General features: G+C 50.2%; 3 protein-coding genes across 3 annotated transcripts; 1 reads left to right on the top strand and 2 right to left on the bottom strand.

The window, feature by feature from the left end:
- Positions 1–28,120: 28,120 nt before the first annotated feature.
- Positions 28,121–50,578, top strand: MAP3K10 (mitogen-activated protein kinase kinase kinase 10; the record flags this gene model as incomplete). Its single annotated transcript, XM_080704665.1, has 10 exons — positions 28,121–28,802; positions 35,915–36,095; positions 41,110–41,258; positions 41,681–41,856; positions 42,643–42,889; positions 45,907–46,023; positions 48,287–48,449; positions 48,539–48,651; positions 48,916–49,590; positions 50,256–50,578. The coding sequence occupies 10 exons, from the start codon at positions 28,121–28,123 to the stop codon at positions 50,576–50,578; spliced, it is 2,826 nt and encodes a 941-aa protein (XP_080560791.1).
- Positions 50,579–51,084: 506 nt separating this feature from the next.
- On the bottom strand, positions 51,085–53,139 carry TTC9B (tetratricopeptide repeat domain 9B; the record flags this gene model as incomplete). The annotated part of the gene is made up of 3 exons (XM_080704172.1): positions 51,085–51,194; positions 51,950–52,132; positions 52,701–53,139. The coding sequence occupies 3 exons, from the start codon at positions 53,137–53,139 to the stop codon at positions 51,085–51,087; spliced, it is 732 nt and encodes a 243-aa protein (XP_080560298.1).
- Positions 53,140–56,614: 3,475 nt separating this feature from the next.
- CCNP (cyclin P) lies at positions 56,615–60,038 on the bottom strand (the record flags this gene model as incomplete). Its single annotated transcript, XM_080703590.1, has 6 exons — positions 56,615–56,780; positions 57,336–57,487; positions 57,548–57,706; positions 58,380–58,535; positions 58,613–58,702; positions 59,913–60,038. 6 exons carry the CDS (start codon positions 60,036–60,038, stop codon positions 56,615–56,617), a joined length of 849 nt encoding a protein of 282 aa, XP_080559716.1.
- Positions 60,039–70,696: the final 10,658 nt, after the last annotated feature.

Genomic DNA, 70,696 nt, shown 5'->3' with positions numbered 1-70,696 from the left:
TAACTGAGGCTGTTCACTAATCGTGATCTTCCAATCTCAGCCTCCCAAGTACGAGGATTATAAGCGTGCACCACCAGGCCTGGCTATCCCTATATTTTCTAACAGTTCTGTAATAGAAACAGCCCAGGTGTGAGTTCTCAGCCTTGGGTGCACTGGACCCTGAAAGTCCCATCCGGTGCGTTCCTGAGGGTCCAGCACCCAAGAGATCCTCCTTGAAAAGAAGTCAGTGCTGGTCGGGGCAGAACAGGAGTCTCAAGTAGCCATGTGAATGGGGCTGCCTGTCAAGCAAGGAGCCCTGGGTGCAAACATGGCATAGCGGCCCTACCTTCTGGCCTGTCCCTGCGTGAGGAGCTGAGGAGGGGGATTTTGATGGGGATTGAGCCTGTATGATTGTTAATAAGAGCTATGTTAATTGTTAATAAGAATAAGCTTTCAGCCGGGCGTGGTGGTGCACGCTTATAATCCCTACACTTGGGAGGCGGAGACAGGAGGATCGTGCAGGTTTGAAGCCAGCTGCACTGGCTCAAGAGACCCTGTTTCCAAATAAAAATATCAAATAGGTCTGGGAGTGTAGCCCGGAGGTAGAAGGGTTTCCAGGAACCCCAGTACCACCAAGAAGAAGAAGAGGAGAAGGAGAAGGAGAAGGAGAAGAAAGAAAGAAAGAAAGAAAGAAAGAAAGAAAGAAAGAAAGAAAGAAAGAGAAAGAAAGACTCATAAAAATAGTATGGGAATTTAGATGATGAAGAGGCTAAGTGCCCTAAGGCTTTTAAATAGAATCCATAACTAACCATGCCCCAGACACATGAGCAAACTGGAGACAGACCAAGTTCTGACCAAGCGCAGTGGTATTTTCAACAAAGGTGTCAAATTGCACACCTATGTGCCTGACCAGAAAAGCAAAATCGCCAAAAAAAAAAAGATTTAATATAGTTAAAGTTATGAGCTACGCAAAGATTCAATAAATATGACTAATGATCCAAACGGAAGACTGAAGCAAGCCCACAGAGAGCCCACGTGTGTGTTGGAGAATGGCTTGGAACAACAAAATGTATATCCCTCGTGAATTTGGGGGTGCACATTTTGGTTGGTCCAGCAGTGCTCAGAGAGACTGGATAGACACTGGGTTTGGGCTTGTAAGGAGTAAAGTTAATCTTTTCTATGCAAATAGTAAATTACATAGACCTGTGTTTCTTTCCGTCTTGTAACTGTAGCGTAAGCATTCACTTGTGGCATGGCCTGGGTATCTGTCCTGTCACTTGTGTGCATTCCTCTGTGTGGTCTAGTTCTAGACTCTTCCTGAATATCAACCATCTTAGCTCAAATTATCTCAAGTTGACCAGTTTGTTCCAGAGCCTTAAACTTTGTTTCCAAACTCCTACCTGTCCTGCAGTAAGCCAATCAATGCGGAATGTACTTTAAACTTTGTTTCTTTGTTAAAATTTTATTTCTGTCTAGGAAAATATCCAATCGTGCAGTGCGTGAACCCAAACCCTCACCAATCAGGGTGAGGGGCGGGATCACTGTCGGGAGGTGGCCTGTTGGTGTGCTTCCTCACCTGGTTTTTGTCAGTTGGACCCTCTGCAGAAGTAAATTGCCTTGCCAATTTACTTTCAATTTCATGAGTTTTTTATCTTCAGATTCCCAAGAATCTAAGCAGCTTCTCCAGCAACAAAGAAAACCTAAGGTGGTAGAATGCTTTCCCTTTTCTGAAGCCATACATTTGAAGGGAAGAATAAGAAGAACATATATATTTATAGTTGTGTGTGTGTGTGTGAGAGGGAGAGAGAGAGAGAGAGAGAGAGAGAGAGAGAGAGAGAGAGAGAGAGAGAGAGAGACTGAGTTTTGCTGGGGATTGAACCCAGGTACATTATACCTCTTGGCTATACCCCAGCTTATTTTATTTTTATTTGGAAACAGGGTCTCACTAGGTTGCTGAGAGTCTCACAAATTGCTGAGACTGTCCTCAAACCTGCAATCCTCCTATTTCAGCTGCCCAAGTAATAGGAATACAGGAGTGTGTCAATACACCCAGCAAAAGTTTTTGACTAAAGAGATAACTGAGCAGAAATTACAATGATTACACACACAAAAAAAAAAAAAGTTTGAAAAAGCCATACAAGAATAGCTCTGACCCTCAATAAACAAAATTCAACAATTTTTAAAGACAACAACCAGATTTCCAGAGTTTTGGCATCGTAATTATCTAGTAAATATCTAGTTCTCAAAATTACCTCTCGTTATTTTGTATCATTAAAATGTATTAGCAGAGCCGGGCGTGGTGGCCCACGCTTGTAATCCCCGCGCTTGGGAGGCGGAGACAGGAGGATCACGCAGGTTCGAAGCCAGCCTCATCTGGCTTAAGAGACCCTGTTTCCAAATAAAATATAAAATAGGTCTGGGAGTGTATCCTGGAGGTAGAAGGCCCCTGGGTTCCATCCTCAGTACCACCAATAAATAATAATAATAATAATAATAATAATAATAATAATAATAATAAAATGTATTAGCAGGGTTTGGTGTCATACACTTGTAATCCCAGTACTTGGGAAGCCAAGACAGGAGGATCACAGGTTTGAGGCCAGCCTGAGCAACTTGTGAGGCTTTCCACAATTTTTTTTATGGTACTGGAGGTGGACCAGGGACTTTTCTACCTCCGGGCTATCCTCCCAGACCTATTTTATACTTTATTTGGAAACAGAGTTTTGCCGGGAGTGGTGACGCATGCTTGTAATCCCTGTGCTTAGGAGACTGAGACAGGAGGATCACACAGGTTCGAAGCCAGCCTCAGCTACTTAGTGAGGCTCTCACCAACTTACTGAGACCCTGTTTCCAAATAAAATATAAAATAGGTCTGGGAGTATAGCCCGGAAGTAGAAAGCCCCTGGGTTCCACCTCCAGTACCACACACACATACACACACACACACAAAAAAAAAAAAAAAAACAGGGTCTCACTAAATTGCTGCGAGCCTCACTAAGTAGCTGAGGCTGGCTTCGATCCTGTGCAATCCTCCTGTCTCAGCCTCCCAAGCACTAGGATTACAAGCTTGTGCCACCATGCCCAGTGGCTTTCCACAATTTAATAAAATCCTGTTTCCAAGTAAGAAATAAAATTGGGCTGGGGATATAGCTTGGAGGTAGAATGCCCCTGGACTTAATCCCCAGTATCACAATGATAGATAGATAGATGATAGATGATAGTTGAAAGGAAGGATGAAAGGAAATAGAAGGAAGGAAAGAAAGAAGAAATAGGGCTAGAGTGTAATTCAGAAGTAAAATGCTCCTGGGTTCAATCTCCCATACCACAAAAAGAAGCACAAATTTAAAAAAATGTAAAGTAAGCCGGGCATGGTGGCGCACACTTGTAATCCCTATGCTTGGGAGGAGGAGACAGGAGGATCCTGCAGGTTCGAAGCCAGCTATGCTGGCTTAAGAGACACTGTTTCTAAATAAAAATATAAAATAGGTCTGGAAGTATAGCCCGGAGGCAGAAGGGCTTCCAGGAACCCTAGTACCACCAAAAAAAAAAACAAAAAAAAAAAAAAAAAAAAAAAACAAAGTAAAGTAGCCAGGCATGGTGGCGCACACTTGTAATCCCAGCATTTGGGAGGATGAGACTGGAGGATCACGGTTCGCGGACAGCCTCAGCTACTTAGTGAGGCCCTTTGCAACTCAGTGAGACCCTGTTTCAAAATAAAGAATGAAAAATAGGTCAGGAGGTGTAGCTTGGAGGTCGAATGCCCCTGGGTTCCATCCCCAAACCTGAAAGAAAAAAAAATTGTAAAGTGGCCGGGTGTGGCAGCACAAGCTTGTAATCCCCGCACTTGGGAGAGACAGGAGGATAGCACAGGTTGGAAGCCAGCCTCAGCTCTTAGGGAGGTTCTTAGAAACTTTGTAAGACTTTGTTTCCAGTTCAAGAAGGATTTAAAGGTAAGCAGACGCTCTTCCGGGAAGATGGCGACCGAGAAAAGCGGGGCTTAAGAGCCCCGCTAACAACAAATCTCCATTACCACAAAATCAGCGCCTTTCATAGCCAGAAAACACCATCACCAGTGAAACAAAAAATCACCAGGCTCCAGAGAGAAAGCGGACTGAGAACAGAGCCACAGAGGAGATACACCGGCCTCACGCCCGAGGCCGCGGCAGACGCGGCAGCAGCGCTATACTGCCGGCGGCACCGGTGAATTCACGGGACGGCTACAGCAAGCCGAGGTGAGCCACTGCGGAACAGCCAGGCGGGATTTCTCCGCGCAGAGAGCATCTAAAGCTCCCAGTGGCCGAGCTCAGCACACGCTGCAGGGATTCAGAGTGGAAATCAAAACCAAGAAGAAAAACACCAGCCCCACAGCCGAGGGCGTAGCAGCGGCGCCATATTGCCACCGGCGGCAGCAGCACCGAATTCAGCAAGGCCAGTACAGCTACATCTGCGTACTCAAGAACAGTGAGTCAAATTGCGGGCCACAGAGGAGAAATCCCAGTACTGTACTCCCTGGGACTTGACCCAGTTGGGGAGGGGCTGTGGCAGAGATATCACACCATAGGAGAACGTGCAACCTGGCACCCCCCACAGTCTAAAGCAGCCTCTATCGACTCTCTGGGTCGGAGACTCTGTGCTACAACCCAGTCAAGGAGTAGTGGGGTCTGAGATACTACTGACTCATGATCCAGAACACCTTAAGTGAAGTCATAGTGACCCAAGGGAAGAACCCAGAGAAGGCACAAACTTCCGAAATCATGGGAAAGAGGAATAATACTGGAGCAATGAATGCCCACAACCCCACAACATCAGAACCTGATAAAACAGAAAATCAGAGATTTCTAGAAGATCAAATCAGGAAAATAACTGTAGAAATAATAGAGGTGCTTCAAAAAGAACTCAGAGAGAGCCAAAAAGAGATAAAGGATGCAATTAATGAAGTAAAGGCCTCAATTCAAAGCACAAACAACCGATTAGAACACATGGAGAACAGAATCTCGCTCTTAGAAGATGAGCAATCCAAAAATGAACGCATAGTTTCTAATCTAGAAAAAAATATCCGACAGCAGGAATCTGATATTGAAGAAATATGGGCCCATTTTAAGAGAGCTAACCTAAGAATAATTGGAATAGAGGAGGGAAAAGAAAGTGAAACCAAAGGGATTAACAATCTCTTCAAGGAAGTAATAGCAGAAAATTTTCCAGACATAGAGCAAGAGGTCGATACACAGGTCCAGGAAACGTATAGAACTCCCTTTAGACAGGATCAGAGAAGAGGATCCCCACGCCACATAATTGTCAAAATGACCAATGTGGAAGCCAAGCAGAGAATCTTAAAGGCAACAAAAGCAAAGGGCCAAGTGACATTCAGAGGCAAACCAATTAGAATCGCTCCAGACTTCCCAAACCAAGTCATGAGAGCCAGAAGGGCTTGGAATAACATATTCCAAACTCTGAAAGAAAACAACTTCCAGCCAAAAATTTCCTACCCAGCAAAACTTTCTATCAAATTAGATGGAGAAATAAGAAGCTTCCAGGACAAACAGAAACTGAAGGAATTTATGTCTTCAAAACCAGCACTAGAAAAAATACTCAAAGAGATTAACTACAAAGAAGAAATAGGTAACACACTCCAGAACTAGAGAAACAAGATTTTCCATCCAACAGACAACTAAGATTGGTTATCTGTGGAGATTCATTATTTATGTTAGTCTTTTACCTATCTCTAAAGGGTATTGTTTGCCTTTATTGTTGTTAATTTTTAGGATTTCTAGTTGGAATATTAATATACCTTCAGATATAGCAATTGGAAATATTTTATCCCATTCTATTAGTAACTGTTAACTCTGTTTACATTGTCTTTGGATATACAATATTTTTTTTTATTTTTTAGGGAGTTTGTATACTCCTCTGTTGCCTGTGCCATTGAAATCATAACCAAGAAATCACTGCCAATTTCAATGTTGTGAGGTTTTATGACCCAGATTTTCTCCTAAAAGTTTATAGTCTTAAGATTTATATTTAGGTCTATTATCTATTTTGAGTTAATATTTGTATATGGGATTAGGTAAGGGCCCAATTTTATTCTTTTCCATGTAATTATTATTTTTTTAACAATATTTAGTTAAAAGATTAATATTTCCACCACCAAATGTTCGTGGAAACCTTGTCAAAAATAACTTGACAATATAGGGAAGAATTTAGCTCTAGGCTTTTATTTAACTCCAATGGTTTATATATCTGCCTTCAGAATAGTACTACACTGTTTCAATTATTGTAGCTTTATATGGTTTGAAATCAGAAAATATGTATCTTCTAGCTTTGTTCTTTTTCAAGATCATTTTGGGTACCTAGAGTCCATATTTCACAGTAGGATGGATTTTTTTTCTGAAAAATAAATATATAAATATATGATAGTTTCACCTAAAAAATAGAAAAAAAAATATTCTCTGGTAAGAAAGAAAGCAAAAAGAAATATTGAAATGTTATCTTTAAGTCATCAAAAGCTTGGTATCAGACAAATGAAACTGTTATGTGAGATTATCATTTTTAATTTTAGATAAATTGCCATAATACTAGATGTCAACTACTAAGCCAAGCATGGGAGGGTGGGATAGGGAGAGAATGGGGTGGGGATTGGGTGGGGGCTGACTGGGACAAGTGTGCATGTATGTCTACAAAAGTATGTATCCTACTATGATGTATGAATACAGTGCACCAATAAAAAATAAATAAAAAAAATTTAAAAAAGACTTTGTTTCCAAATAAAATATATTTTTTTAAAAATAGGGCTGGGAGTATAGCCTGGAGGTAAAAAGCCTCTGGGTTCTATCCCCAGTACCACACACACCAAAAAAAAATTGTAAAGTGGCCTACACTTGTAATCCTAGTACTTGGGAGGCTGACACAGGAGGATCACAGGTTTGTGGCCAGACTCAGCTACTTGGTGAAAGTCTGTTTTTAGATTAAAAATAATTTTTAAAAAAATGAGCTGGGGCATGCACATTTGGGACATGGAGTACGGAGTGAGGAGCAGGTCCAGAGGTAAAATATTTCTGGGTTCAATACCCAGTGATAAGTTGGGTTCTGCACTCATGTGACTTTGCGTCACATGACCTCTGCACGGGCAAAGGGGGGCTGAAACCCCCACGAGAATTGGGCATTCCCGCAAGTAAACCCCCCATCTCATGAGATGCATACCTTGAAAAGGAGAGCCCACGTCCTCTAGCTTTGAACAGGCACGTGGGCCCCACGGTGCCTCGCCCTGATCCCCAGGAGAGCCGTGCCATTAAAACTTTACATGCCACGTGTACTGGACCTCTCTCATGTTTTTCACACTCCGCCGTACTCACATTATTTTTATTTTTACTTCACATTTTATATTTTACTTAACATTTGGTGCCGAAACCCGGGAGGACTTTTGGGTCCCTCCCCTATTGTTTTCTTTTTTTTCTCCTCTTTTCTCTTTTTATTTTTACTCTCTTTTTGAGCCCCGGACTCTCCGACCCACCAGCAGCTCGACTGCGAGGTCCCACACCAGCGCTCCACTTGCAGGTATTGCTCCCGCTGCGGCCACCACCACCCGGGCGTGCAGACTCTGCTGGCTACTCACCCGCCCCAAGTCAGGCTCCTTGGGGGTGCTGGCGCCGGCTCTGCCCACCAACCGCCTGCATGGGCCAGGACCTCTGCCTGCCGCTTGGACCTCCTAAAACCGCTGTTTTAGCTCAGCGTTCCAGTCACTGCTGGGACCTCTGGCCGGTTTGCCCCGCCCACCCCAGCCGGGCTCATTGGGTGGCGCACAGCCAGCCTCAGCATCCGCCACAGCCACCTATGCCAGGCATAGCCCCACTCACTGCTGCTGCTGCTCTGTTCTGCCCGCCCGAGCCAGGCTCACTGGCGGTGCTCCTCGGGGCCCAGCCTCAGCGTCTGCCATGCGCCTGGAAGCTATTTGGTCTCCACGCCGAGGGCCCAGCAAGCCATACCACCTGCGCGCCCCCGCTGATTCCACCTGTGTCCGCCGCCAGTGCCGCTCACACCAGGCACTGGCGCCATGCGCCCCGGCTCCACCGTGCCCCCAGCAGCTTCTCAGTGCTTCTGCCGCAGCCGGCGCTGCCCGGCAATGCTTCACTCCGGTAAGTTGCCTCCTTCCCCTGGTTAGCGGACTCCGGACGTGGGTCTTCCGGTCCACTGGGACCCCAAAATCCAAGCGCTTGGTAACCCACTGTCCCTTGGTCCACTGGGGCCACCCTCTGGATGACCAGGTTATCCTCCGATTTTGAGAAGGGATGAAGACGTCCTTCCCAATCTCTTAACCTCCGTTTCCGAACAATTGAGCAGGGAAATCGGGGACGCACATTTCCTGTTCTTCATTTCCGCCCTCAAACCAATTACGGGAAGTCGAACCTTTAAACTAGCAGATGCCCTGAGAGCCTGTCTGCCTTGATACAAGTTGGGAAATGGGTTGTGGTGGCCCAGGAATAGTTAGGAACTTTTATAAGCGGTCTGGTATCCCTCCAAATGCTCTCCCCCATCAGCTGCCATTTATTTTCCTGCCAGCCGCCATTTTGTGATGGTGCGCAGTCGCTGCCTGGTGACATCACAGTCACCATCTTGGCCCGCGCCAGACTGCAATTTTGTTGGGCAGCCACCCGGCTGCTCCACACAGTCCTAAACACACTCGGCTTCTGGCTTGGGCACACCCTAGGTGCTGCGGGAAACGCTGGGGCCGGGGCCAGGGCCGGGGCGACATCCTCTGGCTGCCCATGGGGAATCTGCATTGCCATTCTTGCCGAGCACCCGCCCCGGGACGCGCTCTTTGTGTGTGTGTAGGTCCATCGCAGCTGACAGAACCTTAATGTGGCATCTAAAGTTTTAATTCCAGAGAGAAACAGGTGGAGATGGAGCTACACTCCGACTTTGCCAAAAGGCAGATCCCTGGTACTGCCCTTCAGCTGGCGGTGGCGGCTCAGCCCTCTGGAGCGCCACCTAGGGGTGGAGGACTGCAATGACGACTACCTCCAGGAGCCTGCCTGAAGTGGGGCAAAGCCACGCCCACCAATCAGACATGCCCAGCGTGTGGCCAGGAGGGCCACTGGAACAGTGCCCTTGGAAAAGGGTGAGCCCCAGGTGCCTCAACACAGGGGGAGCACCTTTCCAGACCAGGCCCCACCACTGGCCCTACTCAGCCTGGCTGAAGACTGACGGCTCCTGGATCCCTCAACCTCCATCCTCCTTGCCAGCCCAGGGTAACTCTCCAGGTAGTGAGTAAGCCAGTCTCCCTTTTGATCGCCTGCTCAATCTCACGATTTGTTTTTTTTTTTTTTTTTCTTTAATAGCCCTTGCCTGTTCAAGCCTCCTCAAGCGCACATCACTAAGCTGTCCAGGGTAACCTCCAATTCTCACTGCAGCTATGCACCCACCTGCCCCCTTCTGGTGGACTCCGACTTCTCCCGGCCTGGGGCCCCTAACGACGCCCCTTGACAGCAGGAAGTCGCTAGAGGGCCCAATCGTTATCTGTCATCCCTACCATCAAAAGGCCGGGATGATAAGTTGTGTCCTACACTCGTGTGACTTTGCGTCACAAGACCTCTGCACGGGCGGGGGGGGGCCGAAACCCCCACGAGAAATGGGCGTTCCCTAACTTAATTCTATAAGGGAGGGGGATGTCTTTCACAGCATTCTTACAGTAACAAAACTCTCATCTACAGCTCAGAGGTAGAATGCCCCTGACTTCAATCCGCAGTGCGACAAAAAAAGAAATGATATAGATAGATAGATAGATAGATAGATAGACAGACAGATGATAGATAGATAGATAGATAGATAGATAGATACATACATACATACATACATACATACATACATACATAGATAAGGGAAAAGAATCCGGGTGTGGTGGTGTTATAGTTATAATGGTGCTATGGGTCCCTTTCCTCTATTCAACTAGGATTTGTTGAATATGTAAATTAAAACTAATAGCTTGGTACAGCTTTAACAAGTCTTTATTGGGTTTTCAGTTTTCTGTAGGGCTTTTAAGGCTAAAGGACTTAATTTCCTTTACATTCTTATTTCATCAGAACAAAGGGGAGAGAGAGAGAGAGGGGAGCTCTGCAGTGTGACAGCTGCCCCCGCCCCTGCCTGAGCACCTGCACAGCACCCAGGCTCTGACAGCTTATTACATTTTGGAAATTAAAACCAGAGTGATGCCGGGCGTGGTGGCGCACGCTTGTAATCCCCGCGCTTGGGAGGCAGAGACAGGAGGATTGCGCAGGTTTGAAGCCAGCCGCGCGTGCGCTGGCTTAGGAGACCCTGTTTCCGAATAAAAAATGTAAAAATAGGTCTGGGAGTGTAGTCCAGAGATAGAAGGGCTTCCAGGAACCCCAGTACCACCAAAAAAATAAATAAATAAATAAAAATAAAACCAGAGTGATTTTCCAATACCAGCACAATAGCACACACTTGTAATCCCAGTACATGGGAGGCTGAGACAGGAGGATCACAAGTTCAAAGTCAGGTTCTGCTCTTAGAGAGGCCCTCTGCAACTTAGTGAGACTTTGTTTCCAAATTAGAAAAAATAAATCAGGTTGGGAGTATAACTTGGAGGTAGAATGCTTCTAGGCTCCATCTCTGTTAGGTTGGAAATAGAGTTAGGGGGTTTAGGAGGGAGGTAAAAACACCAACCGTTTATCAGAGACTGCTGTTTCGGAACCGGCACCCTCCGGAGAGTCAGCCAGCCGTGGGGGACCAACGGGCCACACGTCTGGAGAGTTGCGCATAGCCCTGATCAGCCGGCTGAGTCACGTGGTGGATCGGAGGCACTGATGTTTTGTAGGCATGCCGATTCTCGCGACATCTGTAGTCTTGGGATGTTTGGAGTCTCAAGGCACCTGGAGTCTTGCAATATCTCCACTTCTGGCTTCTGGGGTCCCGCTGCGAAACCACGTAGGGGAGGAACCCAACTTATCAATCTCCAGTACCAATCAATCAATCAATCAATTACAAAAAGAAAGAGAAAAAAAGAGCCAGGTGTGGGGGCACATGCCTGTAATCCTGTATTTGGGAGGCTGAGACAAGAGAATTGTAGATTTAAGGCCAGACTCAGCAACTTAGGTTGTCCACAACTTAGCAAGGCCCTATTTCTTTTCTTTTCTCTTTCTCTCTCTCTCTTTCTTTCTTTCTTTCTTTCTTTCTTTCTTTCTTTCTTTCTTTCTTTTGATGGTACTGGGGGTGGAACCCAAGGGCTTTCTATCTCTGAGCTACACTCCCAGACCTATTTTACATGTTTATTTTGAAACAGGGCCTCACTAAGTTGCTGAGGCTGGCTTCGAACCTGTGCGATCCTCCTGTCTCAGCCTCCCAAGGGCAGGGATTGCAAACGTGCACCACCACGCCCAGCCTGGCGAGGCCCTATTTCCAAATAAAAAAAAATTAAATGGGGCTAGGGATGTAGAATCTCCCTGAGTTCAAATCCCAGCACCACAAAACAAAACAAAAAAAGTCTAGAAGTTGTATTTAACATACATAGGCCCTAAAGCCCTTCAGGCTGACTTCCCAAGGAAACTCTTATCTGTACTATTACCTGATACCCTAACCTGGAGAGACAAGAGCAGGATGAAAAACAGCTCCTGGGAGTATTTCATAGAGTCCACGTAGGAAAAGCTAAAGATGTCCAACCCCCTTAGTACCCGCAAGAACTCGAATGAAACCACAGCACTTTACTATTTCACATCCAGCAGTCAAAAGTGGGAACTTTTCTCAAAAACAAAGCCATACAAGAAAAGGTCTACGTAAGTAAATTTGTGAGAAGGCAAAGCTCTTCCTTTTATATTCCTCCAATTAACAAACATAAAAGGAAATAGAGCTATAACCGCTCTAAACAAGATCCCAATGGATGCTCAAATCCGTGAATGGAAATTTGAGGAGAATAGGACTTCCTCTCAGGGTATCTCCCCCACGATTATTTACTTAATTATTTGACACTATTATTTATTTATTTATTTATTTATTTATTTATTTGGCACTAGGGATTGAACCCAGGGGCATTCTACCTCTCAGCTACACTTCCAGCATTTTTTTTTTTTTTGGTATTGGGGATGGAACCCAGGGGCATTCTACCTCTGAGCTGCATCCCCTGCCCTATTTTTTATTATTTATTTTGAAACAGGGTCTCACTGAGTTGCAAAGGGCCTCACTAAGTAGCTGAGGCTGTCTGCAAATCGTGATCCTCCTGTCTCAGCCTCCCAAATGCTGGGATTACAAGCATGCGCCACCACGCCCGGCTTACCTCCGGACTTTTTACATTTTATTTTGAAACTGTGTCTTGCTAAGATACTGGGGCTAGTCTTGAACCCGCGATCCTCCCGTCTCAGCCTCCCAAGTGCTGGGAGTATAGGTGAGTGTCACCGGAATGGCATCCCCCAAGGTATTATCAATGACACCGAGAACGGCAGGAAGCTTACAGCGGAGGCGTGCATCAGACAGCACCTGCACCAAGTGGCCAAGGTCAGCATCACCAGTAAAAAGACTCTGACAGTCTCCTGATAGGATGCCCTAAGAAAGACACATCTTATCAGACAGAAGTATTCTTGGTAAAAAGGAATAACTTCAGTCCAACTGCAGGGAAACATCAGACAAGCCCATAGTAAGGGTTATTCTATAAAATACCCAATCAATACTATTTAAAAGTGGCAAGGTTATAAAAGACAGGCAATCACAAAGGAACTGTTACAGCCTAGTGGAGACATGGCAACTGAAGGCACTGCGGCGGAGTCCTGAAGAAGATCCTGGAGCAGCCCGGCGTGGTGGCGCACGCTTGTAATCCAGGGCTTGGGAGGCTGAGACAGGAGGATCACACAGGTTCGAAGCCAGCCTCAGCTACTTAGTGAGGCTCTTGGCAACTTAGTGAGACCCTGTTTCCAAATAAAATATAAAATAGGTCTGGGAGTATAGCCTGGAGGTAGAAAGCCTCTGGGTTCCACTCCAGTACCACGAAGAAGAAGAAGAAGAAGAAGAAGAAGAAGAAGAAGAAGAAGAAGAAGAAGAAGAAGAAGAAGGAGGAGGAGGAGGAGGAGGAGGAGGAGGAGGAGGAGGAGGAGGAGGAGGAGGAGGAGGAGGAGGAGGAGGAGGAGGAGGAGGAGGGAGGAGGAGGAGGGAGGAGGAAGAGGAGGAGGAGGAGGAGGAGGAGGAGGAGAAGGAGGAGGAGGAGGAGGAGGAGGAGGAGGAGGAGGAGGAGGAGGAGGAGGAGAAGGAGAAGGAGAAGAAGAAGAAGAAGGAGAAGGAGAAGAAGAAGATGATGATGATGATGATGCTGGAGCAGAAAAAAATATATATATTTACATGCACACAGATTTACATGCACACAGCTGAAACTTTTCTGAACATCTAAACTCCCCTAGCATTGCAGCTTCCCCTCTCCCTCTCTCTGGGTTCGCTTGCCCTGGGGAAAGCCCGCCGGTGCCCCAGGACCCATGGGGAGGGCTGTGAAGTGGCAGGACCGAGCCCCCACAGCCAGCCTTGCCTCCGGCCGTGCGCACGACCCCCGCGGAAGGGGTCCTCCAGCCCGCACAAGCCCTCTGATGACTGGATCCCTGGCCAACATCTTCTATCCCGACAAGCCACCCGTGAACACCTGCTCCACAAAAAAAGTGTATGAGGTAATAAACGTTTACTGCTTTGAGCAGCTAGGTTTTCGATTTTAAACCTAAAAATTGTCGTTGCACAGAGTGGCCACCAGATGGAGCCTGGAGCCAAGGATAGAGGCTGCCAACACCACGGAAGTTAATTGCGTGTGTTGACAATTTATTGTCATCCCAATAAACATATCAAGTTTTTTTTCTTAAACTAGACAGCTTAGTTATAAGGTTCATTTGGAATAACAATAGGCAAATATAGGGTAAAAACAGCCAATCAAGTGGATAACTCTACCAGATATTTAAAACGATATAAAAAATGTGGTGAAAGTATTATTATCAATTTCACTAACATGCACCACAAAAGAGAAGGGAGGACCAAGTGGATTGCAGAAGGAAATACACCAAGAGCTTTGAATGTACATTTATATCACATGGAATATCACTGGGTTGTATAATTGCAATCACAAATAATTTCCTTTTCATTGCAGTAGTGGGAATTGAACCCAGGGACATGTTCCTCCAAGCTACACCCCCAGCACTATTTTTTTCTTTGCAGTACTAGAGATGGAACCCCAGGGACATTCTTTCTCTGAGCTACACCTCCAACCACATATATAGATATTTTTCCAGTACTGGGGATGGAATCCAGGGGCATTCTACCACCAAGCTACAACCCCAACCGTGTGTGTGTGTGTGTGTGTGTGTGTGTGTGTGTGTGTGTGTGTGTCTGTGTATGTGTGTGTGTGTCTGTGTGTGTGTGGTACTGGGGGTGCAACCCAGGGGCCTTGTACCTCCGAGTTACACCCTCAGCCCTATATTTTAGTCTTTTTTTTGGGGGGGGGGGCATTCTACCTCCGAGCTACACCCCCAGCCTTATTTTTTATTCTGTGTGGGGAGGGGGGTGTGGGTGTGTATGTGTGTGTGTGTGTGTGCGTTTTACTGGGAGTGGAACTCAGGGGCTTTTCTACCTCTGGGCTATACTCCCAGATGTATTTTTTATATTTTATTTGGAAACAGGGTCTCACTAAGTTGCTGAGAGCCTCACTAAGTAGCTGAGGCTGGCTTCAAACCTGTGCGATCCTCCTGTCTCAGCCTCCCAAGCGCTGGGGTTATAAGCGTGCGCCACCACGTCTGGCTTTATTCTTTATTTTTTAAACAGAGTCTCACTGAATTCCAAAGGGCCTCACTAAGTAGTGGCTGAGGCTGTCCCCGAACCACAATCCTCCCATCTCAGCCTCCCAAGTGCTGGGATTACAAGTGTGTGCCACCATACCCGGCTCTAGTCTTTTTTTTTTTTTTTAACAGGGTCTCACTGAGTTGCAAAGGGCCTCGCTAAGTAGCTGAGGCTGTCCACAAACCGTGATCCTCCAGTCTCAGCCTCCCAAATGCTGGGATTATAAACGCACGCCACCACACCCAGCCCCAGCCCTATTTTTTCTTTCTTTCTTCCTTCCTTCCTTCCTTTCTCTTTCTTTCTTTCTTTCTTTCTTTCTTTCTTTCTTTCTGGTGCTGGGGGGTGGGACCCAGGGCCTTTCTACCTCCGGGCTACACCCCAGCCCCGTTTTTTATAATTTATTTGGAAAAAGGTCTCAGTAAGTTGCTGAGAGCCTCACTAAATAGCTGAGGCTAGCTTCGAACCTGTGTGATCCTCCTGTCTCAGCCTCCTAAGTACTGGGTCAACAAGCATGCGCCACCATGCCCGGCTGAAAATAAAAATTTTTCAGATTTATTATTGGAGCTGGTGTAGTGATTGCATACCTAGCATCCCAGTACGTGGGTGTCGCAGACTAAACTCAGTCGGGTCATAATTGTCCGCTCCCGGTCAAATCCTCAGAAAGATGGGGCAAAAGGCAGGTGAAGTTCTGCAGAAACTTATCTGCAGCGATTCTTTCCCCTCTATGAATTCCTTAAGTTTTTAGGTACGACGCTTTGGAAAGAACCTGAGATGGACAAAGGCCTCTTGAGCCAATGACACTTTATTACAGAAACCCCGAAAAATTTATACCCTTCACCAGTAAAGTTAATAATAAGAGAAAAGGGAGTGAATGCAATCACTGTGAAATAATAATGAATGACATGTAAACAAAGGTAATAAAACTAGTCCTTCAGCTGGCTGTTGATCTTCGAGAGATTAACTCCTGATCCTCTCCAAGGTCTTGCAGATAAGCAGTTCCAGGGGGCGACCTCCCAGGAGAAACAGGCATGCCCAAGGCTTGGGGGCTTCTCGGAGAATCTTCTTTAACTTTCTTGGAACTTTCCATCTTTTGGGCTCAGTTCATATAGCGAGTGTGGGGAGATGTGGTGATTCAGGTGGATGTGATAGGGTTTCTTCAGGTGTTGGCATCTTATCTTGTAAATCTGAAAGCTTAAGCAAACTCACAACACAGTTTGGCAGACAAAATACCACAAACAACACCACAAAGTTCTTGGATTTAATTGTCAGATGTATTTCCTTAACTGCTGAGCACTCTTCTTTAGACAACAAGCCTATTAAAAGCCTATTCATCTTTAATAATCCATTTCCCTGTCACAAACTCTCTGCAACCTGCTTCTAACCTTCTAATTCCTTTCTTTCCCAGTTGGGACTTTCTTATGATAAGCTCTTCTTCATGCAAAAATGCTTTTCTTACTCTTATGGTATTTCCTTTCCTTCATACATATATATTTAGAATGTCTGTCCTTTATTTTGTCATATTCATTCCTAACCATGCGGCCAGTTTCTCTGTCTCCGGGAATGCTCATACTGGGCGTAAAAGTCAACAATCTTTTTCCTTGGGTCTATTGTATTTGGGCAACTAAGTTGTTTATCTTCTCTGTCTCTAGGCAGGATCTCAAGGGTAAACAGAGTTAGCTTAAACTGAGCTACCTTACCGGAGTTAATGGCTTAACCTAAGTTAGTGATAGGAATGAGGAGGAGTTAATGGCTTAACCTAAGTTAGTGATAGGAGTGAGGGTCAGAGACCCTTTGTGATTGCTGCAGCTGGAATGCTTATCACAGCATCTGAGTTCTGACCAGTTTTTCATTATTATTGAGCAAAGCCAAGGGCGTTTAGACAAATTTTTAGAGAATTTATTTTCACGGACTCAATCTCTTTCATAGTCCTGGTCTCACATCACCGGAGCAATTCGCGTAGAGAGTTAAAAGGAATCATTACCAAGAAAATAATAGTCATGAAGGGTATCTAAAAGTGGGGGGTACTTTGGCCAGAGACGACACCTCCTTCTCGGGGCTTGTTGCCGATTAACTATGTGGAGTGGGGTCTCAACACATAGATGCCGAGGCAGCAGGCAGTCTTGGCACGTGGGGGCCTGAGACTGGAGTATTGCAGGTTTGAAGCTAGCCTCAGGAAATTAGCAAGGCCCTCAGAAACTTAGTGAGAACCTGTTGCGAAATAAAAAATAAAGCCAGGCGTGGTGGGGCATACCAGAAATCCCAGTACTTGGGAGGTTGAGACAGTAGGATCACAAGTTTGAGGACACCCTCAGCAAGTAATGAGGTCATGAGATCCTCATTAACCTAGTGAGTCCCTGTTTCAAAATATAAAAATAGTCGGGCGTGGTGGCGCACGCTTGTAATCCCAGCTCTTGGGAGGCTGAGACAGGAGGATCGCACATGATCAAAGCCAGCCTCAGCTACTTAGTGAGGTGCTCGGCAACTTAGTGAGACCCTATTTCCAAATAAAGTATAAAATAGGTCTGGGAGTATAGCCCAGAGGTAGAATAGTCCCTGGGTTCCACCCCCAGTACCACAAAAAAAATAAATAAATAAATAAATAAATATATATATATATATGTAAAAAAAATAAAAATGGGGTTGGGGTTATAGCTTAAAGGTAGAATGTCCATGAATTCAATTCATTCCCCAGTAACACACACACACACACACACACACACACACACACACACACACAACATAGGGATGGAAATGTAGCTCAGAGGTAGAATATCCCTGGTTCAATCCTCAGTACAAAATAAAAAAAATTATGTGTGTGTGGTACTAGGGATGGAACCCAGGGACATTCTACCTCTGAGTTACACCCAGTCCTATTTTTTATTCTGTATTTTGAAACAGGGTCCCAATTAAGTGGGGGGGGGGGCTTTACTAAGTAGATGAGGCTGGCCATGAACCTGTGATTCACCCATGTCTCAACCTCCCAAGTACTGGGATTACAAATCATGTGTCACCACACCCAGCCAAAAAAAATTTTTTTTTTGTTGGTACTGGCGGTGGAACCCAGAGGCTTTCTACCTCCGAGCTATACTCCCAGACCTATTTTATATTTTATTTGGAAACAGGGTCCAATTGAGTTGCAGAGGGCCTCATTAAGTAGCTGAGGCTGTCCTGATCCTCCTGTCTCAGCCTCCCAAATGCTGGGATTACAAGCATGCACCACCGCGCCTGGCTTAATAAAAATAATTTTAAACTGGACATGGTGGCATGTGCCTGTAATCCCAGTACTTGGGAAGCAGAGACAGGAGGACCATAGGTTCAAGGACAGCCTCATAAGTAGTGAGATTCTCATCAACCTAGTGAGACTGTTTTAAAATAAAACTAAAAAAAATAGAGCTGGGGATATAGTTCAGTGGTAGAATGTCCCTGGGTTCAATTCCCAGTAACCACACATGCACAAAAATTGTTTTTAAAAAGGTTGGAGGGAAGCCAGGAGTGGTGGCTCCTGCTTGTAATCCCAGCATTTGGGAGGCTGAGACAGGAGGATCGCAGTTCGAGGACAGCCTCAGCTACTTAATGAGGCCCTCTGCAACTCAGTGAGACCCCGTTTCAAAATAAAGAGTAAAATATAGGGCTGGGGTGTAGCTCAGAGGTAGAAGGCCCTTTGGTTCCATCCCCAGTATAGCAAATAAATAAATAAATAAATAAAAGTAGGGCTGGGGCTGGAGCTGGGAGGTAGAATGACCCTGGGTTCCATCCCCAGTACCACAAAAATAAAATAATAAGTTGGAGCCAGGCATGTGATCCTAGCATTTTGGAGGCTGATCATGGTTCGAGGACAGCCTCAGCTCCTTAGCAACTCAGCCTTAGCCCTTTGCAACTCGGTGAGACCCTGTTTCAAAATTAAAAAGACTAAAAAGCCGGGCGTGGTGGCGCACACTTGTAATCCCCGCGCTTGGGAGGTGGAGGCAAGAGGATCGCGCAGGTTCGAAGCCAGCCGCGCTGGCTAAAGAGACCCTGTTTCCAAAAATAAAAACGTATAAAATAGGTCTGGGAGTGTAGCCCGGAAGTAGAAGGGCTTCCAGGAACCCTAGTATCACCAAACAAACAAAAAAGCCTTAAAAAAAATTGGGCTGGGGGTTTAGCTCAGAGGTAGAATGCCTCTGGGTTCCATCCCCAGTACCGCAAAATAAATAAATAAATAAAGATTTGGGGGTATCCGGGCATGGTGGCGCACGCTTGTAATGCCTGTGCTTGGGAGGCGGAGACAGGAGGAAAATCAGAGAAGAAAGGAACGGAAGGAAGCCAATGGGAATGCGGCCATGTGTTTGTTGTGGAGATATGTTCTGAGGACTGCAGCTCAGGCAGTTCTCTTGTGCAAACCTCACAGCGTGCAGGCCCCAAACCTCGAGGGCCCATGCTTAGTTAGCTTACGATACACACAACCAAGCTCTGTGGTAGGATCTGCTGCTTCCAGCCTACATACCTGTAGAGCAAGCTTTTTTTTTTTTTTTTTTTTTTGGGGGGGTGGAACCCAGGGGCTTTTCTACCTCCAGGCTATACTCCCAGACCTATTTTATACTTTATTTGGAAACAGGGTCTCACTAAGTTGCCGAGAGCCTCACTAAGTAGCTGAGGCTGGCTTCAAACCTGTGGATCCTCCCGTCTCAGCTGCCCAAGGGCGGGGATGACAAGCGTGCGCCACCACGCCCGGCTAGAGCAAGCCTTTCACTGCCGTGAGTGCTGTGGGTGATAATAACACAAGAGTGTGTATCTAAACAGTCCAGACATAGACAAGGTCCAGGTCCATGGTGTACACCTGTAAACCCTGCATTAGGGAGACTGAGGCAGGAGGACCCAGAGTGCAGCACGACTTAGGGAGACTTTGTCTCGAAATGAAAAGGGCCGGGGATGTAGCTCAGTCCCCGGGCATTTACCTAGCATGCAGAAGCTAGATTCAATCCCCAGGATCATAAAAATAAATTTAAATAACTAATTAATAGATAGCAATAATTAGAAAAACATAAGTAAAATCCCAACTGCAAATAAACAAGAAGAGGAGGAGGGGGGGGAGGAGGAGGAGGAGGAGGAGGGGGAGGAGGAGGAGGAGGGGGAAGGGGAGGAGGAAGAGGAGAGAGGGGGAGGGGAGGAGGAGGAGAGGGGGAGGGGAGGAGAAGGAGGGGGAGGAGAGAGGGGGAGGAGGAGGAGGAGGAGAGGGGAGGAGGAAGAGGGGGAGGAGAGGGGGGGGAGGAGGAGGAGGGGGAGGAGAGGGGGAGGGGGAGGAGGAGGAGGAGAGGGGAGGAGGAAGAGGGGGAGGAGAGGGGGGGGAGGAGGAGGAGGGGGAGGAGAGGGGGAGGGGGAGGAGAGGGGGAGGGGGAGGGGGAGGAGAGGGGGGAGGGGAGGAGAGGGGGGGAGTGGAGGAGGAGGAGGGGGGGGAGGAGGAGAGGAGAGGAGGAAGAGGAGGAGGGGGAGGAGGGGGAGGAGGAGGAGGAGGAGGCAGCAAAATATGCCCACGTCCAAGGATGAAAGCCTCAATAGCACAGAGATAAGTTCTCTCCAAATTACTAACTTCCTCGTTACGATCTCAATAAAAATCTAAACGGTTTCTCATGGAGCGGACAAATTCCATCCCACTCCTCCCACTCCCATTGCAAGGTCCACCTCTGTCTAGAGCCAAGCCAGGTCCTCCCCTCAGCCAAGGCCAGGCCCTGGAGACAGGACGGGGAGGACCTGCTCCACCAGCCCGGCTTCCCGATGAGGATCACCCACCTGCTGAGACGGTAAGGATGGCAGCCTAACCCAAGTGTTTCGGTTAATGTGCAATTTTCTCCAAGAAGTAGAAAGTTAACATTTTGAAGCAACGGAGGGGGAAGCTTTCTCTCAAAAGGGAAATCTTAGTAATAAAAGATCTTCTTCATATCACTGTTGAACTGGGGCTTGAACCCAAGGACATTCTACCTCTGAGCTACACCCCCAGCCCTTTTTACAACTATTATTATAGCCAGGCATGATGGCGCACACTTGTAATCCCAGTACTTAGGAGGCTAACAACAGAAGGATCACAGTTTCGTGGCTGGCCTCAGCTACTCAGTGAGGCCCTCTGCGACCCTGTTTCAAAAAAATAAAGAAAAAAAATAGGGCTGGGGGTGCAGCTCAGAGGTAGAATGACCTTGGGTTCAATCCCCAATACTGCAATAATAATAATAATAATAATATCAGCCGGGCGTGGTGGTGCACGCTTGTAATCCCAGCATTCAGGAGGCTGAGACCGGAGGATCGTGGTTCACGGACAGCCTCAGCTACTTAGTGAGGCCCTCTGCAACTTAGTGAGACCCTGTTTCAAAATAAAGAATGAAAAATAGGGCAGGGGGTGTATCTCGGAGGCCAAATGCCTCTGGGTTCCATCCCCAGACCCTCAAAATAAAATAAAATAAAATAAAATAAAATTGTCAATATTATTTGTGTGTGTGTGCACAGCATGCACACACTCACAGTGCTGGGGAGTGAACTCAGGGGTGTTCTACCTTCCATCTACACCCCCAATGCTATTTTAGTTTATTTACTTTTTACTTTGAAATAGGGTCTTGCTAAGTGGCTGAGGCTGGCTTTGAACCTGTGATCCTCCTGTCTCAGCCTAGTACTGGGATTACAAGTGGCACCACTGAACCGACTTGTTATCATTTTCTCTTTTGAAACAGTGCTCACTAGGAGGCTGAGGGTCTCACTAAGTTGCTGGAGCTGGCCTTGAAGCTCTCCTGTCTCAGCCTCCCGAGTACTGAAATTACAGGTGGCACCACCTCACCTGACATAAAATATCTTAATAAATAATAGAAAAATAACCTGCAAACCTAGAGCAGTGTCCTCCTTTAGATCCATGGTAGTTAAGCCGGGCGCGGTGGCGCACGCTTGTAATCCCAGCACTTGGGAGGCTGAGACAGGAGGATTACAGGTTCGAAGCCAGCCTCAGCTACTTAGTGAGACCCGGTTTCCAAATAAAGTATAAAATAGGTCTGGGAGTAGAGCCTGCAGGTAGAAAAGCCCCTGGGTTCCAAACCCAGTACCACCAAACAAACAAAATAAAAAAAAAAAAATACACACACACACACACACACACACACACACACACACACACAGTAGTTGGCTTAGTGGCTTTAAAGACCTAGCTTGGGGTGGGGAGAAACTATATGCATCTTGTGCTAAGGGCTTTGCCCACTTGGTTATCATTAAATCTTCACAAAGAGAGCCAGGAGTGTTGATGCATGCCTATGATCCTAGTACTTGGGCAGCTGAGGCAGGAGGATAATAGGTTCTAGGACAGCTCCAGCAAGTAGTGAGACTCATCAATCTAGTAAGACCCTGCTTCAAAAAAAAAAAAAAAAAGAAAGAAAGAAAAGACCTGGGGGTATAGCTCAGCGATAGAATGTTCCCAGGTTCAATCCCAGTACCACAAAAAGTAAAATAAAATAAAATATTCACAAAGAGCCCCATTTTACAGGTGAAAAACCTAGAAATCTACAGAAGTATTTTCCTTCCTTCTTTTCTTCCTTCCTTCTTTATGTGGAGGGCCTCACTAAGTTGCCGAGGCTGGCCGTAAACCTTTGATCCTTCTGCCTGAGTTTCCCAAGGACGGTAATTATAAGAGAGCGCCACCACACCTGACTAGTGTTATTTTCAGAGCATTGGTTTTGCAGAAATTTAGTTTTCAGGAATGTATATGTTAGGTTATAGGAGAAACACCTGTACTCAAAACGAAGCCAGGCCTGCTCTTCCAACAAGCCCCTGCCTTCTAGTGTGTGTGTGTGTGTGTGTGTGTGTGTGTGTGTGTGTGTGTGTGTGTGTGTGTGTGTGTTTTACTGGAGATTGAACTCAGAGGCATTCTAAATCCAAGCTTCACCTCCAGCCCAATTTTATTTTATGTATTTATTTTTATGGTACTGGGGTGGAACACAGGAGCTTCCTACCTCCAGGTTATACTCCCAGGCCTATTTTATATTTTATTTGGAAACAGGGTTTCACTAAGTTGCTGAGAGCCTCACTAAGCTGCTGAGGCTGGCTTTGAACCTATGTGATCCTCCTGCCTCAGCCTCCCAAGCGGGATGGGGGGGATTACAAGCGTGTGCCACCACGCCCAGCTAACCCAATTTTATTTTATTCTATTTATTTATTTATTTTGCAGTACTGGCGATGGAACCCAGGGGCATTCTACCTCCAAGATACACCCCCAGCCCTATTTTTTATTCTTTATTTTGAAACAGGGTCTCACTGAGTTGCAAAAGGCCTCACTTAGTAGCTGAGGCTGTCCTCGAACTGCAATCCTCCTGTCTCGGCCTTCCAATTGCTGGGATTACAAGCGTGCGCCACCATGTCCGGCTTTATTCTTTATTTTTTGGTGGTACTGGGGGTGGAACCCAGAGGCTTTCTACTTCCGGACTATACTCCCAGATCTTTTTTTTTTAATATATATTTTATTTGGAAACAGGGTCTCACTAGTTGCTGAGAGCCTCACTAAGTAGCTGAGGCTGGTTTCGAACCTGTGTGATCCTCCTGTCTCAGCCTCCCAAGCGCGGGGATTACAAGCGTGCGCCACCACGCCCGGCTTTATTCTTTATTTTTTGAAACAGGGTCTCACTGAGTTGCAGAGAGCCTCACTAAGTAGCTGAGGCTGTCCCAAACCTTGATCCTCCTATCTCAGCCTCCCAAATGCTGGGATCAAGCGTGGGCCACCCTCCTGGCTCTTATTTTTATTTTAAAACAAGATCTCACTAGGTTGATGAGTGTCTCACTGCTGGCTAAGATCATCCTCAAACCTGTCATCCTCCCGTCTCAGCCTGGCAAGGACTGAGACCACAAACTTGCACCACCATGCCCGGCCCAACAATCTTTCTTAATAGTTTTGCAGTGGTTGCCAGTCAACAAGGTAACCACTTCCATCTGAGTGGAACAACTTACTATGAGTACTGGGAGGATAGTTTTCTGGAGTTTGGATAATAAAACTCATTATAGTTCCTTTCTCCTGACTCTAAGGCCACTTAGGAGTAGCCACCTGAAAAGACCCAGAGTAAACCCCTTTACAAGCTTTCAGACTTTAAACAAGTCACTTAAGCTCTGCAGATCTATTTCCTCATTCTTTAAATTGGAGACAGTGTTTTAAAAATCACTGTAAACCAGGTGTGATGCTTTTAATCCCAGCATTCGGGAGGCCGAGACAGGAGGATTGCAGTTCCTGGCTAGTTTCAGTTACTTAGTGAGGTTCTTTGCAACTCACTGAGACACTGTTCCAAAATTAAAAAAAAAAAAAAAATAGGGCTGGGGGCGTAGCTCGGAGGTAGAATGCCTCTGGGGCCAGGCGTGGTGGCCCACGCTCGTAATCCCCACGCTTGTAATCCCCACGCTTGGGAGGCGGAGACAGGAGGATCGCGCTGGTTTGGAGCCAGCCTCACTGGCTTGGGAGACCCTGTTTCCAAATAAAAATATAAAATAGGTCTGGGAGTGTAGCCTGGAGGTAGAAGGGTTTCCAGGAACCCCAGTACCATAGTACCGCAAGAAAAAAAAAAATCACACTAGGCAGCTCAGCATGGTGGTGATGTTTGTAATGCCAGTATTTGGGAGTCTGAGACAAGAGGATCACAAATTCAAGACCAGTCTGAGCAATTTAGAGATTGAGCCTGAATTGATTGTTGATAAGAGCGCACCCTTGTAATCCCACGCTTGGGAGGCTGAGACGGGAGGATCGCACAGTTTCGAAGTCAGCCTCCGCTACTTCATGAGGCTTACAGCAACTTAGTGAGACCCTGTTTCCAAGTCAAGTATAAAATAGGTCTGGGAGTATAGCCCAGAGGTAGAAAAGCCCCTGGGTTCCACCCCCAGTAACACACACACACACACACACACACACACACACACACACACACAAGAGCTGTATTAATTGGTAATAAGAACAAGCTTTCATACTTAGGCTGAACAATAAAATCATTTTCTCTGCCTTTAAACTGCCTGCTAAGAGCTGCAGCAGGGATTGACCTTGGTCAGCTAAGAGTTGGCTGTTAGCCCAGCTGAACACTAGAAATATATGGATTTTCACAACAGTCTAGGTTAAAGAGAAAATACAAACCATGTTAACCTGATAGTAATTGCTAATTACATAAAAGTTATAGCTAAAAACCTTCATACTTTTTTTTTTTTTTGCGGTACTGGGGATGGAACTCAGGGGCATTCTACCTCTGAGCAACACCCCCAGCCCTGATATTTTATTCTTTTATTTTTGAAACAGGGTCTCATTGAGGTTCTCAAGGGGCCTCACTAAGTAACTAAGGCTGTCTTTCCGATAACCCGATCCTCCGGTCTCTACCTCCCGAATGCTGGGATTACAAGCGTGCACCACCACGCTTTATACTTCAAAAGACTATCTTCCTGTCTTTTCTTTATTGTAAGTCAAGGTTTTTTTTTAACATAAGAATCAACTTTTTAGCAGACAGAGATAGGGAAAGGCTAAGAACTCACCAAGGACACAGGTGGGCGATACATGCTTTAAGATTAAAACCAAAGACAAAGCAGGCTTCTTCCGTGGAGCCCTCTGACTTTATTAACCAAGTAACACATTTTGTTTATTTTGTTTGTTTGTAGTACTGAGGGTGGAGCCCAGGGGATTTTCTACCTCCAGGCTATACTCCCAGACTTTTTTCTTCTTCTTCTTCTTCTTCTTCTTCTTCTTCTTCTTCTTCTTCTTCTTCTTCTTCTTCTTCTTCTTCTTCATATTATTATTATTATTATTATTATTATTATTATTATTTTGTGTGTGTGTGGTACTGGGGATGGAACCCAGGGGCCTTCTACCTCCAGGCTCCACTCCCAGACCTATTTTATATTTTTTTGGAAACAGGGTCTCTTAAACCAGCTGAGGCTGGCTTTGAACCTGCGCAATCCTCCTGTTTCAGCCTCCCAAGTGCTGGGATTACAAGCGTGCGTCACCATGCCCGACTCCAAGTAACAATTTTGATCAGATTTATCTGTCCCTGTGAGGAAAGCCTTCCACAGCAGAGATAACTGGCGGGATTGTATCTGCTTTTGGTGGGAAAAGAGGACTAGTGGCTAATCAGGATGGGAGGAAGGAGATAATGAATTCTTATAAAAACTGTTATGTGTTCAGAGACTTCAGTGACTTACCTTCAAGGCACTCCACTGTATTTCTCTCTCTAACGCAGTGCTTTATTATTCTGACCCTTCTCTCTACCTTTGTAACAAACTTGGCTTAAGCTTGCAGCAGTATAGGTATGGCTCTTTTTTTCTAAACTAGCTAAGAACAAGAATCCACCTTGACATCTCAAACCGTTACAACAGTATTAGGGAGGTTGAAACGGAAACATCACAGGTTCAAGGACAGCCTTAGCAACTTAAACTCTCAGTAACCGCTGGGTCTGGTGGCGCACGCTTGTAATCCCTGCACTTGGGAGGCTGAGACAGGAGGATCGCACAGGTTTGAAGCCAGCCTCAGCTACTTAGTGAGGCTCTCAGCAGCTTAGTGAGACCCTGTCTCTAAATAAAAGTATGTCTGGGAGTATAGCCCAGAGGTAGAAGGCCTCTGGGTTCCACCTCCAGTACCACCAATAAATAAATAAATTAATTAATTAATTAAATTAAACTCTCAGTAACCAAGCAAGATCCTGTTTCAAAACAAAACAAACAGTGTGGAGGCCTTAGCTCAGAGGTAGAATGTTCCTGGATTCAATCTCCAGTACCAGAAAAAATAAACCAGGCAAAAATAAACATAAACCAGGCAAAGTGGTGCATGCTTGTAATCCTAGTACTTAGGAGGCTGAGACAAGAGGATCACAGGTTGGAAGGCAGCCTCAGCAACTCAGGGAAGCTGTCAACAACTTAATGAGGCCCAGTTTCTTCCCTTCCTTTCTTCCTTCCTTCCTTCCTTTCTTTTTGCAGGTCTGGGGATGGAACCCAAGGACATTCGACCTCCAAGCTATACCCCCAGCCCTATTTTTTATTCTTTATTTTGAAACAGGATCTCACTATATTGCAGAGAGCCTCATTAAGTAGCTGAGACTGTCCGCCAACCGGAATCCTCCAGTCTCAGCCTCCCAAAAGCTGGGATTACAAGAGTGCGCCACCATACCGGGATGCCTTGTTTCTATATTAAGAAACTCGGAGGAAGAATGCCGGTGGGCTCAATCCCAAGTAACTGCCCCCTAAATATGTACATATATTTCTAGTATCACCAGAATAACAACAAAAAGATGGCATGAAAATACTTGACATAAAAATAAAAGTCATGGTGGTGGTGCTAGTTAATCTTTAAAGCTGCCTTTGATTTTTGCTTTGCCATTTATGGTTTTGTAACCTTGGATGAATGGCTCTACTTCTCTGAGTCACCTGTAAAATGGGGCTCTTGGTAAAGATTTAATGATACCATGTACTCAAAATAAGATGCATATAGCCCCTCTCCGTCCCCAACCTATACGGAGAGGAGGGGATGCTGGAGAACACGAGTCCTGACTGCCCAGGCCAGGGAAGCCCGTCGGGGGGACAAGCAGCCTAGACTGTGGTGTCCCCAGGGTTCAGATCGCCCCCAAGCCAGCGCCGCCTGCCGCAGCGGGGACCCGAGCCGGCCACACCTCCCGGCGCGCAGCTCGGGCCGGGCGGAGGGGACGGCCACACGGGCCCCCTGCGGGCGGCGGGCGGCCGGTCGGGTCCCTGCGCCGAGGGCACCCAAGCCCGCGGGGCCCTAGGCTGGCCGCGCTCTCCGGCGGGACTACAACTCCCAGGCGGCTCCGCGCGGCCTGACGTCACTCCCGCTCCGCCGCGGCCGCGGGCAGCGGCGCGGGCGGGGGCAGGGCAGGGGCTGTGGCCGAGCGGAGCCGGCGCCGAGGATGGGGGCCGCCCGCCCGCCCCGCGCGTGAGGAGGCCGAGGGGCGCGCCACCCCCGGGGGGCCGCCCGGGCCCGCCGCCCCGCCCGCCGTGGCCGAGGATGCGGAGCCGGGGGCCGCCGGTGGAGCTGCGCGGGCTGAGAGGCGCGAGGAGGGGCGGCCGCCTGCTGCCCTCGCCCTCGGCCCCCGGGGCCCCCGCCGGCCCTCCCGGCGCCCTGACGGCGGCGCGGCGCCGGTGAACCCGCCGCCCCCCTCCCAGCCGCTCCTGGACCACCGAACCGGAGGGAACAGCCCTGCCCTTGTAAAGGGGCCTCTCTTGCTCCCGCGGGGCCCCTCCGCAGCCATGGCCCCCAGGAGCCCCCCGGGGGCCGCAGGGACTGCCCCCCACCCGGGCCTCCGGGGCCCGCCCTGTGCACCCCGCGGGCAGCCGGTGTGAAGCGGCCCCCGCAGCCCCCGGCCCCTCCCCCATGGAGGAGGAGGAGGGGGCGGCGGCCAAGGAGTGGGGCTCAAGCCCCGCGGGGCCCGTCTGGACCGCAGTGTTCGACTACGAGGCGGTGGGCGACGAGGAGCTGACCCTGCGGAGGGGCGACCGCGTCCAGGTGCTTTCCCAGGACTGTGCGGTTTCTGGCGATGAGGGCTGGTGGACCGGGCAGCTGCCCAGCGGCCGTGTGGGCGTCTTCCCCAGCAACTACGTGGCCCCGGCCGCACCCGCCGCGCCCGCCGGCCTCCAGCTGCCCCAGGAGATCCCCTTCCACGAGTTGCAGCTGGAGGAGATCATCGGCGTGGGGGGCTTTGGCAAAGTCTATCGGGCCCTGTGGCGCGGCCAGGAGGTAGCGGTCAAGGCCGCCCGGCTGGATCCAGAGCGGGACCCGGCAGTGACAGCAGAGCAGGTGCGCCAGGAGGCCCGGCTCTTTGGAGCCCTACAGCACCCCAACATCATTGCCCTAAGGGGCGCCTGCCTGAGCCCCCCACACCTCTGCCTGGTGATGGAGTATGCTCGTGGAGGCGCACTGAGCAGGTTGCTGGCAGGTCGCCGGGTGCCCCCTCATGTACTGGTCAACTGGGCTGTGCAGGTGGCCCGGGGCATGAACTACCTACACAATGATGCCCCGGTGCCCATCATCCACCGGGACCTCAAGTCCATCAACAGTAAGTGGTGTCCTCTCCCCAAAACCCTTCTGCAGAACCCTGCAGGCCAGCCTAGGTAGTGGGGAATAAACCGGGTGAGGGGCACCAGATGGCACTGTGCTTGGGGCAAGAAGGGGCAGCAGTATACTTTCAGGGCCAGGTGAGGCCGGTCTTGCCACTATTAGGGGAAGAAAAAGAGGCTCAGAAAGGTTGAAAGACCGTACTGCCTCCCAGGCTACAGAGTCACAATAGCTCAATAAATATGTAACCCCGAACCCTGTGACAGGCCCTGTGTTCCCTCCGTGGTCAGGTAAGTTGCAGGACCTGCCCTCATGCTGCTCACCATCCTGTCATGATACCAGAGTCCACCTGGCAGAGACAGAGACCCGGGCGGGTGGAGTCCAATTTTCTTCACCCTGGCCCTATTGGCATTTGTGTCCTGTCATTGCTATGGGCGGCCGCTCCATGCATTTTAGGATGTTTAGCACCATTCTTGGCCTCAACCAACTGGATGCCATTTGCATTCCCCACCCCCTTCTCCAGTTTAGACAACCCAAAATGCCTCTGAATTCACCATATGTCACCTGGGGTGCAAAATCATCCCCAGTTGAGAACCATTTCCTGGAGTCCTAGGTCTCTGAAGAAAACTGGTTATGTAAAAGCTTTTGGGTTTCTTAGCCCATCACAGCTTCTCCAGAGTTGTTTGGTTAGTGGAATCAATAATGGGGAGCTGGGTATGGTGGTGCACACTTGTAATCCCAGCATTCGAGACCGGAGGATCGCGGTTTGCGGACAGCCTCAGCTACTCAGTGAGGCCCTCCGCAACGCAGTGAGACCCGGTTTCAAAATAAAGAATAAAAAATAGGGCAGGGGGTGTAGCTCGGAGGTCGAATGCCCCTGGAGTCCATCCGCAGACCTGCAAAAAAATTTTTTTAATATATATATAAATTATATATATATATGTATATATATATATATAATTACAGGCATTATATATAATTACATATAATTATATATAAAATTTATATATAGAATTATTTCATATATATATGGGCCAGCTCTAGGTAGTGCATACCTGTAATCCCAGTACTTGGGAGGCTGAGACAAGAGGATTGAGGGTTCAAAGCCAGCCTCAGCAATTTAGTGAGACCCGCTCAACTTAGTGGGACTCTGTTTCCAAATAAAAATTGGACTAGGGCTTAGCTTGAAGGTCTAGGGGTTAGCTTGAAGGTAGAATGTCTCTGGGTTCAATCTCCAGAACCACAATAAAATAAAATAAAAAAGGGCTGGAATTTTAGCTCAGAAATAGAATGCCCCTGTGTTCAGTCCCTAATACAAAAATTAAAATGGGGTTGGAGGTGTCGCTTAGAGATAGAACACTCCTGGGTTCAATTCCCCAACACCAATAATTATAATAAAAACAATAGCAATAAAGGAGCCAGGTCGAAGGGAAGGTCCCTGGGACTTAACATCTACATCAAGAAGCATCCTGTGGCTTCAGCAAATATCGAGTACCTTTTATTTGCTAGGAGCCCAAGGAACAGAGACAACCATGGCTTCTACTCTGACAGTATTAATAAATTACATATTTCATTCATTCATTTATTAATTCATTCCACAGATCTGGAGTGTTGTGGGCTAGGCTTATCCTAGGGAGGGGGCAAGGGGCTGAATTCTACCTAGTTTTCCCATTTATGAGGGTGTGTGTATGTGTGTGTGTTACTGGGGATTGAACCCAGGGGCATTCTAACTCTAATTTACTCTTTTACCTCTTTTTTTTTTTTTTTTTTTTTTTTTTTTTTTTTTTTTTTTGGCGGTACTGGGGCCAGAACCCAGGGCCATTTTAGCTCCGAGCTACACCCCAGTTCCATTTTTTTTTTAATCTTTTTAATTTTGGAACAGGGTCTCACTGAGTTGCAAAGGGCCTCGCTAAGTAGCTGAGGCTGTCCGTGAACTGAAACAGAAGCCTGTTAAGTTACCATGCCCTGGCCTCCAATCTGCGATCTTCCTGTCTCAGCCTCCCAAGTACTGGGGTTACAGGCGTGCACCACCACACCTGGCTCTTTCTGTGTTTCTAGTCGTGTCTCCATTCTTTCCTTGGTGTTACAAGGCCAGGTTGTGTGCTTAGCAAAAAGTATCTGTAGCCAGATACCCAGTGTTCTCTGCCCTCACATGGTACTTGCCCTCAACCCTCCCATCTCATCTGTTCCTGACTCCTGTGGTCCTACATCTTCAAATTAGTTTGAATCCATCCTGCTGCTTTTACATTTGTTGCCATTCCCCTGCCAACTACAGCTGTGAGCCCCTAGAACAGAGGGGCTGAGTCATCCTGGCCTCCCCAGCCCGACATTCACACAATCAACAGATAGCTGTGAGTACCCATAACATGCCCCAGCCATGCAGGTGGCCCCTCCCTCAGTGCGGCTCCACCCCAGCTCCTCTGCAGCAGCGGAAGAATGACGGCAGGACCACTGGCATGCTCCGCTTGAAGGCTGGCTCTTGGTCCTTCCCTACCCTGCCGACTGACCGCGGACGCTCCCAGGTGTTTTTGTAACCATTGCAACCCTACAAAAGGGTGGAGTTCTTAAGGCCAGGGCTTCCTCCTGGGACGATGGGACTGCTCCATGCCTGAGACGGAGGACACAGGGCCTCCAGGACGTGGCTTCCCAGCCCCCTTCCCCAGGGAGCTCCTCGTCCAGTGTCATTTGCTCATTGGCTCAATAATTCTTAAGCACCAGGAGTGGTGGCACATGCTGGTAATCCCAGTACCTGGGAGGCTGAGATAAGAGGATTGAAGGTTTGTGGACAGCCTCACCTATTTAGTGAGGCCCTCTGTAACTGAGACCCTGTTTAAAAAAAAAAAAAAGCAGAGTATGGTGGTGCACACCTGTAATCCCAGTACTTAGAAGGCTGAGACAGGAGAACTATAGGCTTGAGGACAGCCTCAGCAAGTAGTGAGACTTTTGTCAGCCTAGCACTACTCTTTCAAAATAAAAATAAAATAGGGGGTGTAGCTCAGAGGTAAAATGCCCCTGGGTTCAATACCCAGTGCCAGCCAGGCGTGGTGGCGCACGCTTGTAATCCCAGCATTCGGGAGGCTGAGACCAGAGGATCGCGGTTCACGGACAGCCTCAGCTACTTAGTGAGGGCCTCTGCAACTCAGTGAGACCCGGTTTCAAAATAAAGGATAAAAAAATAGGGCAGGAGGTGTAGCTCAGAGGTTGAATGCCCCTGGGTTCCACCCCCAGACCCGCCAAAAAAAAAATTAAAAAAAAAAACAATACCCAGTGCCACAAACAAATAAGTAAATAAATAAATAAATAAATAAATCTGGAGGTGTAGCCAAAAGATAGAATGCCCCTGGGTTCAGTCCCCAGCACCACAAATAATATCTCTTCTTACTGTATACGAGGCACAGTCCTCAACTCTGGGATTCTAGGAATAAACAAGATTTGCTCCTCCAATATGGAATTTATATTCTTGTAATTGAGAACAGATGATAGATAGGTGATAAACACATAGGTGAATGGGTAGATGGATAGATACCAAAACTTCAGAGAGTGCCAGGTGCTTTTGGAAATAGGTCAGATTAAGGGTGAAGCAGAAGGAGCTCTTTAGTTCAGGCAGTGAGGGAAGGCAACATTTGTTTGGTTTTCCTGTGGTGCTGGGGACTGACCCAGGGGTGCGCTACCTCTGAGCTACACCCTCAGCCACATTTTATTGTTCATATATATATTTTGTGTGTGTGGTTCTGGGGATTGAACCCAGAGGTATTCTACCTCCAAGTTACACCCCCTGCCCTGTTTTTTTTTTTTTTATTCTTTATTCTAAAACAGGGTCTTATTAAGTTGCAGAGGGCCTCAGTAAGTATCTGAGACTGGCTGCAAAACTGTGATCCTCCTGTCTCAGCCTCCCGAGTACTGGGATTACCATTGTGCACCACAACGCTCAGCTTTTTTTTATTTTTTATTTTTTGAAACAAGTCTCACTAAATTACGGAAGCTGGCCTCAAACCTCCTGTAATCCTCCTCTCTCAGACTTCCACTAGGATTACAGGTGTGCACCACCACGCCCAGCTGGAAGGCAACATTTGAGCTAAGGCTTGAACCAAAAAAAGCTGGGGAAGGGGGCATCAGAGCAAATGTCCTGAGGTGGGCATGAGCATGTCTCAGGAGAAACAAGACCAGCGCTGCAGCAGGAGCTGAGGCAGAGGTGTAAAGAGAGATCAGAATGGCAGGCAGAGACCAGGTCACACAGGATGAGGGCCTTGGCCATTATTTTATGAAGCTGAAACTAGCAGCGGCTCACGCTCAGACATAATTTTTTTTTTTTCATGGTACTGGGGATAGAACCCAGGGGCATTTTACATCTGAGCTACACCCCCAGCCTTATTTTTTTATTCTTTATTTTGAAACAGGGTCTCACTAAGTTGCAAAGGGCCTCACTAAGTAGCTAAGGCTGGCTGCAAACCTGTGATCCTTCCTGTCTCAGCCTCAGCCTCCCAAGTACTGGGATTACAAGCATGGGCCACCATGCTGGGCTGCCAGCCCTATTTTTTATCCTTTATTTTGAAACAGGGTCTCACTGAGTTGCAGAGGGCCTCACTAAGTGGCTGAGGCTGGCCAGGAACTGAGGTCCTCCTATATCATCTCTCTAGTATTGGGATTAAAGTGTGAGCCACCACACTCAATTTCTTCCATGACTTTTTTTTTTTTTTTTTTTTTTGGTGGTACTGGGGGTGGAACCCAGAGGCTTTCTACCTCTGGGATATACTCCCAGACCCATTTTATATTTTATTTAGAAACAGGGTCTCACTAAGTTGCTGAGAGCCTCACTAAGTAGCTGAGGCTGGCTTCGAACCTGCGCGATCCTCCTGTCTCAGCCTCCCAAGCGCGGGGATTACAAGCGTGCACCACCACGCCCGGCTTCTTCCATGGCTTTAAAGAACGGACAGAATGCTAACTGTGATGTTGGCAATCTGCTGATCTCTCTAACCCTCAGTTCCTTCATCTGCCAAATGGGCACAAGGAATGGAATTGCCTCATTGTCATTGTTATGGCCGAGGAAGTAGCTGGGGATGGTAAAAGATAAAGGTAGAAAAACAAGAAACAACTTTGGTGAAATTGCATGCCAATGATGATAGCTAACACTTTTACTGTTTCAGACAATAAATCTCTACTGTATCCCTGGAAGGTAAATTCTCTTACCATCCTCACTTACCAGAGGAGAGACCTTGGTATTAAGAAGATGAAATAAATTATACAAGGTTAGGCAGTTAATAAATGGCAGAGCCGAGACTCAAACCCAGGCAACACACCGCACTGTTTGACAGAGCAGTAAAACACGGCAGTGAAATCATTGGGCTCTAGTGACAGGACTAGTTCCAGTCTCTCTCCTGCCTTTTCTAGCCATGTGCTTTTGGCCAGATGACTTCTGAACCTCAGTTTACTAGCAAATGTGTGTGTGTGTGTGTGTGTGTGTGTGTGTGTGTGTGTGTGTGTGTTACTGGGGATTGAACTCAGTGGCATTTACCTCTGAGCTATACCTCCAGACCATCTATTTATTTATTTATTGCTGTACTAAGGATTGAACCCAGGGGCATTCTTCCTTTGAACCACAGCCCTATTTTTTACTCATTATTTTATTTGTTTATTTATTTATTGGTGGTACTGGGGATGGAGCCCAGAGGCCTTCTACCTCCGGGCTACACTCCCACACCTATTTTATATTTTTATTTGGAAAGAGGGTCTCTTAAGCCAGTGCGGCTGGCTTCGAACCTGCGTGATCCTCCTGTCGCAGCCTCCCAAGCGCAGGGATTATAAGCGTGCGCCACCACGCCCGGCTTTTACTCATTATTTTAAAACAGGATCTCCCTATGTTGCTGAGGCTGGGCACAAACCTGCAATCCTCCTGTCTCAGCCTCCCAAATACTGGGATTACAAATATGCGCCACCACACCCAGCTTAATTTTTTGTTTTGAAACAGAGTCTCACTAGGTGGTTGAGAGTCTCACTATGTTGCTAAGCCTGGTCTCAAACCTGAGATCCTCCTGCCTGCCTCCTAACTACTGAGATTACAGGTGTGTGCTTCCATGCCTGGCTGAGTCAGTCCTTAAGAAATACATAGTCAGCTGGGCGTGGTGGCGCACACTTGTAATCCCCGCACTTGGGAGGCAGAGACTGGAGCATCACAGATTCAAAGCCAGCCTCGCTGGCTTAAAGTGACCCTTTTTCCAAATAAATAATAATAATAATAATAATAATAATAATAATAATAATAATAATGATAATAAAAGGTCTGGGAGTATAGCCCGGAGGAAGGGTTTCCAGGAACCCCAGTACCACCGGGAAAAGAAAAAAAAAAAGAAGTATTTAGACCAGTACAAATGCTAGCTAGGACTATTCTTGTTAGTAATAACTCGAGGCAGCAGGTCAGCTAGAATTACTATGTTGGAGGGAGTGTCAGTCAGATTTTTGTTAGGATGATGCTGCATAATAAACCATTCCAAGTCAGTGCCTTATTACTGCCCATGTACGTACCAGCTGGAGGGTACGGTCACGTAGCCGGGCTCAGCTGGAGAACCTTTGCTCCAAGTAGCTCTCATCTTTCTCAGACCAGCAGGCTGGCTGAGGCCCGTTTTCATAGTGATGGCAAAGCTCTGTAGGGCCAACACACACAAGGTCTCTTACGGCCTACGTGGGAAGTAGCACCCTATCACACCTGCCTCATTCTTGGCCAGAGCAAGTCATGTGACCATCCCAAAGAATGGGAAAGCGCACTCTTCCTTGTCAGTGGGAAGCGCTACATTGTCACATGGCAAAGAGTGTGGCCACAGAAAGGGGTGGCGTTGGGACCCTGACAGCAGGAGACTATGGGTGACGGGGCAGACCAGACAGAAGGAAAACCACATTCCTCCCTCTGCTCATGGATTGCTGTGTCCGCTTCTGGGCTGGTTGGAGGCCAAGGCCTGGGCTTTGGGCCCAAGCTGCATGAAGGGACAGCAAGGAGTCCAGGCTGGAGGAGCTGCACAGGACAAGCTGCTCCACGTAGCGAGGGAGAGAGCGTTGGCAGAGGGCCAGGGCAAGCGCTGTGGCCCACAGGTCTGGGTGACCCACCTTTCTTCCTACCCCCAGTCCTTATCCTGGAGGCTATCGAGAACCATAACCTCGCAGACACGGTGCTCAAGATCACAGACTTCGGCCTCGCCCGCGAGTGGCACAAGACCACCAAGATGAGTGCCGCCGGTACCTACGCCTGGATGGCCCCGGAGGTTATCCGACTCTCCCTCTTCTCCAAAAGCAGCGATGTCTGGAGGTGCTCAGAGATGGGGCTACGCGCCCCCGGGGAAGTGGGCTTGGGGGTGAGGGCCCTGTGGGAGGGCAGGCCCCAAGCAGTTACCTGAGTCGGCAACTGAGGTGGCCACTGCAGAGTGTCTTGAACTAGAGTAGAAACTTAAAAAGATAAGATCTGGGACCCCGTCAGCACTGAACAGCCCTTGGACACAGCCAGTACTCGCCCCACAGCCAAGGAAGAAACATTCAGCCAGCCATGTGGGGTTCTAGGACACAGCGCTGAGCAGAATAGGGTTCCTACCCTCAAGGAGACTCATTTAAAAAGTAGGCAAGAAGCTAGGCGTGGTGGCATGCACCTCTAATTCTCAGCACTCGGGAGGCAGAGACAGGAGGATCACAGGTTTAAGGACAGCCTCCGAAAGTAGTGAAACTTGCCAGGTCTGGTGGCACAAGCTTGTAATCCCAGTACTTGGGAGACTGAGACAGGAGGATCACGTCTTGCAGACAGCCTCAGCTACTTAATGAGGCCCTCGCTGCAACACAGTGAGACCCTGTTTCAAAATAAAGAATAAAAAATAGGGCTCGGGGTGTAGCTCAGAGGTACAATTCCCCTGGGTTCCATCCCTAATACCGCCAAAAAAAGAAAAGAAAAGAAAAAAGAAAGTAGTGAGGCTCACATCAATCTAGCAAGACTCTGTTTCAAAATAAAAATAATTGGGAGACTGAGATAGGAGGATCACGCAGGTTCGAAGCCAGCCTCAGCTACTTAGGTTCTCAGCAACTTAGTGAGACCCTGTTTCAAAATAAAATATAAAATAGGTTTGGGAGTGTAGCCCAAAAGTAGAAAGTCCCCGGGTTCCATCCCCAGTACAATAAATAAATAAATAAATAAATAATAAAAATAGGGCTAGGGGTGTAGCTCAGAGGTAGAATGCCTCCAGGCTCAATCTTCAGTACCAAAAAAGAAAAAAAAGCAAGAAATAAAAAGAATAAAAGCTGTTTTAAGTTAAGAAAATTGTAAAAAAAAAAAAAAAAAGCAGGCATGGTGGCACACACCTGTAATGGTAGTACTTGGGAGGCTGAGACATGATCTCAGGTTTGTAGCCGGCATTAGCAACTTTAGTGAAATCCTGTTTCAAATTTTAAAAAAGAGCTGGGGTATAGCTCAGAAGTAGAAAGCCTGTGGGTGGGGCTGGGGTGTAGCTCCGAGATACAGTGCCCTTGCATTCAACCCCCAGTACCACACACACACACACACACACACACACACACACAGCCACCCACGTAAAGTGTGGGTATCACAGCAGAGGCTCTAAGGTGAGAAAGAACAGTGGCTTGTTCCAGAGATAGGCCGGAGCCTGTGAGGCTGGGCTCCGGAGAGCTGCAGGCTGGGTAAGTGACCACCCCAGGTTTTCTGCTAAGGCAGTAGGAAGCCATTAGGGAAGGCATTACGGATGACCAGACCTGGTTTAGCATTTTAAGAGTGCCCCTGGTGTGGAGTGGAGAGTGGATGCTGGGGACAGGAGTGGTGGATGGAGGCTTGAGAGGAGGCTGCTTCTGTGGGCCGTGGGAGTTGGCGGTGGCGGTAGACGCTTTTCATCCCAGGCCTTCTCCTTGATTGGAGCCAAACCCAGGGCTCCCCGCTGACTGTCCCATCAGTCCCCAGTTGAGACTGCAGATTGTCCAAGCAGCAAACGAGTGGGTTTGGGGAAAAGACAAAAAATCTGAGAAGCCTTGGAAGCTCTCCCCAGAGCAGCCCCTGGAGAAGTTTCAGCTGGCTTTGTATCTATCAGGTAGTCATTTGTCACAGCCAGCATCTATTTCAGCTGCTAGGCAGAGAAACTCCCAAATAAGACTAAGACTAAGGGTTTTGTTCTCGGTAACCCAGGATGTGGTGCCCCAGTGCTAAGGGTCTGGGTGCCTCCTATGTTGGGTCCTTCAGTATGGTGGTGATGACATGGGGCAAGATGTTTCTTCCATGTGTGGTACTCTCCTATACTTTTTAGAAACTAAATATCCATGGCTCCCAGCCAGTAAACAGCACTCCTCAGCCACTGTTACAATCAGAGCATCTTTACATGTACCAGGGACATGGCAGAGTGGGGAGCATACCATCTCCAGTTTTTTTGTTTGTTTGTTTGGTTGGTTTATGATACTAGAGATTGAACCCAGGGACATTCTACCTCTGAGCTACACCCCCAGCCCTATTTTTTTTTAATTCTTTGTTTTGAAACAAGATTCTACCAAGCTTCAGAGGGCCTCACTTAAGTAGCTGAGGCTGGCCCCAAGCCTGTGATCCTCCTGCCTCAGCCTCCCAAATACTGGGATTACAAGTGTGTGCCACCTCACCCGGCTTATCCAATTATTTTTCTATACTTTGGGTGATCTCCATCCCAAATTCATGACCCAAAACCGCTGCTTGAGCTTCAGATTTTATGTCCACATTCAACCAGTAGGAAGAAGAAAAGAGAAAGGGCACCCCTTCTCCTTAAGGACCCTTTGTGGAAGCTAGCTGCTCACCACACCCTCCTCCACCCCGCCGTCTAGATCCATAGTCTCAGGGGCCTCTTTAGCTGCAAAGGAGAATGGTAAATTACTTGAGGCAGCTAATTCCCAGCTCTAATTCCCCTTGCTGTCACTAAGGGAGAAGGGGGGCTGTCAGCCACATGGGCAGCAGTTACGTCCATCCTGTTCTAGTTCCTAAAGTGCCCAGCACACAGTAGGTGCTTAATAATATGTCAAATGAATGCTTGAGTGGATATTGGGAGGGAACAAGACCTACTCTGTGTTAGAAACTGCACAAAATGGCAGTCGGGATGCTCAGTGTGCTGGGAAGGTGGGCGTGCAGGGCTGCAGGCACTGCACACTCTCAGGGCACTGTGGTGGGCGTCAGGCAGAGCCACTCCAAGTGTGGCTCGACCCCTTACCAGCTGTGCGACCTTGGGCAAGCAGCTCAACCTCTCTGAACCTGTGCCTGCTCACAGGATAAAATAGGGGTCATACTAGTGCCTTCTGCCTTACAGGGCTGTTGCCAGGACTGCCGAGAGTGCTTAGCACAGTGCCTGGCCTGGAATAAGTGTTTTATAAGTGTAAGATAGCGTTGCCTTGTTTTCAGAGGTAAGTGCCGCGGCTTCCGTGGGCGCACAGAGGAGGGCCTGCCACCTGGCTTCGCAGGCTGTGATCAAGGACATCTCCCCAGCAGCAGGCACCTGAGTTGACACCTGAGGAACACATGGGGCCACAGAAGGAAGAATGCTCTGACAAAGGAATGGCACCTACGGAGGCCGGGGAGGAAGAACAGCCTCACCCAACTGTTGAGAGTGGCTAAAAGATGAAGCTGGTGTTGGACTGGGGTCTGAGTGTTTATAAGTGAGGCTGCAGAGGTCATCAAAGATCAGGCTAAATGAGAGGAGTCGAGTTCAGGGCCAGCCTCAGCAACCTAAAATACCCTGCCTCAAAATTTAAAATGAAAATTCAGCTGGGTACTTGGGAGGCTGAGACAGAGGATTCCATATTCAAGGACAGCCTTGGCAAGTAGTGAGACTTGTCAACCTAGTAAGACACTTCTTCAAAAATTAGAATAAAAAATAGGGCTAGGGGTGCAGCTCAGAGGTAGAATGCCTCTGGGTTCAATCCCTAGTACCGTACACACTTTTTTTTTTTTTTTTTTTTTGGTACTGGGGATTGAACTCAGAGACATTCTACCTCTGAGTTCTTACTCCCAGCCCTTTTTATTTTTATTTTGAGACAGGGTCTTGCAAAGTTGCTGAGGACCTCACTAAGTTGCTGAGGCTAGTCTCAAACTTGTAATCCTCCTATCTCAGCCTTCCATGTACTGGGATACATGGTGACTCAGTGATAGAGCTCTTGGTTAGCATAACTGAGGCCCTGGGTTTAATTCCCAGTACTACACAAAAGCAAAAAAACCTTGAACTCGAGATGTAGCTCAGTGGTTGCATCCTTGCCTTGAATACATAAGGCCTTGGATTCAATCCCTTGTAACACACACACACACACACACACACACACACACACACACTCACACACACACGCACGCCAACATATTAGATACTTTGTGAGCCCAGCATGGGGTGCGTGCCTATAATCCCAGTATTTGGTAGACTGAGACAGGTGGACCTCAAATTTGAGGCCAGCCTCAGCAATTTAGCAAGACTTTTGGCAATTTAGAGGCATGTTTTAAAAAATTGGGGGGCATGGGGATTGAACCCAAGAGACATTCTACCTCTGAGCTACACCCCAGCTGTTTTTATTTTATTTGTTTGTTTTGAAACAAGGTTGTGCTATGTTTTGTTTTGAAAAAGGTTGTGCTAGGTTGCTGAGTCTTGCTACTTGCTGAGGCAGTCTTCAAACCTGCAATCCTCCTATCTTGGTTTCCGAGTTACTGGGATTACAGGTGTGCACCACCACACCTGGCTTCAGAGGTGTCAGAGGCGTTTGTTTGTTTGTATGTTTGTTTTTCAGTACTAGGGATGGAACCCAGGTACATTCTACCTCTGAGCTACCCTCACAGCCCTACTTTTTTAAATTTTGAAACAAGGTCTCACTGAGTTGCAAGGGGCCTCACTAAGTAGCTGAGGCTGTCCACGAACTTCGATCCTCCTGTCTCAGCCTCCCAAATGCTGGGATTACAAGTGTGCACTACCATGCCTGGCTTAGAATGTTAAGAATTAAAAAATAAAGGGTTGAAGGTATAGCTCAGAAATAAAAATAACCCCGGGTTCGATATCCAATAGCAAGAAGAAAAAAAAAAAAAAAGGATGGATTTGCCTCCTGGGTACAGTGACCTGCTGAAGTCACTGTCCAGGCAGGGAGAGCGGTAGGGTGAGGGGAGACAACAGAGAGCCAGCCCCATCCCATCCCTTTGAGAACAGGCCCACAGAGGTTGCCGGGTTCTATGGCCTCGCCTGCTGGGCTGGATGTGGGGTGAGGGAGGCCTCCCATGGGGCAGGGGCAGGCTGGGGTGTAGGTGAGGATTGGGGGGCTGCAGCATCACCCTCCCTCTCCCCTACCTGCAGCTTCGGGGTGCTGCTCTGGGAGCTGCTGACGGGTGAGGTCCCCTACCGTGAAATCGACGCCTTGGCCGTGGCATACGGTGTGGCTATGAACAAGCTGACGCTGCCCATCCCCTCCACGTGCCCCGAGCCCTTTGCCCGCCTCCTGGAGGGTGAGCCAGGGCCCTGTGGAGAGGGTAGGCTCAGCTCGGGGTGGCAGGGGCCCGTGGGCCCAGTCCTCCTTTCACACCCATCCGTGCCAGTGTGCCCAGGAGTGAGGCAGAAGGCTCTGGAACACTGGGCTATGGACAGTTCCCTGCACAGCCACCGGGGGCGCCCCAGACCCTCCTCCTGGCCAGACCCAGATCTCTGGCGGCCTCCTGACAGGACTCTCAGCCTGGGGTTCCCGGGGCCCCTGGCGCCCTCCCAGCCTCGGCTTCACCAATGACATGCTGCCAGAGCCTGGCTTTGAGCCCTTCCCTTTAGCTCAATGGCAGCTGTTTGTCCACAGTCCCCACGCCCCTTCCTCTGAGCACACTGCCCCCAGAGTGACTGCTGACCCCACCCACCACTGTCCTCTCCCCTCCCACCCCAGAGTGCTGGGACCCGGACCCACACGGGCGGCCAGACTTCGGCAGCATCTTGAAGCGGCTGGAAGTCATCGAACAGTCGGCCCTGTTCCAGATGCCGCTGGAGTCCTTCCACTCGCTGCAGGAAGACTGGAAGCTGGAGATTCAGCACATGTTCGACGACTTGCGGACCAAGGAGAAGGTGCAGCCGGGGGCGGGCGGGCGCCTCCCAGCTCAGAACCCCTCCCCTGAGCCCCAGCCTTTGGGTCCATGCAGGGTCTTTTTGCATATTAAGGAAAGACAGCCTCCTGTTGGTGGATTAATAAGAAAAGACACCCTGTACTGAAGTTCTTACAGGTGATACTGCATGGCGCTTGGGATTGGCTTTAAAGTTAGCAAAAATGAGAGGGGGAGAAGAGAGAAAGGGGACCTGAGGTTTGCAAAATCGATAAAGTCGAGGTTGAGCGATGGCTACAGGGAAGGCGTGCTATTTTCTGCATTTTTAATGTCTGAATTGTCCAAGTCGAAGGCTTTATTTTTTTTTTTTTTTTTTTTTTTTTTTTTTTTTTTTTTTGGTGGTACTGGGGTTCCTGGAAGCCCTTCTACCTCCGGGATACACTCCCACGGGCTACACTCCCAGACCTATTTTATATTTTTTATTTGGAAACAGGGTCTCTTAAGCCAGCGCGGCTGGCTCCGAACCAGCGCGATCCTCCTGTCTCCGCCTCCCAAGCGCGGGGATTACAAGCGTGCGCCACCACGCCCGGCTTAGTCGAAGGCTTTAAAAAGAGAGGAGGAAAAGGTTAGAGAGAGAGAGAGAGAGGGGGGAAGAAAAGGACAGCCACCCCTTCCTGTGGGCTAACGCAATCGCCTGCAGCCCAGCTTGGCTAGCGAAGTGTGAGCTGGAGTGTGAGCCCGCGTGCTGGGGTCCTGTGCGGCACCCCCCCTCCCCGCAGGGGCTAAGCTCCCGGCCTCGGCCTCCCCGCAGGAGCTGCGCAGCCGCGAGGAGGAGCTGCTGCGTGCCGCGCAGGAGCAGCGCTTCCAGGAGGAGCAGCTGCGGCGGCGGGAGCAGGAGCTGGCAGAGCGTGAAATGGACATCGTGGAGCGGGAGCTGCACCTGCTCATGTGCCAGCTGAGCCAGGAGAAACCCCGGGTCCGCAGACGCAAGGGCAACTTCAAGCGCAGCCGCCTGCTCAAGCTGCGGGAAGGCGGCAGCCACATCAGCCTGCCCTCAGGTACTACCCGGCCCCTGCGGGCCGCGTGAGGCTGCCAGAGCAGCCCAGCCAGGCTTTAGCTCTTCCGTTTTGTGTGTGTGGTAATAGAGATTGAACTCGGGCATTCTACCTCCGCACTACACCCCAGCCCTATTTTGTATTTTGATTTTTGAAACAGGGTCTTCTTGCAGAAGAAGGATGCACCTGCCTGTGATCCTCCTGTCTCAGCCTCCCACGTACTGAGATTACAACCATGTGCACCACGCCCAGCTCTCTCTCTCTTTTTTTTTTTTTCCTTGTCTTCCCCTATTCATTCTCAGCTGCCACAATCAGACAGGGAGAAAGCGCTAGGATGCTTTTTCTTGCATCTGTGTTAGTATCTCTTTTATTTTATTTTTGCCATACTAGGAAGCTAGGCAAGTGCCCTACCACTGAGCTACACCTCAGCCCCCTTTAAAGATGTTTTACTGTTAAATATGCCACATTTAGAAAATGAACCCCCCCAAAAAAAACCCTGCAGGGCTTAATGAGGTATCTTGCCACTCTCCATGAAAGCAGAGGCCCTCACAGGGAGCCCAGGGCCTTTCCTTATGCCTCCACCTCAGAGGAGGCCCTGTCCTGATCTTTAGGACAGTCACCTCAGCCAGGCGTGGTGGCGCACGCTTGTAGCTCGGAATCCCAGCATTTGGGAGGCTGAGACTGGAGGACCACGGTTCGCCGACAGCCTCGTCTACTTAGTGAGACCCTGTCTCAAAGAATAAAAGATAGGGCAGGGGGTGTAGCTCGAAGGTCGAATGACCCTGGGTTCCATCCCCAGACCCACAAAAAAAGAAAAGAAAAAAAAAAAAGGACAGTCACCTCTATAGTGTTTTTGTTTTTCAGTACTGGGGATTGAACCCAATGGCATTCTACCTCCAAGCTACATCCCTGGCCCTATTTTTTATTCTTTATTTTGGTATGAGGTCTTACTAAGTTGCAGAGGGCCTCACTAAGTAGCTGAGGCTGGCCGCGAACCTGTGATCCTCCGGTCTCAGCCTCCCAAATGCTGGGATTACAAGCCCCGCCTTGTAGTTTTCTACATAGTCCTATCTCGTAACATTTTTTTAGTATTTTTTGTTTTCTTTCTTGACTGGAAATTGAATTCAGGTGCACTGTATCACAGAGCTACACCCCCGGCCCATTTTATTTTTTGTTTTTAAACAGGGACTCACTCAGTTGCTCAGTATCCTGCCAAACTGCTGAAGCTGGCCTCGAGCCCGGCATCTTTCTGTCTCAGCCTCCCAACTACTGGGATTGCATGCATGCGCCATCATTCCCAGTTGGAAACTTTTTTACTTTGATTGAGAGTTCATAAAACGAGAGTTTGAGAATCTAGATTTGCACATAAGGTTGTTCAAAGCATACTTCTGTTTCCCATAACCAAATTAAGTATCTTTTTAAAATTTTTTTAATTAAGCCAGGTGTGGTAGCTCATGCTTATAATCCTAGTACTTGGGGGGCTGATACAGGAGGATTGCAGGTTTGTGGCCAGCCTCGCCAGTAGTGAGATTCTTGTCAACCTAGTGAAACTCTGTTTCAAAAAAAAAAGCCGGGCGTGGTGGTGCACGCTTGTAATCCCTGCGCTTGGGAGGCGGAGACGGGAGGATCATGAAGGTTTGAAGCCAGCCTTGCTGGCTTGAGAGACCCTGTTTCCAAATAAAAAAGTATAAAAATAGGTCTGGGAGTGTAGCCCGGAGGTAGAAGGGTTTCCACGAACCCCAGTACCACCAAAAAAATAAAAAATGGCCTGGTGTGCTGGCACATACTTGTAATCCCAGCATTCGGGTGGCTGAGAGAGGAGGATCATGGTTCCCGGACAGCCTCACCTACTTAGTGAGACCCTCTGCAACTTAGTGAGACCTTGTTTCAAAATAAAGAATAAAAAATAGGGCAAGGGGTGTAGCTTGGAAGTCGAATACCCCTGGGTTCCATCCCCAGACCTGCAAAAATTAAATTAAGTTTAATTTAATTTTAAAAAATAGCCAGATATGGTGGTGCTGCTTGTAATCCCCGTGCTTGGGAGGCTGAGACAGGAAGATCACGTGGGTTCAAAGCTAGCCTCAGCTACTTAGTGAGGCTCTCAGCAACTTAGCAGGACCCTATTTCTGAATAAAATATAAAATAGTTCTGGGAGTGTAGCCTGGAGGTAGAAGGCCCCTGAGTTCCATCCCTAGTAACACACACACACACACACACACACACACACACACACACACACACAGAGCCAGGCATGGTGGCACACCCTTGGAATCCCAGTACTTTGGAGGCTGAGACAGGAAGATCGCAAGTTTGTGGCCAGCCTCAGTTACTTACTGAGAACCTCCACAACTTAGTGAAACCCTGTTTCAAAATAAGAAATAAATGCTAGGGCTGAGAGCTGGGCATGGTGCCGCACACTAGTAATCCCAGCATTCAGGAGACTAAGACAGGAGGATCGCGGTTCACGGACAGCCTCAGCTACTTAGTGAGGCCCTCTGCAACTCAGTGAGACCCTCTTTCAAAAGAAAAAAGAAAAAAATAGGGCTGGGGGCATAGCTCAGAGGTAGAACGCCCCTGGGTTCCATCCCCACTACCGTAAAAAAGGGCTGGGAGTGTAACTTGAAGGTAGACTGCCCCTAGATTCAATCCCCAGTATCACACACACAACATTTTTTAAAATTAATTACAACTAGATAAGTAAAGATTAAACTCAAGTGCTCCTTTGCCACATATAGTTGATGGCTACCATCTCTCGGTCCTTTGCTCTTGGTTCTTAGTCTAGTAGTTATTACCCCCAAATATGCTAATTAAGGGAGAGCCCCAAATTTTGCATTTCCAAAAGGCTTCCAGCTGGTGTTTATGCTGTAGTCTGGCTGGGGACCACACTTTGAGAACCACTGTGTTAAGGAATGACCAATGTGGTGTGCCCCTGCTCTCATTCCTGTCATAATTCGACAGTGAAAACTTCCCAGTGGTTACTGTGGAACCGCTTGCTTAGAAATGTCTATCCCTTTTTGCAGGCTTTGAGCATAAGATCACAGTCCAGGCCTCTCCCACCCTGGACAAGCGGAAAGGATCCGATGGGGCCAGCCCCCCCGCCAGCCCCAGCATCATCCCAAGGCTGAGGGCTATTCGCTGTGAGTATCTCTAAGGTCCTGACCAATCCTTCAGTCAGTCAACAAACACCTCTGAGCATATACTTGGTACCAGGGTCAGCGGGGAACAAGACAGGCAAGATCCTTTGCAATTAAGCAAGATCATTTTTGTTAGTGGCTAGCAACAGAAATAAAAGAGAAGACTTTGGAGTTAGAGGTATAGCTCAGTGATAGACCCTGTGCCTAGCATGTGTGAAGGCTTGAGTTCAATCCCCAGCGAGCACGCGCGCGCGCGCACACACACACACACACACAAGCAAAAGAGAGAGAGAGAGAGATTCGGGTTCTCCAGAGGTAGAGTCAGTAAGCCATACAGTGTTATATAGAAAGGGTGTCCATGAGGGATTGACTCACAGGACCATGGAGCCGGGAAGTCAACCAGCTGCTACTGAGAGCTGGAACCCAGGAAACCAGCGCCATGTTCCCAGTCCAAGTCCAAAGGCCTAGGAACTGGAGGTGCTGCTGCCCTGGGGCAGAGAAGGTGCATGTCCCAGCTTCCTCTGCCTTGTCCTGTTCAGCCTGCTGATCCCCACCCACATTGGGGAGGGCACCCTTCCTTACTGTCTCCCCATTCATATGCTAGTATTTTCCATAAACACCCTCACACATACCCAGAAGTAATATTTTAGCAGCTATCGGGCATCCCTTACCTCAGTCAAGTTGACACAGCTAGCCTTAGAGAAGGATTGCTATCTTACCCCGGAAGGCCTGCCGAGGAGGGGAGGTTTGACCTGGGTAAGGAGTGAGACATGCCCAGATCTGAGGGAACAGGGCCCTCTCGGAGGGGACAGCAAAGGCAGAAGGCTGGGAACAAGCATGGCACGCTCGGCAGCCTTGAAGGGCGGCTTGTTTGAAGCCAGGTGCAGTGTCCCACACCATAATTCCAGTAATGCGGAAGGCTGAGGCAGGGGAATTGTGAGTTCAAGCGGCAGGAGCAGTTTAGGGCGACCCTGTCTCAGAATAAAAAGGGCTGGGGTGTAGCTCAGTGGTAGAGGAGTCCAGCACACAGAAGAGGAGGGGAGGAGGGAGAGGAGGGGAGGAGAGGAGAGAGAGGATGGGAGGAGGGAAAGGAGGGGAGGAGGAAGAGGAGGGGAGGAGGGAGAGGAGGGGAGGAGAGAGAGGAGGGGAGGAGAGAGAGGAGAGAGAGGATGGGAGGAGGGAAAGGAGGGGAGGAGGAAGAGGAGGGGAGGAGGGAGAGGAGGGGAGGAGGGAGAGGGGAGGAGCAGGTCGTGACCACTGACTTGGCAGGAGGAGGCAGCTGGGGGGAGCATAGGCTGAGTAGTCGAGGTTCCCAGGGGCCAGACCAAGCAAGGCCTGGAGAGCCAGGGCAAGGAATTTGTTGTTTTCCTCCATGCTGGAACTGAACCCAGGGCCTCACACACGCTAAACACACACTCTACCACTGAGCTATGCTGTCAGCCTCTTGGCTTTTTGTAGTTGTTGTGTGTGTGGTACTGGGGATTGAACCCAGGAGCATTCTGCCTCTGAGGGCTATACTCCCACATATTTTTATTTTATTTTTTGTTTTGAAACAGGGTCTGGCTACATTGCTGAGGCTGTCCGTGAATCTATGATACTTCTCACTCAGCCTCCCAATACTGGGATTACAGGCGTGCACCACCAAGCCTGGTTGGGTTTATTTGTGTATTTATTCTGGTACTGAGGATTGAACCCAGGGGCGTTCTACCTCTGAGCTATAACCCCAGTCTTATTTTTAATTTATTTTTAATTTTTTTGAAACAGGGTCTTGCTAAGTTGCTGCAGCTGGCCTTAAACCTGTGACCTGTCTTAGCCTCCCAAGTACTAGGATTACAGGAGTGTGCCGCCCAGTGGGGTTTTACTTTAGACCTAATCAGGACGGCCCTAGAGGGCTGGGAGCAAGGCAGTAATGTGATCAAACTTGCCTTTTCCCTCTGGCTGTGAGAGGAATAAAGTCAGGGAGGCCAGGGCATGGCAGGGAGGGGCGATGGCTGGGTAGGGCTTGGAGTATGAGGAAGGGACTTTCGGGGCTGCTCTCACGCTCTCCCCAGCCTGCCGTCACAGCCCCTGCTCAGACACCTGTGCTGTGTGGGTCAGGGGTCACTGTGGCAGGCCCAGCCACACCAGCCAACAGCACAGCCAGGCCTCTTCAGAGTGCTGCAGGAGCAGAGGAGAGCGTGTCCCTCGCCCTGGGAATGATCCATGGAAGGCTCAGGGTGAGGACACACTCCAGGACCCTGTAACCATACGGCTTTTCTTGACCCAGTGACTCCTGTGGACTGTGGTGGTGGCGGCAGCAGCGGTGGCAGTGGGACATGGGGTCGCAGTGGCCCCCCAAAGAAGGAAGAACTGGTTGGGGGCAAGAAGAAGGGCCGGACGTGGGGGCCCAGCTCCACTCTGCAGAAGGAACGGGTTGGAGGAGAGGAGAGGTACTGGGGCTGGATGCCCACCTGCCCTGTGCCACCCCAGCCCCAGGGCGGCCCCAGGGCTGACCCAGCCGACCCTGTGCTTCCTGCAGGCTCAAGACCCTGGGGGAAGGAAGCAAGCAATGGTCATCAAGCGCCCCCAACCTAGGCAAGTCTCCCAAACACACCCCCATCGCCCCCGGCTTCGCCAGCCTCAACGAGATGGGTAAGAGCGCGGGGGTGCTTCTGGAAGGGAGGACAGGGCGACGAGCTGGCCAGAGGAGCACAGCCCAAGGAAAGGGGCGTGCGGCCCCAGGGTGGGCAGTGGGTCCTGGGGCTGGGGTCAGCCCAGGCTGAGGAGGACCCCACCCTGAGCCTTTGGGGTCAGAGGGTTCGGGTTCGGAGAGAGGCTGGTGGGGTCTGGGTTTGGATTGGGGGAGCCCTTGGGGCGCGGTGAGTGACGCCCGCCCTCGCCGGTGTCTGGTTGCAGAGGAGTTCGCCGAGGCAGACGGGGGCGGCAGCGTGCCCCCCTCCCCGTACAGCACCCCGTCCTACCTCACCGTGCCGCTGCCGGCCGAGCACTCCCCGGGCGCGGGCTCCTGGGAGCCGGCGCCCCCCGCGCCCCCCGCGCGGCCCGGGCACGGCGCGCGGCGGCGCTGCGACCTGGCGCTGCTGGGCTGCGCCTCGCTGCTGGGCGCCGTGGGCCTGGGCGCCGACGTGGCCGAGGCGCGCGCGGCCGACGGCGAGGAGCAGCGGCGCTGGCTCGACGGCCTCTTCTTCCCCCGCGCCGGCCGCTTCCCCCGCGGCCTCAGCCCGCCCGGGCGCCCCCCGGGCCGCCGCGACGACGCGGGTCCCGGCCCCGGCCTGCCGCCCTCCGCCACCCTCGTGTCGCTCTCGTCCGCGTCCGACTGCAACTCCACGCGCTCGCTGCTGCGCTCCGACAGCGACGAGGCGCCGCCCGCGCCGCCCTCCCCGCCCGCGCCCTCCCCCAGCACCAACCCGCTGGTGGATCTGGAGCTGGAGAGCTTCAAGAAGGACCCCCGCCAGTCGCTCACGCCCACCCACGTCACGGCCGCGCGCGCCGTGAGCCGTGGACACCGGAGGACGCCGTCGGACGGGGCGCTGGGGCAGCGGGGGCCGCCCGAGTCCGGCGGCCACGGACCGGGTGAGTGAGGACCCAGACCCCACGTTGAGACCCCAGGCGGCAGCCTCCTGCGTGGGAGAGGGCGCCTCCTCCCCCTGCCCCTCGCCGCCCGAGGCATTTGGGTTGGGGTAGCGGATAAGGGAAGAACTAGGTGGCAGACTAATGCCTCCTGGGCCAGGCCAGTGACCTTAACTGCTAATGGCTGTAAGGAGAACTACCCTCTCTGCAGAGGGGGTAGGGGACAGGCCTCAAGTGCCTCTCCCAGGCACTGTGCAGCCTGCTTCCTGACAGCTGCTGCCTTTTAATCCTTTCCTGGGGAGTGAGGTGCTGTTTGGATTCCCATTTGGAAACAGTCATACCAAAGGCCTCCCAAGATCTGTCTACCTGAACCCTGCCGGAGTTAGAGGGACAGGGCTTTAGCTAGGGGGCTCCTAAGAAGCCACCTCTCAAGGGCTAAGGCACACGCCTAGAATGCAGTTCACATGCTGAGCTGTGTGCAGGAGGGTGGGTCTCGCAGCAAGGTCCCAGCCCTGCAGGGCTGTGGCCCACGGTAATACACCAGAAAGTGGGCCCAGCATTTGAAGATTTTTCAAGAAAAGCCAGAAATTCCACTGTTGATGTAAAAGTTTCTGGCTTTGAAATACCCCTCCCCTCCCCATTTACCTCATCTGATCCTCTCTCCCCAGGCCCTCGAGACCCCCTGGACTTCCCCCGCCTGCCTGACCCCCAGGCCCTGTTCCCTACCCGCCGCCGGCCCCCTGAGTTCCCTGGCCGTCCCACCACCCTGACCTTCGCCCCAAGACCCCGGCCGGCTGCCAGCCGCCCCCGCCTGGACCCCTGGAAACTGGTCTCCTTCGGCCGGACACTCACCATCTCGCCTCCCAGCAGGCCTGACACTCCAGAGAGCCCTGAGCCTCCCACGACGCAGCCTACGCTGCTGGACATGGACATGGAGGGGCAGAGCCAGGACAACACGGTGCCCCTTTGTGGGGCCCATGGCTCCCACTGAGGCCTGCCCACCACCGCCCGCCTGGGCAGCCATGAATGTAGCGTCCCAGGCCCCGCCCCAGCCTGCCATGCCCAAAGGTGGGGGAGGCCCTGGGCAGGATACTCACTATTTATTGGGGAGGGGGGGAGGGGGGACACTTAATTTATTCCTTTGGACCCCAGGGGGTGGAGCCCTGTGCCCACCTGCAGGGGGGGTGGGCAAGGATACTCAGGGACAGGGCATCATGGGGGATTGGCACAAATGCAGCATTAAAGGTAACCCCTGCCCCCCTCTGGCTTGGCTCTGTGTCTTTCCCAGCCCAGTCCCTCATGCTGGCTCATCCCCAGAGGGACACCCCCACACACCACACTCCCTCCCTGGGCTTCTAAAGCCAAGGATGGGATCCAGGGCCCTGTCTCCTCCCGGTCCCCACAAGAACCACACACCACGAGCTTAGGGTCACCAGTGACAAGTGCTTTACCAGCAAACAGTGAAGTGGGGGGAGGCGTGCGGGCAGAGCCCCCAGCTCAGCCCACCACATCCCGAGCCGGGGCCCCAGCCCCACTGTCTTCCCGCTGGAGGCTGAAGCGGCTCATCTTCAGCTGAGTCAGCTGGATGTAGCGGAGGACGTTGGTGTCTGCAGGGGAGGCGGGCAGGGTGTTATCTGGGCGTCCCGGGGCAGCGGTGGCATCTGCATCACCTCAGCTCACACCCATCTCCAGTGGCTCCCCCAAGCAGCCCATATTGCTAGAGCCTTCTCCAGAGGCGCGGCTGCAAGCAGCAGCAGGCGAGGCTTCACACCTCCATCTGCCCCACGTGTGCGCCTCTGCCAGGAACGCCTCTCCTCCCCCGTGGCATCTGCGAGATGTCTGCTCTCGCCAAACCCCTGAAGGAGACGACTAACCTTGTCTGCTAGTCCCACCGCCCTGCACCTGGCACCTGCTGCCATCTCTCTTCCTTCGAGGCTCTTGATACAAAGCTGGAATGAGTCTGTGTGTGTGTGTGAACACACACGTACGCACGACCCTGACCTCCTAGGGGCAGGGAACAGCCCTCCAGTCCTGCCACCCCCTCCCATCCACGCACACCAATTTCCTGGCATTGCCTGCCCAGGGTGGATGAGTGGCTGACTGAAGAGGGGACCGAGCAGGCGAGAGAGGGTTAGTGCAGGAGTGGCTGCCTCGGTGAGTGGGAGGTGAAGGGGACCAGGACGGCCTAGGTGCGAAGTGCGGACAGTAGGAAGTTAACGGGACGGGAGAGGGATGGGAGAAGGAAAGGTGAATAGTGGGTGTGCATGGAGTCAGTGGAGCAGAAAGCCCGGGGGTGGCGCAGCTCTGCCCCATCCTCAGCCCTCGGTCTGGTCCCTCCCGCCCCGCCCTGCTCCGCCCTCACCTGTGGGCTCGCGGCTGCGGGCCTCCTGCAGGTATCTCAGCGCACGCGCATAGTCGCCCAGGTGGTAGAAGGCAATGCCGGCGCGGTAGGTGGCCTTGAAGTTGCCCTGCTGCTTCTCCAGCACCTTGAGACAGTACTCTCGCACGCGCTCATAGTTCACCAGCTCCGACTGCAGCAGGCAAGCTGCGGGGCGGGGCGGGGGGCGCGGGGCAGATACTCTCAGAGCCTGAGGGCAACGCTAGAACCCACATGACCTCGGGGAGCTGGGCCTCCCAACCACAGGGAACCAGGTCGCTGCCCCACACCCAAGGATCGCTCGGGCCACCAGAGAGCGCCAGTCTGCTAGCCTATCAGAATCTGCGCCGCCTCTAGAGGGTGCGAAAGTCTTGTGCGATTCCCCGGGAGGTTTCAGTAGGCAAGAGAGTTACGAGCAATTGCAGAAGCGAGGCATTACATGGCCTTTCTTACATTAGGCTGGCAGGGGGAGAAAAGAATGACTCAGGAAGTGGGGTTCTGAAGGCCCAGACCAAAGCCCACTTCCTGCAGCCCAGCTCCCTCCAGCCAGAGACCCCTGGGATCATCTACCCTCAGCCCCTTTCCTTGATCAAGTTCTGAGGTCTTTCTCTCCAAACCGTAGCCCTGGCCCCTTCTGCCCGCCCCTCCCCCTTCCCAAGTCCTCCTGGTTGCCCCTCACTCCCTGCCTCGCACATGCCCCTCTGCACCTCCCTCCCCCCCCCCGACGGCCCCGTACCCGTGAGCGAGTCGTAGCATTCCACCTCCGTGCTCTCCACCAGGCGCCGCTGCTCCTCGCTGAGGCGGGCGGGCCCCGGGCTGCTGGCGGGCCCGGGGGCGGGCGCCGGGGCGGGGGCGGGCAGGCCTCCGGGGCGGGCCCCCTGCGCCGCCTTCAGCTGCAGCAGTGCCCGATGGTACTTGCCGATGGCTTCCCGGAACTTCTTCTCTCGGTAGCAGCGCTGGCCCTCCGCCTTGAATGCCACGGCGGCCCGCAGGCTGCTGTCGAGCGCCGCAGCCAGCCCCCCCGACGGCTCAGGGGCAGGATTCGGCCGAGGCGAGCCATGGCGGGGGACTGGGCCAGGGCCAGGGCCCGGCGGGGAGAGGGCAGGAGGCGGGCGCGGCGGAGGCTCCGGGGCAGCGCTGAGCATCAGCACCGGGGACAGCGCGCCGCGCTGCATTGTGGGAAACTCCTGCGGCCGCCGCTGCAGCTACCGCATCGCCCCCCGCGGGGCCGGTCCCCACCCTTTCTCCGCCCCCGCACCTCCGGCTGCCGACTCTGGCTGCCCCCTATGGGTCTAGAAAAGCCCCTCAAGACTTCCCCTTCGCACGAGCAAATCAGCTCAGTCCTGATTCACCAGCAGCCGCTCCCTTGCTCAACCCTCCATTAGCCTCCCCACCCTGCCTGCTCTCCTCCCCCAAGTCCAGAGCTCCCCAAGATTTTAAGAAGAAAAGAATGAGCCTGAGGGAAAGACCAAAAAGATATCAACCCCACGGAAAACTGGCTTCCAGCCCGCTAGGCACTTGGCATACCAGATAGGAAGACAGGATGGGACTCAAGCTGCCCATATGCAGATTCCCCCTCATTTTCTCGCTAGTTGTATGATCCGGGTAGTTTACTTATATTACCTGGAACTAAGCCGGGCGTGGGGTGCATGCCTGCAATCCCAGTACTGAGAGCATGAAGTTCGAGGCCAGCCTCAGCAACCTAGCAAAACCCTGTTTCAAAATAAAGAAGGCTGGGGGTGTAACTCAGAGGTAGAATGCCCCTGAGTTCAATCTCTACTAACAAACAAACAATAACTACAAAAAAAAGAATAAGACAGCTGGAGGTACCAGCAAGAGGAAAACAAGGCTGGGGGTAGATGAGCCACAGTGAGGGCCAAGCGGAGAATGACCATTTCAAAATAAAATCAAATACTGGGCATTCTATCTCTGACTTATATCCCCAGCCCTTTTGTTTTTTTTTAATTTTGAAACAGGGTCTCGCTAAGTTACTGAGCCTGGCCTCAAACCTGCTATCCTCCTGTCCCAGCCTTCCAAGTATTGAGATTACAGGCGTGTACCATTGCAGCCAGCTTTTGTGTGCGTGTGTATGTGTGTTGTGGTGTTGAAGATAAAACCCAGAGGCATTGTACCTATTAACTACACACCCAGCCCTTTAATTTTATTTTGAAACAGGGTCTAAGTTACCAGGCACTGGCCTTGAATGTAAAATTCCTTATGCTGAATGAGTCTCTTTCCCATCCCCGGGATCCAACCTTGAAAACCTCAGGGGTAGAAATATTTTCTTCTCTGCATCTCCAAACCCAACCTTGGATAGGAATCTAAAATTCCAGAGTCTGAGCCGGGCATAGTGGCACACACCTGTAATCCCAATACTGGAGAGGCTAAGACAGGAGGATTGCAGGTTCAAGGACAGTCTCAGCAAGTAATGAAACCCTCATCAACTTAGCGAGACCACATTTCAAAGTAAAAATAAAATAGGGCTGGGGGTGTAGTGCAGAGGTAGAATGCCCCTGGGTTCAATCCCAAGCACCACAAAATAAAACAAAATCTCTGGGTCCAAATTCCTAAACAGTGCATTCAGCTTTTTGCACCTCAAGTGTATGTATGTGTGTAATGAAAAATATCATGGAAACCCACTGATTCATAATGTTTTTTTGTGTGTGGTACTGGAGTTCCTGGAAGCCCTTCTACCTGTGGGCTACACTCCCAGACCTATTTTTACATTTTTTTTATTTGGAAACAGGGTCTCCTAAGCCAGCGCATGGCTGGCTTCGAACCTGCGCGATCCTCCTGTCTCTGCCTCCCAAGCGTGGGGATTACAAGCGTGTGCCACCACGCCCGGCTGATTCATAATGTTTTATCGTGTGTGTATGTGTGTGTGTGTGTGTGTGTGTGTTTGTGTGTGTTACTGAGGATTGAACCCAGGTACATTCTACCTCTGAGCCTCTGAGCTACATCCCCAACCCTATTTTATTTTTTTATTTTGAAACAGGGTCTGAGTTGCAGGTGTCCTCACTAAGTAGCTGAGTCTGGCCACAAACCTGCAATCCTCCTGTCTCAGCCTCCCAAGTACTGGGGTTGCAAGCGTGCGCCACCACCCTGGCTCGTTTTGAAACATGGTCTTGGTTAGTTGCTGAGACTCGTGCTCCGTTGCTGAGGCTGTCCTCCAACTTGCGCTCATCCTGTCTCAGCCTCCCAAATACTGAGATTGCAGGGCTGTGCCAGCACACTCAGCAATAACAAACGCTTCTACTAAATGGCTAGACGCTTACAGCTTAGGAGTGAAGAGGGGACAGTTGTCGCTCACCCATAGTCTTGCTAGGATGCAGTGCTAACAGTGTGTGTGTGTGTGTGTGTGTGTGTGTGTGTGTGTGTGTGTTGCTGGGGATTGAACTCAGGGGTATTCTACCTCTGAGCTACACCCCGAGCCCTATTATTTTTTTAAGCAGGTTCTCAGTAAGTGGTGGCTGAGGCTGCTGAGAACCTGCGATCCTCCAGTCTTAGCCTCCCAAGTACTGAGATTACAAGCGTGGGCTAACACACCTGGCCTGAACTCTTTTCTCAAGAACTCTTACAAACTGAAGAGCTTCACAGATTAGCATGTATGTACAACTATTAAAAAAATACCAAATTAGCCGGGCGTGGTGGCGCACGCCTGTAATCCCCGTGCTTGGGAGGCTGAGACAGGAGGATCGCGCAGGTTCAAAGCCAGCCGCGCGGCTGGCTTAGGAGACCCTGTTTCCAAATAAAAATATAAAATAGGTCTGGGAGTGTAGCCCAGAGGTAGAAGGGCTTCCAGGAACCCCAGTACCACACACACAAAAAATACCAAATTAGCCGGGCATGGTGGTGTACACGGTGGTGTATTCCCAGCATTTGGTAGGATGAGACAGGACAGCCTCAGCTCTTACTTAGTGAGGCCCTTTGCAACTCAGACCCTGTTTCAAAATAAAGAATAAAAAATGGGGCTGGGGGTATAGCTCGAAGGTAGAATACCCCTGAATTCTATCCCCAGCACCACAAAAGATTATATATATATATAATTAGTTGGCAATATAAATGCAGAGATGCTTGTGGAACTTAAAATTTTAGCTTGAAAAATATCAGAAAAGGCCGGGTGTGGTGACGCACACTTCTAATCCCAGCATTTGGGAGGCTGAGACTGGAGGATAGTGGTTCATGGCCAGCCTCAGCTACTTAGTGAGGCCATCTGCAACTTAGACCCTGTTTCAAAATTAAGAATAAAAAAAGAGGGCAGGGGGATGTAGCTTGGAGGTCAAATGCTCCTGGGTTAGCTGGCAACATTGAGGTGCCATTCCTCATGATGGAAATGGCCATTCTCAGTTCCCCACAGTTCCTCTACCTGGCAATATTTTCCCAGCCCCTGAAAGGATCCCAGTTTCATTCTGATGGGGAAGTCCGCTAGTGCCCCCTGGCGGAAGAGTTCCGAATCTGCATTATCCTCCCGCAGAAGAATATCCAATCAGAGGAATGAGAGGCCTAATGAAGCGACCAATCAAAAGTGAGAGGGCTAAAATGTGACCAATGAGGACAAAGGGCGCTCCAAATTAAAAATAAAAAAGCCTTTATTGGTTTGGGAGACAAACACACAGCGAGAAGTCTGGTTTTCTGAGGGGGTCGCAACGCTCAGGGAGGCCCAGGCTGGAGTCCGCGGAGCAGGCGGGCAGCGGCGAGGCTGGTGCCCTGGCGCTGGGGCCGCGCATATTTGAGGAAGATCGCGGCGAGGCCAGGCGCAGGGCCTCGGAGCGCCCCGCGAACCATGCACTGTTCCAGCGGGTCCAGCTCCGCCGAGCTGCAGTGGGGAGATGGAGCGAGACTGAGGCGGGGACAGGGTGTGGAAAACCGGTCCTCGGAGCTGAAGGCTCGAGGCTGAGACGCCGCGTCGACCTGGGTCCTGGGGGACCTCAGGGGCCTCTCTGGCAGTGGGGTGAAGGGCACAGAACAGGTCAGACACCCGATTCTCCCTGCGTGGTACAGGTAGGAGGGGCCAGGACTCACTGGGGGAAAGGAGTGAGCCTGAGGGTGGCAAACAAGCTGGGAGAAGATGATTCGCCTTGCCACCAGGTGCTCTATTTGCACTCGCAGCTAAAGGTGCAAGTGCCAGCAGGCTGGGAGACTCCAGACCCGCGGACCCCTGATTCTCAAACCTGGAACACAGAGTATCCTCCCAGCCTGGGGAGACCCTACCTTCCACCCCGAGGTGAGGTCCAGGGCCCCCAAGCCTGCACAAACATCCCCATTCCCTCCCACATCCAGAAAAATCGAGGCGGAGCTGCCCCCCAGTAGCTGTCTTTCATTCTCTGAAATGGTAGCGGAGACCCCCTCACAGACCCTTTGCAGGCCGTACCTGTACAGCACGGGCTGGGGCCTGGAGCCCGCCCCGTCGAGCACGCGGTTCGCCAGGCTCAGGGCCGCAGCCGCGCGCCGACTAGGCTCCCAGCCCGCGGCCTCAGCCTCCAGCAAAGACAGCTCCAGGAAGTAGGTGGCCAGCAGCTTCACCTGCAGGGAGGCGGGGTGAGCGCCGGCCCCGCCCCCGGGCCCCGCCCCTGCCCTGCGCACCTGCGGGCGGCTGCGCGCCAGCGCCGAGAGCAGCCCGAGGCACAGCAGCGCCCCCGGGTGGTGCAGCCGGAAGTCCAGGCGGCTCAGGATGCGGCGCTCGGCCCGCAGCAGCTGCGCGCGGGAGAAGGAGCCGGCGCTCAGCAGGCACAGGGAGGCAGGCTGCGGGGGAGAGGCGGGGCGGCCTTGGACTCCCAGCCTGGCAGGGTGGGACCAAGTGGAGTAAGTCGTGGACGGCTCGGGCTTCTGGATGACCTGGTTCGACTCACTGCTCACTTCAGTTCTCTGCCTCCTTCTCTTCTTCATCCATAAAACGAAAAGAATACTCCCTACTTGTACTCCATGCCAAGGCATTGAGTTTGTGCACTTAGGATGGACTGTGGCCCGGCGTCGTGCCGCACGCCTGTCATCCCAGTACTTGGGAGGCCAACACAGGGGGATCGCAGGTTCGAGGACAACCTCGGCGAGTACCGACTCATCATCAACCTAGCGAGACCCCGTTTCCAAATAAAAATAAAGTCAAGGTGCAGCTTGGAAGTACAGTGCCTCTGGGTTAAGGCCCCAGTAACACACACACACACACACACACACACACACACACACACACACACACAAGATGACTGTTCAAGATTGAATATAATCTAAGCGTGAACTGAATCCAAGTTCTCACAGCTTAACTTTAAGCAGATAGCTTCCTCTCTCCGGGCCTCGGTGTCCTCCTCCGTTAAAGGGACAGTTCCTACCTCATCCAGATTCGTCGGGATTCCAAGAGTACAAAGAAGCGTTTAGGTCACAGCTGGCATTTAGTAAGGCCCCGAGCCCCACCCGGAAGTACCTCAGGAAGCACACACTCTTCCATCTTGCAGGCCAGGAACAGGCAGGCCATGCCCAGCAGCTGCAGGCGGTGTAGGCGAGCTCTGCCGGCGCGCAGGTAGGAATCGAGCAGGTGCACTGCCAGGTGAAGCGTGTCTCCCGCCAGGCCCAGGTACTCCTGCGGGGGCGCCCGGGTGAGCGCTGGGGCGCCGGGCAGTGACGCTGCCCAGCCCCGCGCCCTGCCCCAGTACCTACGTGCACCTGGACCAGCCAGTCCACCACCAGGGCGCGCATCTCCGGAGTCACGGTGCGGGGCAGCGCCCTCCCGGGCAGGGCGTGGCACACCTGGAGATGGGCAAGGGCCTCACTCTCCCACAGGCTCCTCGCGCAAGGGGGCTACCCCACCCCAAGCGGGCCTCCCTTTGTGCACCTCCGTCTGCCCCCGTCCAGAACCCTGTATTTCTATCTGGAGGCCTCCCTACTCCTTGTCCTGTAGCCCCATGGTCACGCAGTCTCCTCGGACATCTCCCCCTGGATTTCCAGAATCTACTCTTGGCCCGTCTACCCTCACCCCTGCTCTCCTTGGAAAACCTAGAAGCGTCTCTCCAAAGACAGATCTGACTAAAAAACTCCCAGCTTAAAACTCTTCCATAACTCTCAGTACCCTTAAAAGAAAATCTTAATTCCTCCCAGACTCCCTCCAATCCACGGGTGGCTTACGTCACCTTCTCTCTCCATTGTCACCTGTCTGCACCCAATGTCGACTCTTGCCTTGCAACCCATGTTTGAGCCACACCAGCCTTCTCTTGACTCTTGGACTATGCCACGCTCATTCCTGCCCCAGGGTCTTTGTACTTACATTTTCTCTACCCGAAAGGATCCATCCGCAGCTCCTTGCGTTGCCTCTTCCATCTTCAAGTCTTTCCTGAAAATTTCCTTTCTCTCTCTCTCTAATCCTCCCTCCATCCCTTCACTTTATCTCACTTTGTTTTCCTTAGTGATTAAAGCATATGTGTGTGTGTTTTGGGGGAGGGGGGACTGGAGACTGAACCCAGGGACATTCTACCTCTGAGCTACACCTCAGCCCCATTTTTAAATTGGGTTTAAGTTGCTGAGGCTGGTAGCAAACCTGCGACGCCCCTGCCTCAGCCTCCCAAGTGCTGGGATTGCCCGCGGGGCGCCACTCCCGGCTTCCCCTTAGAATGTCCACTCTGGAGACGCCCAGCGTTCCCCTGTGTGTGTTTTCTGCTGGCCAGGCAGGCCGGGCTGTGTCTAAACCACAGGTCTATCTCCGTTCTTAGCAGAGACCCCAGCCCAGGAGAGGCGCTGGTTAAATCGATGGGGGGGTAGCGCTGTTCTCTAACAGGTGTCTGAGGACAGCTGTGGCCTGCGTTTTGGTCTTTGGGGCCATCTGTAATTCTTAAGTATATTTGCTTGTTGGGCTCAGAAAGATTTGCTCATCAGTAATCTCCAGTGCCGAAGACGTGCTTAAAAAAAACCGCATTAATAAACCGCTAAGCACTTGTTAAAGCGGGGCAGGCGGGCGGCGGCTCACCATGGCTTCGGCGAAGATGTCCCCCGCGTACTCGCGCACGCCCTCCAGCCCCAGCGCGCCCAGCGCCTCCTCCAGCCCCGGCGGCCTCTCCGGGCGTCCCGGGCCCTCGGGGCGGCTCGCGGGCATCCTCGGATCCCCGCCTTTCCAGCCGGGTGTGGTGCCGCACAGCTGCGATCCAGTGCTTGGGAGAGACTGGAGGATCCCAAGTTCCGGCCAGCCTTGGCAATTTATTTAGCAAGACTCTGTTAAAAAAAAAAAAAAAAAAAAGCTGGGCGTGGAGACCAGAGAGGAGGCTGAGACAGGAGGCTGGCAGGTTCAAGGATTCAAGGACAGCCTCAGTAATGTAGAGAGACTCTCGGCAGCTTAGCAAGACCCTGCTTCAAATAAATAAATAAATAAATAAATAAATAAATAAATAAATAAATAAATAAATAAATAAATAAATAATAAAATAGGTCTGGGTGTAGCTCGAAGGTAGAATGGCCCTGGGTTTTATCTTTTTTTTTTTTTTTTTTTTTTTTTTTTTGTAGCACTGAGAATGGAGCCCAGAGGCATTCGACCTCCGAGCTACACCCCTGCCCTACTTTTTATTCTTTATTTTGAAACAGGGTCTCATTAAGTTGCGGAGGGCCTAAGTAGCTGAGGCTGTCCACAAACCTTGATCCTCAGCTCTCAGCCTCCCAAATGCTGGGATTACAAGTGTGCACCACCACCCCAGGCTATAGTTTTCCTGGTTTGGGGATTACAAGCGTGCGCCACCACACCTGGCTTATTCTTTATTTTGAAACAAGGTCTAACTAAGTTGCAGAGGGCCTAAGTAGCTGAGGCTGTCCAAGAACCCGCGATTCTCCTGTCTCAGCCTCCCAAGTACTGGGATTACAAGCGTGTGCCCCCCTTCCCCGTGGACTGTTTCAAAAATTAAAAAAAAAAATAGCCAGGCATGGTGGCACACGCTTGTAACTCCAGCACTTGGAAGGCTGAACAGGAAGATCACAGGTTTGAAGCCAACCTCAGCAACTCAGTATGACCCTGCTTCCAAATAAAAAATAAAATTTGGGCTGGGCGTGTAGCTCAGAGGTAGAATGCCCCTGGGTTCAATCCTCACTGCCACAAAGATAAATAAATTAAAAAATAGATAGCTAGATAGATAGATGACAGATAGTAGAACAGAATTGGGGTATAGCTCAGAGGTAAAAATGCCCCTGGGTTCAAGCCTTAGTACCACAGAAACAAAACCACCTGGACCCTGGGTCCTGCCTTTACAAAGCCTAATGCTGAGAGGGTGGTGTGCGCGGGTCCAGCTGCTCCCCGTGCACATCCCCTACGGTTTGTTCCCCACACACAGAAGGGGCTGTGCACACCCCACCAGATCACCGCCACTGTTTAGAAATCCGTCAGGGCTCCCCTCAGGTCGAAGTCCCAGGACACCCTGTTATCTGAGCTCATCTACCCGTCCCCTCCCGGTCCCTCTGGCCTCTAGCTCTTCCTCAAAGCCCAGGGCCTTGGCATCGTCATCGGCTGTTCCCTCTTCCTGGAATGCTCTTTCCCTCCCAGACCCCCTGCAAGGTATTTACTCAGATGTTACTAGCAGCAGCCTGCTTCCCACCCCGCACCTAACAGATGGCCTGTTTCCGACATTTCCCCCGCCCCTCTTCTCCTCCTGCCCCTCTCCTTCCTCCTCCTTAACAAGTTACAGGCCCTAACCAGATTACTGACCACAGGAGCGAAGACTGGCCCCTGCGCCTGTGAGGCTGAGGAAGTGCCAGCTCACGGACTGTCCAGGTGTTCTGTGTGGACCCCTGATAGAAGGCGGTCAAGCCTGTTACACTTCACACCTCCCCTCCCTCTCCTTTGCCCTGACGTTAACTCATAGTAAGATGGGGAAGCAATTAGAGCCTTAAAATTATAAATGCGCCTGTGTGTGGTGGCGCACGCTTGTACTCTCAGCATTCGGGAGGCTGAGACGACAGGAGGATCTCAGTTCGAGGCCACCCTCAGCTACTTAGTGAGGCCCTCTGCAATTCAGTGAGACCCTGTTTCAAAATAAAGAATAAAAAAATAGGGCTGGGGGTGTAGCTCGGGGGTAGAATGCCCCTGGAGGTTCCATCCCTAGTTCTGCAAAGAAAAACAAATAAATAAAATAAAAGCAGCTAGATGCCCTGAGATCACACATAGCTCTGCCTGGCGCATCTTAAAACTGCGAAGACAGCAAAAGCCGTGCGCACTGCCTGCCCTTGGAGATCGCTCGCACCTGCAATCAGAATCTTTCTCCCTTTCTCTATGACCCGGCCTTGGCATAGAGGTGCAAAATCCATACGCTACTTCAAAGCGCCCCTACCTGGTAGACAGTAAATACAACAGAGATAGAGAAAATAAACTGTTGGCACCTGCCTTTAGCAGCTAAGATAGTGAGTGGGACAAGACAGCACCACCTGCGTGGGAAAGTGAGTTGCCAGCCTGGTTGCCATGGTAACAGATAAAGGCCAGCAGAAACTGTATTAAGAGACAGAGCTCCAACGAGGGCCAGCCTTCCATCTTTGGGCTCTGCAGCATGTCTCCTCGACACACTGTGTTTCTCTCTCCTCTTCCTTCTTGCTCTGTAATAAAGATTTGCTTAAGAGCTGCAACCGAGCTGTCCATCAGTTCTTCAGTTTTCCTGATTCAACACATCTATTTGAATAGAAAAAAAGAACCCGCCTCACAGCGCTGTTACAAAACCATAACAAGGATGACTTAAGACACGAATCAGTTGTGTCTCTACCCACAAGCCCATGTGACTCTGGAGAGTGATTTTTTTTTTTTTTTTTTTTTTTTTTGCAGTACTGGGGATTGAATCTAAGGGCAGTCTACCTCTGAGCTACACCTCCAGCCTTATTTTTTATTTTTAAAGCAGGGTCTCACTGAGTTGTGGAGGACCTCACTAAGTAGCTAAAGGCTGTGAACTTGTGATCCTCCCGTCTCAGCTTCCCAAGTACTGGGTTAACAAGCATGAAACCACACCCAGGTAAGAGTGAACTTTTTTTTTTTTTTTTTTTTTTTTTGGTACTGGGATGGAACCCAGGGGCTTTCTACCTCTGGGCCATATTCACAAACTTATATTTTATTTGGAAATAGGGTCTCACTAAGTTGCTGAGAGCCTCACTAAGTAGTTGAGGTTGGCTTTGAACCCGCCAGATCCTCCTCTCTCAGCCAGCACAGGGATTACAAGCGTGCGCCACCACACCCGGCTTAAAAGAAAATTGATTCCTTCATTTGGGGAGAATCCAGGGTTTGATTTTTTTTTCCCCCCGGTACTGGGGATGGAACCCAGGGCCCAGGGGCATTCTACCTCTGAGATTCACCCCTAGTCTTATTTATTTATTTTTTGGTGGTACTGGGGTTCCTGGAAACCCTTCTACTTCCAGGCTACACTCCCAGACCTATTTCTGTACTTTTTTTTTATTTGGAAACAGGGTCTCTTAAGCCAGCACAGCTGGCTTTGAACCTATGCGATCCTCCTGTCTCCGCCTCCCAAGTGCGGGGATTACAAGCGTGTGCCACCACACCCGACCTAGTCCTATTTTTTTTTTCTTATTTTGAAACAGGTTGCAGAAGGCCTCACTAAGTAGCTGAGGCTGTCCGTGAAGCACGATCCTCCTGTCTCAACCCCTCAAATGCTGGGATTATAAGCCACCACGCCTGGTTATTTTGAAACAGGGTCTTACTAAATTGTGGAGGACCTAAATTGCTCAGGCTGGCCTTGAACCTCTGATTCTTCCTGTCTCAGCTTCCCAAGTACTAGGACTACAAGCTTGCACCACCACACCTGGATGAACTATTTTTTTTTAATTAAATGTAAGGACACTACACATGACTGTGTGTGTGTGTGTGTGTGTGTGTGTGTGTGTGTGTGTAGTGCTGCAGATTAAACCCAGGGGCATTCTACCTTCAAATTTCACCCTTAATCCTATTTTATTTTCTTTGTGAAAAGGGTCTAATTTACTGAGGGTCTCACTAAACTACCAAGGCTGGCCTTGAACCTGAGATCCTCCTGTCTCAGCCTCTCAAGAACTAGAATTACAGGCATGCATCATCATGCCTGGCTTACTATTAGTAAATTTGATTAAGATCTGTTGAGGAGTATGTCAGTGTTAACTTGCTGACCTTGATAAATGGATCTTGGCTGTGTAAGCGTTCTTATTTTAAGATAGTAGTAGGTACAGAAATATGAGTGTAGAGGGGGGGAGATAAAGAAAGAAGTCAAATAACGTTCTAAGATTCTAGGGAATGGGCCGGGCGTAGTGGCACATGCTTGTAATCCTAGCGCTTGGGAGGCTGAGACAGGAGGATCACATGGGTTCGAAGCCAGCCTCAGCTACTTAGTGAGGCTCTCAGCAACTTAGTGAGACCCTGTGTCAAAATAAAATATAAAATATATCGGGGGCATAGCCCGGAGGTAGAGCCTTCTGGGTTCTATCCCCAAAATCATAAAATAAAATAAGCCAGGCGTGGTGGCGCACGCTTGTAATCCCAGCATTCAGGAGGCTGAGACTGGAGGATCATGGTTCGTGGACAGCCTCAGGTACTTAGTGAGGCCCTCTGCAACTTAGTGAGACCCTGTTTCAAAATAAAGAATAAAAAGTAGGGCAGGGGGTGTAGCTCAGAGGTCAAATACCTCTGGGTTCCATTCCCAGACCTGCAATAAATAAAGAATAAAAAATAAGCCCGGCATGGTGGCGCACACTTGTAATCCCAGCACTTGGGAGGCTGAGACATGAGGATCACACAGCTTCTCAGCCAGCCTCAGCAACTAAGTGAGACCCTGTTTCCAAATAAAGTATAAAATAGGTTGGGGAGTGTAGCCTAGAGGTAGAAAAGACTCTGGGTTCCACCCCCAGTACCACACACACACACAAAAAGAATAAAAAATAGGGCAGGGGGTGTAGCTCGGAGGTCGAATGGCCCTGGGTTCCATCCCAAGACCTGCAAAAAAAAAAAAAAAAAAAAAAAAATCTAGGGAATGACATTTTATTTACCAGTTAATAAAATGCCATGTGAAACCTGGGTGAAAGATGCGTTATTTATTTATTTATTTATCGTGGTACTGGGGATTGAACCAAGAGACGTTCTACCTCTGAGCTACACACTCAGCCCTTTCTATATTTCTGTTTTGAAACAGGGTCTGGTGCCTGTAGACCGCCAGTCTACTCCTGGGTCGATATCTACTGGCGGACCCCGGGTTTATTTCCCTTGTGGCATTTATACAGTTTCTCACTTCAGGTTACACCGGAATACAGTAATGACAAATCCAAAGTACATACGTCATGGGCGGGTTAATCAATACCCTCGTGCCATCACCAACAACACGAACCTAACCTTCTCTCAGACCTTAATGACTTTGAACCCTCCATGACCCCAAACCTTGTTGACTCTGGGCGAAGGACAGTCAGAAGTATTCTTTTAGTAAAGATAAGGGGAAAGCCTTAATGGCTCCCCACAGTCTGGCTAGGTTGCTGAGAGTCTAAGTCGCTGAAGCCAGCTTCAAACCTGTGATCCTCCTGAGGACTCAACCTCCCGGGTCCTGTGGAATTGCAGCAGGGACCGCCACGCCTGGCTTCCACTTTGTCTTGATTAGATGGGACTTGGGTGTTGGGGGAGGAAGACCACAGTAGAGTGCTGTTCTAATGGCACTGTGCCAACAGCATCCAGCAGGATTCAGGGTCTCCCCTGACACTTCCTTTCCCCACCTCCTCTCTGGACTCTTTGGAGGAGTCACTATGCAGCTCACACTGAGGGAGAGAGGCTACACACCCTCCTTGAGGCGGTGTCCCCAGAACCGCGCCTGCGTGCACATCAGCCTGTCCTCCATCACCCGTCACCAGCACGGGCCCGTTGACTTCATCCTCGGGCACAGCCCACTGCTGTGCGATTGTATTTTGTTGTTCCGACTGTCTTCAGCTTGGCCATTGGGGGCTCTTTCTGCTGGGTTCCCGTATCCCGTGGATACCGCCCATGAGTGGAGAGATTTGTGGGCCGCTTGTTTTCTGAGCCCAGGACCTCACACACGCTGGCATATGTCCGACTCTGATCTATAGCCCTCTGCAGGTTGACGTTTTGCTCTTTTTTATTTTATTTTTTTATTTTTCTGTGGTACTGAGGTTCCTGGAAGCCCTTCTCCCTCCGGGCTGCACTCCCAGACTTTTTTTTTTTTTTTTGGAAACAGGTTCTCTTAAGCCAGAGAGGCTGACTACGAACCTGCGTAGTAGTTCCTCCTGTCTCCACCTCCCAAGCGCAGGGATTACAAGCGTGCGCCACCATGCCCCGCGTTTTGCTCTTTTTTAATAGTAGGGCCTCCCATCAGTACACTGGAAGGTGCTCTCGGCTCCTTTTATGTATTTCCTACTTTGGTCCTAGAATCATTAGTGCCCCCCCCCCTTTGGTATTGGGAATTGAAACCAGGAGTGAAGTTCTACATCTGAGCTACACCTCTGGCCTAATTTTGTTGTTGTTAATTTTTTTTGTGTGTGGCACTGGGGGTGGAACCCAGAGGCTTTCTACCTCCAGGCTATACTCCCAGACCCATTTTATATTTTATTTGGAAACAGGGTCTAAGTTGCTGAGAGCCTCACTAAGTAGCTGAGGCTGGCTTCGAACCCGTGCAATCCTCCTGTCTCAGCCTCCCAAGCGCAGGGATTACAAGCGTGCGCCACCACGCCCGGCCTTGTTGTTAATTTTGAAACAGGGTCTCACTAAGTTACTGAGGCTGGCCCTGAACCTGTGATCTTCCTGTCTCGGCCTCCAAGTACTGGGATTACAGCTGTATACCACCAAGCCATGGTAGTGGTGGTGGTGGTGGTGTGTGTGTGTTCCTGGGGAATGAACCCAGGGGCATTTTACCTCTGATCCATACCCCAGCCATATTTTTTTTTAATTTGGAAATGGTCTTGCTAAACTTCTGAAAGCCTAAGTTGCTGAGGCTGGCTTTGAACCTGCAATCCTCCTGTTTCAGCCTCTCAAGTACTGGAATTGCAGGTGTGCACCACAGTGCTGGGCAGTGTTTTTTTGTTGTTGTTGTTTTGTTTTTCGGGTCTGGGGATGGAACCCAGGGGCATTTGACCTCCGGGCTACACCCCCTGCCCTATTTTTTATTCTTTATTTTGAAACCAGGTCTCACTGAGTTGCAGAGGGCCTCCCTAAGTAGCTGAGGCTGTCCGCGAACCGCGATCCTCCAGGTCTCAGCCTCCCGAATGCTGGGATTACAAGCATGCGCCACCACGCCCAGCTCGCAGTGTTTTTTATTTTGAAACAGGGCCTCATTAATGTACCACATGCTGGCCTCAAATCCACAATCCTATCTCAGGCTCCCAAATTCTGAGATTGTAGGAGTGTGCCAGCACTCCTGGCTAAGTGTCATTCTTGAAAATTTTCTCCAAGCCTTTTCATTTTATAAACAAAATGTGTGAATTGCTACACATTTTTGGAAAGTTATCTGACACCCACTAACTTGGGATATAGCTGGGCATGGTGGCACCCTCTTGTAATCCCTATTTGGGAAGCTGAGACAGGAGGATCGCGGTTTGTGGACAGCCTCAGCAGCAGCAACTCAGTGAGACCCTAATTCAAATAAATTCAAAATAAAGAATAAAAAATAAGGCTGGGGATGTACCTCGGAGGTAGAATGCCCCTAGGCTCAATCCCCAGTACCGCAGAAAACAGATTTTTGGGATATAGGCCGCAAATATGAAAGCATAAAGGCAGTAAAATGAATCTTTAAGGTTTATTACAGCACTGTTTGTAAAAGAAATAATAATATTAAAATAAAAAGCCGGGCATGGTGATGCATGCTTGTAATCCCAGCATTCAGGAGGTGGAGACTGGAGGATCACAGATTTTGGACAGCTTCAGCTACTTAGCGAAGCCCTTTGCAACTCAGTGAGACTGTTTCAAAAAATAAAAAGACTAGAAAATAGAGCCAGGCATGGTGGTGGCGCACCCTTTTAATCCCAGCACTTGGGAGGCTGAGACAGGAGGATCGCACGGGTTCAAAGCCAGCCTCAGCTACTGAGTGAGGGTCTCAGCAACTTAGTGAGACCTTGTTTCCAAATAAAGTATAAAATAGGTCTAGGAGTATAGCCTAGAGGTAGAAAAGCCCCTGGATTCCACCCCCCCCTCCAGTACCACTAAAAAAGGAAAAAATAAAAAAAAAAATAGGGCTGGGTGGGGGTTCCATCCCCAGCAGTGCAAAAATAAGTGAATAAAAGAAAAACGGAAGCCCACATTTCTCTACAGGGGCAGGGCTGAACTGGCTGGGATGCACCTGCCTCTCCAGCTTTGTGAAGCAGTTGAACAGCAACGTCCACCCAGAGCCCCTCAAAATGAAGAAGCGTGGCTAAAGACAATCTCTTTTGAGTGACCTGATGCACTATGTAAACATCCCCATCCACAGCAGCGTGAGCAGCATGCGCCCGGCGTGCCACATGGGGAGATGCCAAAGCAGTGACCTACCTGTCCCTGCATCTACCTGCAGAGGGGTGGTACCCACTCAGTGCGCTGGCACCTGCCGTCACTGACTCCCCACGCATTCCCACTGACGGTGCCTACGTACCTGCTGCTAGGGATTGAACCCAAGGGCGCTGTCAGTAAGCTGCAATGTACCCCCAGCCGTATTTTTGTACTACTGAAGACTGAACCCAGAAACATTCTACCTCTGAGCCACACCCCCAGCTGTGTGTGTGTGTGTGTGTGTGTGTGTGTGTGTGTGTGTGCTACTGGGGATGGAACCCAGGGGCCTTTTACCTCTGAGATACACCCCCAGGTCTATTGTATACCTATTTTATTTTTTATTTGGAAATATCAGGGTCTCAAAAGTTGTGAAGGACCTAAGTAGCTAAAGATATCTGTGAACCCGCAATCCTCCTGTCTCAGCCTCCCAGGAACTAGGATTTTAAGTGTGCTCCATCACACCTGGCTGTCTGAATGTTTTGTGATGCTGGGGATTGAACCCAGGGAAATTCTACCTCCGAGTTACACCCTCATTACTTAATTTTATTTAGTGGTGCTGGGGATGGAATCCAAAGGCTTTCTACCTCCAGGCTACACTCCCAGACCTCTTTTCTATTTTATTTGGAAACAGGTCTCACTAAGTTGCTGAGAGCCTCACTAAGTAGCTGAGGCTAGCTTCTAACCTGTGCAATAATCCTGTCTCAGCCTCCCAAGTACTGGGATTACAAGCGTGTGCCACCATGCCCAGCTACACCCCATTTATTTTTATTTTTGGTGGTACTGGGGATGGAACCCATGGGCCTTCTATCTCTGGGCTACACTCCCAGACCTATTTATATTTTATTTGGAAACCGGGTCTCTTAAACCAGCTGAGGCTGGCTTTGAGCCTGTGCGATCCTGTCTCCGCCTCCCAAGCATGGGGGTTACAAATGTGCACCACCACGCCTGGCTACACTTCCATTTTTTTTTTCTAATTCAGATTTTTTATCCTTTATTTTCAAACAGGGTCTCACTAAGTTGCAGAGGGCCTAAGTAGCAGAAGCTGACTGTGAACCTTTAATCCTCCTGTCTCAGCCTCCCAAGTACTAGGATTACGAGTATGTGCCACCACGCCCAGCTCCATTTTATTTATTTTTGTGGTACTGGGGATGGAACCCAGGGGCATTCTACCTCTGAGCTACACCCTCAGCCCGATTTTTTTTTTATTATTTTAGAACAGGGTCTGAGTTGCAAAGGGCCTCACTAAGTACCTGAGGCTGGCTGCAAACTGTGATCCTCCCTGTCTCAACCTCCCAAATGCTGGGATTACAAGTGTGTGCCACCATGCCCAGCTCCATTTTATTTTTTGAGACAGTGTTTTATTGTCAGGATGGTCTTGAATTTGTAACACCCCTGCATCAGCCTCCCAAGTACTGGGATTAAAGGTGTGCACCACTACACCCAGCCACATTGTATTTACACACACACACACACACACACACACACACACACACACACACACACACACCTTGTTTAAAATGAACACTGCAAAAGATAATCTACTCAAAATTTAATTGGTAATATTTATTTTTGTGGTACCAGAGCCCAGGGGCATTCTACCTCCAAGCTACACCCCATCACTATTTTGTTTTTGAAACAAGATCTCTTTTAGCTAGGTTAATTGAAGTCTCACTAGTTGCTGAGGCTGTCCTCGAACCTGTGATCCTCCAGTCTTAGTCTCTCAAGTACTGAGATTACAAGTGTGTGCCATCACACCTGGCCGGTAAATTTTATTAAAGCTCTCACCCTCAAACAAAGAAGCCGCAAGACCTCTAAGGATGTTTCAACTAAGGGCAGCAGTGGATCAACAGCGCTGGTTCCTCTTGTGGAGCAGGAGAGAAGGCTGGATGCTGAGGTAGACAGGGTGGCACCCTTGCGCCCGCATCACCCTGTGACAGGACGCGCCTTTTCCCTCACCCTCAAAGGGAAGAGCAAAGGCTTTTCTCTATAGGCCTCTGTTTCTCTCCCCACCACGGGGCACACTTTTAAAATTAAGAACACCTTAAGGGCCAATATAAAGTTAGAAAAACCGCCACTGCCCTCACCCCAGCAGTGTCTCCTGGGGCTGGACAGAACCTGGCACTCAGGTGAGACTGGAAGCCTCCTGCATGAATTCACCTGTGCCAGGCCCGCAGCATGTGGGGTCCTGGGTCTGGGAGAGGGAGGCAGCCCAGCCCACGAGGCTTTGACTCGAGTATAGGAACAGGGACGGGGTCATGGGACACAGGCCCAGCCCCAGCCAGGATAAAGGGGCCAGGTGGTCT

This window comes from Muscardinus avellanarius (assembly GCF_963383645.1).
Source record: "Muscardinus avellanarius genome assembly, chromosome: 10".
Taxonomy (NCBI): domain Eukaryota; kingdom Metazoa; phylum Chordata; class Mammalia; order Rodentia; family Gliridae; genus Muscardinus; species Muscardinus avellanarius.
Note: the sequence above shows the minus strand (reverse complement) of the source record. Positions and strands in the feature narration are given on the sequence as shown.